This window comes from Acinonyx jubatus, chromosome C2 (genome assembly GCF_027475565.1).
Source record: "Acinonyx jubatus isolate Ajub_Pintada_27869175 chromosome C2, VMU_Ajub_asm_v1.0, whole genome shotgun sequence".
NCBI lineage: Eukaryota > Metazoa > Chordata > Mammalia > Carnivora > Felidae > Acinonyx > Acinonyx jubatus.
Genome location: NC_069384.1, coordinates 144,539,266 through 144,611,354, shown reverse-complemented (window position 1 = coordinate 144,611,354; position 72,089 = coordinate 144,539,266). Strand labels below are relative to the sequence as shown.

The 72,089-nt window shown below is 45.0% G+C and overlaps 2 long non-coding RNA genes across 2 annotated transcripts; one reads left to right on the top strand and one right to left on the bottom strand.

Annotated features, from left to right (window-relative positions):
• Nucleotides 1-28,552: 28,552 nt before the first annotated feature.
• LOC128315069 (uncharacterized) lies at nucleotides 28,553-36,296 on the bottom strand. The gene is made up of 4 exons (XR_008297437.1): nucleotides 36,203-36,296; nucleotides 30,700-30,826; nucleotides 29,868-29,942; nucleotides 28,553-29,044 (listed from the first exon to the last, which is right to left on the bottom strand). It is a non-coding gene; the product is annotated as an uncharacterized LOC128315069 (long non-coding RNA).
• A 149-nt stretch (nucleotides 36,297-36,445) lies between these two features.
• Nucleotides 36,446-71,811, top strand: LOC128315321 (uncharacterized). The gene is made up of 3 exons (XR_008298041.1): nucleotides 36,446-36,746; nucleotides 61,026-61,217; nucleotides 71,660-71,811. It is a non-coding gene; the product is annotated as an uncharacterized LOC128315321 (long non-coding RNA).
• Nucleotides 71,812-72,089: the final 278 nt, after the last annotated feature.

Genomic DNA, 72,089 nt, shown 5'->3' with positions numbered 1-72,089 from the left:
ACTTGCTACCCTACCTGTCCAGACTTTTCTGGTGCCATCCCTCACCTTGGATTCTGCTCCCTGGCTGGGTGATTTCTTTGCTATCTTGAAACACAGGACGGACACACCTGTATGTTTTACCCAGGAAAGAAATATCATTTGCTTAAGCAAAAAAGGATTCAAGCATGGATAGAAGCACAAATAATGCTTCCTGGTGGGTTTCAGAGTCTCTTGATTCTTCTTTTCTTGGCACTGGTCTTTAATTTCAGGTAAGATCTCCCGTTTTATGGAAAGATAGGGTTGGAAATCCAGGCTTTCTTACATTTTTTTTTTCAGCCTACCAATCCTAATTGAAAGAGAATCTCATTCTACATGGTAACAAGAAAAGCCCTCGGAGTTCCCAGATGGGATGAAGTTTGGGTCCCTTCGCTTTCCTTGAATTGACGACCACAGTCACGGAGCTAGAATATTCTGACGGAACGGGCCTGGGTAATGTGCCAGTCTTGGGGCTGGTGATGATGTCAGCAGACTCAAATCACATGGAAAGAACAGGGAAGGGCATTCACCTCAAAGAAAACTCACGTTACTGTTATCAGCAGGATGGTTCTTATAACGGGCAGACAAAAACAACATATAATCTGCTCCTTTTTTAAAGACTGGGTTCTAACTCTTTCCGTAAAAATATGTTCTTCCCCCTCATGTTTCCCTAGGCAAATCCCTTCCTTCATTCAAGAAGGGTAGGTAGGTGGGATAATTAATATCACTGAGCAGCTACTGTGTGCCAAGGGCTTTATATCCGTGGATATAAAGGATTTTATACAGGATACAGGATACGTATATATACGTGGATATATACAGGATTTAAAATGCATAGTCACAGCTTGCAAGAACAGCAGCGGAATTCAATTTATTGCTCCATAATCAAACTCAACTTGTTCTTTGTGGTGGGGGGAAATATTTGTCACATCAAGATCATTCAGATTCTTCTGGCTTAAAATTTAATTTCTTGTGGAGTCAGTCCTCAATCAATTCGGGCTTTAAACTAGGTTAATGCGAAGTCAAAATTCCCTTTCAAGGTTGATCTCCCTTCTTAGGGGTTCGGTCTCCCCCCTCTGTCTCCAGGATGCTGCCCGAGTGCAAGGGAAAGCTTGGACAGTAGCATCACAGCCTCAGGGCAAGGGTGTAATCCATTGGCTGCCCCCACGGGCCTCCGCTGAGCCCACATATTCTCGATCATGGGGAGTGGCCCTTAATTCCTGCTGCGTGCTGGCTGTGTTGACTGCTGTCGTGGACCCAGTCGTGGACTGCAGTCATGATGTCTGTGGACTTGACCTCCTCCTCCTGACCCCAGACCCCTCTCAGCACACGGATCCTTCAGCCTTGTGCCGGGTCCCTCCGCGGGAGCACGAAGAATTATGGATCTCTATGGGAACCGCAAATACTGTCTCAGGTGTTCTTGCTGACTCTCCTGTGGGGTCCCAAGGGGTTTTCCCCCCAGAACTATTGAAGTGAGTTGAGGTAGAAGCCTCTTCATGTTTAACATGCCCGGAATTCACCACATCTGGCTTTCCTAGTATCTCACACACATCTCTGGACCACTCTCCCTTTGGGACGGGAGGACCACACCTTACCTGTAATCTTGCCCTCTTCCCCATACCCCGAGGCTTTTATCTCCTCCCTGTGGGGTGGCTGAGCTTCTCTTAGGACACATCCTCTACCTTCATCTTCAAAAGTTTATAAGCTTTTGACCTTCAGAGGCAGCAATCTCTTTTTTCCTTTTGCTCTCCAAAAGTCACGAATTTTACAAAATGAAAGTCAGAGCTTTCACATATCTCCCAATATGCTTGGGGAGTCTATTCGGAACGTCCAAAGCCGGCCACCTGGCATTCTGTCCTTATCTGGGTTCTGTTGTCCTCCTGAAGCAGTGGACGCGTCACCCTCCAGGCGGGAGAGCAACAGGTCTACAAAAACCACCCGTATGAGTCTCTTGCTGCTGCTCTAATAAGCGGCCACAAGTGTCGCGACTTAATCATGCCTATTCGTTGTCTTGCAGGTCTGAAGACAAGGAGCCTGAAGTGGGTTTTATTAGACTAGAGCCTCGGCTGTCTGCAGGGCTGTATTCCTTCTAGAGGCTGTAGGGGAGCATCTTTTTCCCTAACGTCATCAGCTTCTACGGGCTGTCTGGACTCCCTAGTTTGTGACCCTGCATTCCTCCAACCTCTGTTTCTGTCTTCACATCTCCTTCTCAGACTCTCCCCCTTATGGGGACCTCTGCGATTACATTGGGCTCACATGGAACACTCAGGATAATTTCCCGGCTCAAGACCCTTAACTCGATTACCTCTTTAAAGCTCCTTTTACCATTTAAGGTAACATAGTCACAGATTTCAGGGAGTAGGATGTGGGCATCTTTGGGGGGGGTTATCATTATTCAGCCTTCCACACTACCCAAAATGAAAAAAATATATTAAAAATATCACAAGATATTACCTTGCTCTATGTTCTAATTCCTTATATTCCTAAGAACCCTAGGAGTCGAGTGCTATTATTCTCATTTGACAGAAGAGGAAGCTAAGTTAGGTTTGGGCCAGTAATTGTCTGACTCCAAAGCTAGTATTTTCTCCACTACCTCACAAAGAGTCTTTCTTCCCTAATAAGGCTACCCCAGCCCACACCAAATTTTCCTTTAACCCAAACTACCATAGCACGTTTCATTCCACTTGATTGTATACTATTTAGAGTATTCAGAGTATAGCGTAGTGTGTGTGTGTGTGTGTGTGTGTGTGTGTGTGTGCACGTGTCTTGCCAGACAAAATTATAAATACCTAAGCTGGGATGAGATCTGTTGCCTCTTTCGAGCCGCCATGGGGGAGCCACACAGTAAATAGGTCATAAAACCCTGGTGATTTGATGGTTGCTGCTAGAATCTGTATCAGCTATCCAGTCGGTGAGCTAAAGTTTATTGAGTTCCCATGGTATGGGATGCCCTGGGCCTACTTGAGAGACGGAAGTAAAAACATATTCCCTGGACTGAAGATATTCTCAGCCTGATTCTAAAAACAGTACCGGGCTCCTGGGTGGCTCAGCTGGATGAGCATCTGGCTCTTGATTTCAGCTCAGGTCATGATCCCAGGGTTGTGGGATCGAGCCCCGCATTGGACTTTGCACTGAGCATAGAGCCTGCTTGAGATTCTCTCTCTCTGCCCCTCTCCCCTCCTTGAGTGCGCGTGCATCCTCTCTCTCTCTCTAAAATAAAAAATAATTTTTTAAAGTTTAAAAATAGCTAACTATTAACCATTTATAAGTTTAAATTTAAAAATACATTCCAGACCATGGGCCACATCCTGACAGACGCTATATATCAGTTATTAAATCCTTACCAAATCCTGAAATTTAGAGGCGAGCTTTTTTACGTTTTGGCCCTTTTGCTTCTCTTTCGGTGATTTTCTCCTCGTTTCTCAGGCCATTCTCACGGACAGTGGCACCCTAGGTTTGGATTAGCAAAATGGGAGGGCCATTTGGTGGCTCCATTCACAAAAAGATAGATACACGAAGCCTGGCACGATACCAGGAGAGGAAACTGTCGAACCTGGTCATTAAGGACCTTGGGGTTTTAGGTAATTCAGTAGTTAGGTTTTCCTAGGTCCCTAAAAATTCTTGTCAGGGACTATTGGTCACGACCCCTGGCTTCTGTAATTGATATGGTTAATGGTACTGGCAGAACTAGAAATGACTTTGGGGCCAAGAGCATGGCTACCTACCAAGTCCGAGTGTATGGCTGACCGATGGATCCTGCCAGGGAGTCTCAGAAGCCTCCAAACTGCTTTCACCCTTGGTCACATTACTGTTTTCTCCACTTCCTGGCCACCGTCTTGTCTTTGATGCAATGAGGTGGATGTGTGCGGGAAAAGAGACATTGAAGAGAAAATAGAAATGCTATTAACTCTTGTTGGAGCCCTCCGAGGGTGAGGCATTTGGTGGGGGGCTTTATGTATCGTATCTCATTCATTCTTTCTAAATAACACTAAAACTCTAAGTACAATTGTCCCCATTTTACAGATGGAAAAATGGATCTCATAGAGGTTAAGTAAGTGGACTGAGGTAAAACAGTGAGGATATGGTGAACGGCATTTTCATATCCTGGTCTCTTGGTTTCCCCAAAGCCTGCATTACTCTGGTTCAAAAATATACCACGGGGGCTGGAGGCACTGAAGGATGATCCTACCAGTGTTTCCTTCAGTATCCTAAACTATATTCCTTGGACCAATGGTCTGTGACGTATCTGTAACATCCACACCCTTCCTCTCTCCCCAAATAACAGGTTCTGTGGTCAAATAACTTTTGGAAAAGCCACTTTTAGTAGCCCGGTCTTGGAGAGTTATCATGCATTAGCATATGGAAGACCTAAAAACCTCCAACAATGAAGACTACTTAGGTCAAGCCCACCTTTTCCACATGTATTTCACACTCATAACGTTGTCTTTATGAGAAACGTTGCTTCAGCTTCCGGGGGAACACCACCTTGGCACCCGGGCAGTGCCCAGCTTTGAAGGGGATGCCAGAGAGGTAGAAAGAGGAAGAGACAAAGCCAAAGAGAAAAAAACCATTTACTGTTTCCTCCTTTGGAAACAGGCAGAGGCCCAAAGGCCATGAAAACGTCCCACTATTTCCTGCATACTCCTTAGGGCCGAAGCACGCCGGTCCCTCACTGCTGACGGAATCCTTAGGGCGATTGCGACCACTAAGGAGTGACCTCTCCGTCGGTCAGCTGATGCCACTAAGACACCGCAGTAACATCACGAGCCTGATTTTCTGGGTCGAGCAGAGCCAAGGAGTCGGGGAGCAGCCTCTCCCCTGACTCTCTGGATCCCTGTGCGTTCGCCTTCAGCGAATACACCTCGAGATACAATTTCAAATTACAAAACAAGAAAGGGTGTTGGATTAATGCATCATGGCTGCTTTTCTACCTGCAGCAAAACCGACTTTCCAAGCTACCCATCCGATCTTGCACAGGAAATGGCACAAAACCCCGGGCCGGAGTTCTCACGACTCGGCGAGGTAGCTCACTGGCAGTCTGAACTCAAGGGCTGAGGAGTCTGCGTAGGAGCAAGCAAAGGCTGGGCTTCTAAGAGGCACCTGCCCCTCATCTCCTGGGCTAACAGACTGCCCTGTCCCTGCAGGACTGTTCTATCTGCTGATTTCATTGCGCCTTGCTGGAGGATTTTGAGTTGAAGATGCTAGGCGGTTAATTACACAGCTAATGAGCTCTGGGGAGTTGGCTTTCAGACTCCCTCACTCTAGGTGACAAGTGGAAAAAGGGCCACCTAACATCTTCTGCCCTTGGGGAGCGAGTTAAACAGAGCCAGAGTCAGATTTTGAAATGCAGCACGTTCATGAGAGGAGCGTCTGGAGTTCTTGGATTTCTTGAGTCAGGTGTATCGGCAGTGCCTTTCTCTCTTGCTGGGAAGGTCTGTGTGGAGAGTGGGTTTCCCTGCCTTGCTTATATTCTTTTACAGGCTGCTGTGCGGCAGTATAGCTATACCTGAAGGGGAGAAAAGAGGTGACATTTTGCTAGCGTCCCTTCCTCCCGGGCTTCTGATGGGTCCTGCAAGCCCTGCAGAAAGTCCAAGGCCACCCGTTGGGTCCCTATCCCACCAAGCAGACGTTCAGTGTAATTTACTTTTCAGCATCCTTTCTTAGGAAGCTACCAGAAGCAATTTCCGCGAGGAATGAGAAACCAAGGCAGGGGAAGGTTTGGCAGTAAGGAAACTGAGAATCCCACAGAGGACTGTGGTGCCGGAGAGCCCCTGCGTCAGCATGAAGGGAAGCCCTGGGGATGACAGCTGTACGGCGACCTAGGGCCCTGGACTCTAACATGAGAGCTTAAAAAATAGTTTAAAAAAATAAAAATAGAACTGCTAGATCACTGGATATGTTTCCCTGGGGAAACATGAATTGAGATGCCATAGGACGGTGTAGAACACCTAGCAATAGCTATAGAGAAAAGGAACTAAGTGAAAAAAAATAAGGCAACAATTAAATCCAGATAAAATGGAAAGTTTTACAAGAAGGGAAACATTACTGGTATACGACTCAGTTTGGCAGTGACTAAGTATTACATAGTTATCATGTTATAATAGAAGTATAATGAGATGTAGGACCTGTAAGCAGAGGGATAAGTTTATAAGAAAGCTAAATAATTACCTATTATTATAAGTCATCACTAGATAATTTCTAAAACTGGCAAGTGAAGAAATAGAAATAAAATATACGCTTTGCATAGCTGCGGAAAACAGAAACATGAAGTAACAATGAGTTAAACTGGGCGAACATTTTTATTTCTCTCTCACTCAGTGTAACTAAACAGTCCAGGATTGTGGTGATAGCTTGTTCCATAATAGCCTCAGTGTAACCCAGTGTCCTACACTGTGGTTCTGATGAGGCCGGCTTCCATTCCCAAGTTAACCTCATGGTTCAGTGTGGCTGTCTAGGTTCCAGCCATGATGTCTGCATTCCAGCCATCCACAAGAAAGAAAGAATGAAGGAGAAAGCAGTCAAAGGATATGTGTCAGCTGTATTTTAAGGAAGATTCCTGAAAGTTGCAAATAATCCTTTTACATCCCTTCGACCTGGATTTAATTGCATTACTATATATCATTGAAAGGGGGGACTTGAAAAAATACTTTTTATTCTGGAAATCATGAACTCAGCTAAGAATTGGGGTTTGTGTTTCTATGGGAGAATGGGAGAACAGATATGGAAAAACGGGCCGTTTCTTCCACACATATTGTTTAGAAACGTGGGAGTAAATTCCAGGAGAAATATCTAAATTTATTGAAATTAGTTACTGGTTGGAGAATGAAGCTTTTGAATGCAGAGGGGTGATGCATAATCTTGCAATGTTTTGTTACAAAATTTTGGTACCTTTATCTTTTAACTCTTTAAGAAATTATATGAATGTATTATATTGATAAAAAAGTTAAACCATAGGGGGTCTGGCATGGGGTGTGATAGCAGGCTGTGCAGGTTGGGAGTATATTTCTCTCCATTTCCCCCTCATATTTATTTCCTACTCATTTCTAAACATAAAGCAAATCTGGCATTCTTTTTTTTAATGTTTATTTTTGAGAGAGAGAGAGACAGACAGACAGACAGAGGGAGACAGAGCATGGGTAGGGGAGGGTCAGAGAGAGAGGGAGACACAGAATCTGAAGCAGGCTCCAGGCTCTGAGCTGTCAGCACAGAGCCTGATGTGGGGCTCGAACTCAGGGACTGAGAGATCGTGACCTGAGCTGAAGTTGGACACTTACCCGACTGAGCCACCCAGGCACCCTGTGAATCTGGCATTCTTAAGCCTCATTGCAAATTGAAAAATTATGATTCCAAATTACAGAGAGAGAATAATTGGGCTTATGCAGTCTTCCCTGTATCTACTCTACTTTTCTTGCTTTCCTATGAATACAAAGAAAATCTTCCCAGTAGACATCAAAAGCAATCATAATGGCAATAAACCAGTGACACATCTCAGAAGCTTAAATAAGATCTGTTTGCTTCCAGGGTGTTAGACACCTCCTTTTGGGAAGCTAGGCATCTTTCTACTGTGACTTTCCTCTTAATTCATAGTCTCTTAAACTGTAAAAAACAGTGATGTTTAATCTGGAGATTCTGATTTCACCAGTCCAGGTAATAGCTCCTGCCAGATTTATCCTCTCAACTTCTTTGCTGGTAAATATTGCCCCCTTTCCAAATTCATATCCACCCCTGCCTTAGAGAATGTCCCTTCGATTCCAGCTTTCTTGTCTCAGTGAATGGAAGTGATGTGAATGCTCAATTCATCTACTGTGTGAACATGATCCACAGCCACAGAGAAGAAAGCAGAATGTTAGATGGGAGAAAGAAACACAGTGCAAGTCCCAAGCTAGTGCCTGGGGCGTAATGATCGAGATGATATCAATAAAATTATTATTAGCTCGTGTAATCATCATTTAATTGACGCTCAATTTACTGTAGCTGGATTTACTAAATACCAGGTTGGATATTTTTGGTAGGTCATCTCTGATATTCGCCAACTCTGCACGGCGGGTATTACCATCACCCTGACGTTACAGGTAAAGAAATAGCTCAGAGATGCATCATATCTACGCCAAGGTTTAGCAATGGGTCAGTGGGGCTTGGGGGTTAACTCAGGACTGTCTGACTTCAGAGTCCTTGCTCTCTACAGAGCACCAGACTGTGAATTTCTGGTTGGCTGCCCCATCCTAGGTCTGGGAGCCCAGTATTTTGCGAACGTGTCTTAAGGGCTGTGCTAGCTTCAACCAAGAATACACAACTGGACCGCATCGAATTCATAGTAGTCACTTTCCCTCTCAGAAGTGCCCTGGTTTGGACGGTAAACTATTTGGTTATTGTAGTGGATGCTGGCAGAGCCCCATTCACATCCTCTCAGTTATCATCTCAGGGTGCACCATCGGAGGCACTTGCGTTTCTTTCCTTTGGAGCTTTCTCTTGTCATTGACCTTGCCCACAGCTGGGGAGTTCATGTCACCTGGCAGCTCTCTCTCGCAACGAAGACCGACAGCTGGTGTATCAATACCCCAACTCCCTCGCCCCTTGGGTGGGATCATTGATAAGCGTGTGTCCCATCCTGGCTCCACCGCTCTCCACGGGATCAGGCTACAGTTGTCCACAGGGATAACTGGTGGGGAGGGGAAGACAGGGCAGGCGAAGGTGGGCAGATATGCAGGGGGGGTGGGCGACGAAATGAGGGGTGGACTTTGGTCCCCAGCGACGATAAGATCAGGCCAACGCAGGAAAAGGATCACAGTGGGGAACGGAGCGCCATCCCGGGTGTTTGAGCAGGGCAGGGAACCGTCGGATGCACTATTTTCGGAGGCTGTGTCTGGCCGGGAGCAGGCAGATAGGACGGGGAAGGAGGGTGCTGAGTCAGAGAAGCCAGTGGGAAGACGTCCATGTGATCAAAATAGGAAGAGAGGACGGCTGAACCTAACGTGGGGGGAAAAACGCAGTGAGGATGATGGACCGTGAGTCATTTCAAAGGAGAATCGGTTGTATTTAGTGGCTGACGGGCAACAAAGGACGGGCGAGATGAGTCAGTGGTGACTTGCTCTCTTCAGCCCACAAGCCCTCCGCTTCGAGCTGTGAGCAGCACTAATGACAGGCTGCTGAGGCTGACAGAAACCAATTCCCTCCAATGCTAAAGCGCACTCGGTTTCTGGCTCTGTCCGCTTCTCCTTCCGAAGGCCACGCCAAGCTCCTTTTGAATGGCAGCTACTCTCTCCAGTGCACTTTTCTTTAATTAACTGAACTGGTGGTGAAGAGCTGAGGCTGGGGTCAGACGGAGCAGGGCTCAATCTTACTACTGAGGCCCTGAGCAAGCTTTGTGTTGTCCCGAGCCTCGGTTTCCTTAGCTTCTCAACGTGGACAATAGGAGTTTTTCCTTTATGAGGGTGCTTGGAGGACTCAACCAGAGGATGCGTGGACGGGGTCATCACGGCACACGGCACCCCGGTCAGTGCTCAGAAAATGATGTTGATTGTTCCTATCAAAGTAGGATGAATGGTCTCACCCTGCAGTGGCCATAAGAAAAGAGGACTATTAAAGTAAAGAAGCAAAGTCGATATCGATATCAATGTCTGTATCTCTGTTGTGAAAAGTAATTTTCCCCCCACTCTTTTAGGTTCTTGGCTGAGAACCCCATGTAATACAAGGTGGATTGGCAGGAGAAAACAAAACGGAACTTTAAGAGCATGTGTACTGCCTGTCTACCTGGGAAAGGCCCAGGAAAACTGAGTGGCTCCCTGAAGTGGCCCAAGCCACTGCCTTAAATACCACCTCCAGCTAAAGGCAAAAGAAGATGGGGGCCTGGGGAGGCCAGTTATGGGAGGCGACCAGGAAGAGCACAGTAAACAAGGGTCAGTTTGTTATGCAGATTGAAGTCCTTGCTTCTCTACCGATAAGAGTTTCTAGAGATTCAGTGTCGTCCTTCCCTTCCTGGTACAGAGACGGAGACACTCTTGCACAAAGAGATTTCCCTTGTAGGTATGAATGGCCATCACAAAAGAATAACTTCTATTTGGTTTTCAGATCTTCATCTAGGTCTGCTGTTTCTTAAAAATAATCAGCCTAAAATAATTTTCACAGCAAGGAGGCACATTTGGGAATGGTACGTTCTGTTCCCCTTCACTATCTATCTGTCTGACGCCTAGAAACAGGTAATACTGTTCAGGATTCTGCAGGAAGCTTGGCATTAGGATTGTGGATGAAGAAATAATCTTCTCAGCTCCGGACAAATTTTTTTTCATCTCTCGATAGCTACAATATTGGGGGAGTTTCTATTCTATTCTTTGTGCCAGAGATCATATCCCATTTCATGGATGGCTTTAGGTCAATAAGTAGGTCTATTTTTCGCTCTTCAAAAGGCTCCCAAACACAATTGATTTCAAACAAAAGTCACCACCCACTTCGCCTCCCTTTCATGCTCCTGACCGTGAAAATGGTCCTGCACACACACAACTCCTGCCCCGCTCAGCCGCTCAGTGGGGAGGATGGCGATGTGAATCCTTAAACACAGACCTGAGCTAAATAGGCACCATTGTCTTGTCTGGCAAGGATGACAAAAGGGAACACACCCTCTTTCATTCTGTTCTGAAGTCCGTGCTGGCTGATTCCTCAGCTGGCCAGTTCACAATGCAGTGTTTCAGAGAGTGGTTATTTAGATTGAAAAAGCCTGTGAATTGACTAGGATGTCTTCATGTGGCATTTTTCTTGGGCTCTCTGGGTATGCCTGAGGCTTTCTTGTTAATCCGGGACCGATTCAGAGGTAAGCCGTTTACGGGGCCTTCACACCTGTCCTCACACCTGCCTCCACACTGTGCACACCCCCCAGGGCTGCTAGTGAGGCTGGACGGGTGTGCACAGCTCCTCGGTTTTCCTCTCCTCATCAGAGGCAGCCATAGGGCTGCGGCTCTCAAACTTGACCTCCTGGGACTAAACGTCTCCCATAGGCTCAAACCGCGTGATTCAGATACTTAACAGAAATCCCCAAACGCTGGAAAGGCCTCTCCTAAATCTCCTCCGTATCAAAATGGCAAAGCCCTGGGACTGCTCATCTCTGTCTTCAGGGACTTAGGCCCTCAGGTGAACTGGGGAAGAGCAGATCTCATTAATCCACCCCGTGTGCTTTCTTCAGAGCAGGACTCCAACCACTGAGGGCAAAACCATACCGCACACGTAGCCGCCCGGGTGAGGTTTCCAATGGGCGGAGATGAGGACTTTGGAGAGGACGAGCTACACATCTTTTAATAAAGGCTGAAATGTTACACTGCAAAAGAGGAAACAAAAATCATTTTGTTTCAGTTGGGTGCTAGCACTGGGTAATTATAGAACAGAACGATTTGAGGATTTGGTTTCCTTCTCTAGAAAATTAGTGGAAAACTCCACTGAATGTGGAGGCACGCTGTAGGCCAGTGTAGCTTAGGGAGGCGCCTTACAGTGGTACTTCCTCTGGGACACCACGGTTTTGAGGTGACCTCGTGTGGTAGGCATTCCTGGTCTCCCCAGCCCCTTCCTTTAGGAGACCAGCCTACCTCACCCCGCAGCTGCTGCGGGTGTGGGTGGCACAGCTGTCCTCTTCTCCACAGAAGGTCTCTCCTTGGTTGTTGCCGCCATTATGATAGGGAAAAGATAGGATCACAAGGGCAGAGAGGGAAAGATCAGGACCTCAGGTCGCTGGGTGGGGGAAAACACAGATTTGGGAACAATGCTGGGAGCGTCTGACCACAGCAAACTCCCTGGGGTTTAAGGTTCCTCTTAAGAATATAACAGACACCTCGTACTCCCCCTCAGGGTCCCCTCAGGCATTGGACAATCAAAATACCTAACTAAAATAAGTAAACCATAAAACTTATGTTACACGAGGGACAGTATGATCGTAGTCTGACCCCTCACACAATGGAGTGGAGCCAGTCGGGAACGGACAACCCCAGCATTCAAGCCAATGAAGGTAGAACCTGGAAGGAACAAGGAGGGAGGGAAGGGGGGGGCAAAACCTTATAAAACAGAGGCCCTTGCCTACTGTCAGGGGTATTCACCTTCGAATGCCCCTTCTCCATAAAGAGAGCTTTCATACTATTCTCCCTTTCGAATCTTATACTCTAATAAACTTTTGCCCACTCCTCATTTTATTTTGTGTCTACTCCTTCTTTCTTCAAAGTGGTGAGACTATCAATCCCGGCTGTTGAGGTGAAAAAGTAACCTGCAGCAGCATGCCCAGTGATGATGGTTGATCAGACCCACCACCCCACCCCCTCCCCACCAGGGAGCCCCTGGCAACAAATGACTGTCACTGAGGGTAAAAATCCCAGCTTCTTGGTAGGACAGCCATGGTGCAGTTTCCTTCCCAGAGCTCGCTGTGGGATTGGCTGGGACTACACTTCGTCTAAAACCACACTTTTGCTTAGACTTTTCGTCTGCCTTATCCCATGTCCCTCATTTCCCTACGAGTTTCACCTGAGAGTGCTCCCTCACTAAATCCAGGCCTAAGAATCCCTGCCTCAGGCTCTGCATTTGCAGAACCCCACATAAGACACCTGGCTTATCCAGGAGGCAACCTGAGAGCTGACTGGCTTCATGTGAAGTACCACCCTCCATTCCCTCTCCCACAAGGCCCTCTGCGTAGATTTCAGCTAAATTGTGGCTCCTCATAGGATGGCTCTCTTGGTTGCCTGAGTATGATCTTCTTCAGTAAAAAATTAAAAGCAACAAACCTTCACTGCCTATGCACTAGATCTCAGTTGGACTTTTTATAAGAATGCTTAGTCAGTATGGCACCGGATTCTTGGAATTTTTCTACTAATTAGAAAGTGACTCTCCTCCCCCAATATACTTCCACAATTATCTAACTACTCTAGAAAATTACAATTTTGATGTTCGCCCCATGCGTTTCAGTTCTTTCTGCCAAAATCACGTCTTTGAAACTCTTGAGTTTCCTCTTAGAGCTCATTATCCTAGTTTCTGTAAGCGTATTAGAGCACCCTTTCCTTTCCAAAAAATCTATCCACACGAACGTTTCAAAAAATGAACACGTTTTATTTCGTTTCCTGTAAGGCTTTTATTCCAAGTGGTTTAATTTAACACGAGTGAGAGGGAGCTTGAGTGCACGAGTGGAAAATCCTGGTGGAAATGTAAACATTCCGAGGGGCAGTGGCTTTCTCCAGTTTTATGCCTTCCGTACTATTCCGTCGCTTGCTCAAAAGGAAGTGTTTAGATTGGGCTCCTTCTGAAGGAGCACGCCCTGAGAGAAGAACTTATGTGCAAATGACTTATTAAGGAAGTCCTGTGATGAGAAGCAGTAAGGCAGTGGGAACAGAAGTGCAGGGAAGAGAAGTCAAACAGGTGACAGAAGTCAAGTTCCACAGGGCAGCTTCATCTCAATGCTCAGGGGACCTCAGAGTTTTATATTTAGGAGTGAACAGGGCTGAGCTCCGGTCTCCTCATCCACCAGTCACTGATCGAGGGCTTCATAGCCAAGGGCAGAGTGGAAACTGACATTTCTGCTTTTTTTTTGGTACGTGGGCAAAACAGCTCCAGCAGCCTGAGTAGGTGTCCGAAACCAGTCATAGGTTCGGTGTGTTCAAAGTCAACTGAATCAGAACCCGGGAGAGAGACACAGAGAAACAATAAAAGGACTCGAGGAGATCCGGGTGCAGGCATGAGAGAGTCCATCTCAGGGAGGAAAATACACAGAAAGGTAGGGTGTTTGGCCCAAGAAGATCTTAACTTGAGGCGTTTAGGCCAAAGAACGTGCTCTGTGCTGCACGCCAGCTTCTGGATGTCCCAGCCCGCCCTGCTTGCTTTATGGTGACGATGGCCAAACTCCTTTGGGGCCCGTTGTCAGACAGCTCTCAGTTAATTGGGTTTCTCTACAGTCAGTTGCGGGTGGACAAATCACACCTACTGTAGGCATGGATGCTTGTGACCGTGGTTGAGTGTCCCTGCGAGAGGCTGAAGATTCACGAAGCTGTGAACCAAAGGAACCAGGTCATGCCGTCCTTAAATGTGCCCCTTTGGCATATTGATTCTTTTAAGCTGAAGGCACTTGAGAAACAGCAGATACAGGAAGGGCTCTCTGCCCTCACCTTTTCTACTGAAAAGCAGACATAGAATTTCCTGTGAGGAAGGTGCCCTTCCTGTACCAGGAAGATAAGAACACTCTTATCACCAGATACTGGGGCCAATACCAAAATGGGCCTGTACAAGCAAATTTACCAAAATAACCCTTCCCTTCCCTTAATTGCCCCCATATACTTCCTGGTCACCACCCCACAATTTACTGCCCCAGCCTGAGCCCCTCTGTCTGGTGACATCCCCTCAACTTACTGTTCTTAACGTAAAAAGAGCTATAAGCTTTTGAGTCTAATGGCGTCTTAAAGTCTTCATTTTCCTTCTGAATGCTCCCCTGGACACATAAAATATTAAGTCAATTTGTAGGCTATCCAGGGTGCCTGGGTGGCTCAGTCGGTTGGGTGTCCAGCTCCTGATTTCTTCAGCTCAGGTCATGATCTCAAGGTTCGCGGAATCCAACCCACATCACGCTCTCTCTCCCTCTCTCAAAATACATAAATAAACATTAAAGAATATATACGATATCTGAAAATGTTTTTTAATGTTTATTTATTTTGAGAGGGTGGGGCTGGAGGAGGGACAGAGAGAAAGGGAGAGAGAGAATCCCAAAAAGGCCTTGTGCTGAAGGCCCGATGCGGTGCTGGCCCAGATTTAAATTCCAAATAATAAATTACTTGTCGTATAAATAGGTCCTAAATATTGCGGCATACAAATAATTATTTATTAATTAAGTATGTCCCGTGCAATACTTAGGACACAATCTTACAAAAACAATTTGTCTTTTATCTGAAAGGTAACTTTAACTGGGAGTCCTGTATTTTCTCTGGCAACCTCAGGTCTAACACTTCCCGTTGGGGCAGCTTACATGGGTGGTATGCCTTTGCCCTAAGTGGAATGAGTCCTGCTCTGAAGAAGGCAGATGGGGTGGAGACCTGTTAGCAGCATAGCCCCACTGCCTCTCCCTTCTACATACTCAGAAGGCTGGGGGAGGAGAGAGTCTTTGGGGGCAGTCTTGTGGAGAGAGCATTCTGGGGAGCGAGGCTGTCTCCTTCCTTCCCCACAGAGGAGGGAGGGAGGGTTGTGCTTTTCTGTCTAAAGCAAGAAGGATGCAAATCCTCCAGTGCACTTGCAAAGATTGGAGGTACCCGCCCCGCAAGGACAGGAGATGTTGGTTTTCAGGTTGGGTAGAATCTCGCTGATGAGCCCCGTGCCCACTGAGCAGGGGAAAGGGAGTAGGGAGCAGAGGGCGGGGCTTCCACCATTTGGCAAAGACGAGCCCACGCAGCCAGGGGATGCTGCACAAGGTAGCTGGGCTTGAGCTGGTATTCTGATACACCCCCCTCGAGGGACGCGTGCTAGGCAAGGGGACATGGTAACAGCAGGGGCCATGCGGAATGGCACTGGGCAGAGGCCGGGGAGTTGTGATAGGGTGGAGAGGGAGCTGGACTCCCCCACTTCAGGGGACTGTGGGGGAGGGAGGAGTCACAAGGTTCTGTGATAACCCACCCGTGTGCCAACCAGCACTTGGAGCCCTAACACACTCAACTCCTGAGGGCTAGAAGGTGAAGGCCGGAGAGGCAGCCACAGCCAGCGGGAAGAGCGGACCTCAATGGCCAAGAAGGTAATGGAGTTTCTGTTCTCCCTGCCTCCTCTTGCTCCCTGTGTTCCTCCTTGGAAGAGTTGGAGCCTAGGACAGAGGGGGAGTGGCGTGTGTAAACCACACCCACACCCACACACGGTGTCTTCATTCAAAAGTCCAACTGGGCGTGGGGGGTGGAGAGCTTTGAATGGCACGTAAGATTGAAATTTAAAACTCATCCAAACCAATTTTAATAATGAAACTTGACTAAATACTTTGGAATCTCCCCAAGGTGTTAAGAGAAAATGTGGATTTGATAAAGTGGGGATAAAAGCAGAGATAAGAAAAAAAACTCTTTTAGGCCTAACTCCAATGAGTATAAAAATGCTCCTAAACCAATGCCATCTAGCAAAGCAGAATCCCCAGAAAGGCAGATTCACCTGGTGATGTGACAGCTGGGCCTCTGGGAGGGTAGAGCGTCGATGAGCATGCTGGGCGAGCAGGGCAGGGAGAAGGGCACGCTTGCCAGGCTGGAGGCACGCGGAGAGTTCTCCTTCTGGAAGGCACACTGCCAGGCCCAGCCTCATGCACTAACCAGGGAGGGGAAGATCTCCCTGAGACCACCCCTCAGACTGAGCCCGGGTCTGGCTTTGGAAGTGTGTGAATAACGGAACGAACATGGTTGACTTTTAAATGAGGGTTCTAGACAATAAAAGTGTAAATTGGTAAACTGGACCAGTTATCCTTTAAACCATCTCTCTTTGGTACCGGAATAATTTCTGCTTATATTCAATACCACGGAGTATATGCACATAAACATACATTCACGTAAAAATGCCTTCAGTGTGATGGATTCCATGACTCTCTTCCAGTTCCGATTGCATTCCTACGAATAAAAGTTCCTCGGTGAAAACTCAGCCGACAGTTGTGCTGATGATGCACGAGGGAGGGTGGGACCTGTTCACAGTTCCACGCTTGCATCTGCCCCGCAGGGTTTAGCGAGGTAAGAACTTGCATATGTCGGTGAAATGGGAGGCCTGACGCATGGGTTGCCGCTTGTCGCCGATCTGATAAAGAAGGGAGGGCTCATTTTTTCCATAGTCGATTCCAGCTGACAACCTTTGCTCTAAGCTCTACTTTCTTTGGTCCCTTCCGCCATGTCAGACACAATGCGTTGCCTCTTTTGTTCCCCCCCAAGAAGCTGCCAGAAGTATTCTCCAGCTTGCTAATCCACGATGTTTAAAATGATGGATAATATACTCCCATCGATCTTGCAAATAGTAGTTCGCAATAACTAGCCCTTTCCCATACACTGTAATCACTCAGGTCAAAATGGACGATCACAAGTGTGCAAAGTCTGAAGGAAAAGAGGCGCGATTTAAAAATCATAGTTGTACTGAGTGTCGAGGTTGAGCAGTTAGCAAAATTTTCTTTTTTTCCTGGCTGCCTTGTTAGGTCGGGTGATTTTTAGGAGAGGATTATCGTTAAATAACCTCTATTTCGTGTAGCGTGGTGCCCTCGAGAAAATTATTTAACCTTTTTGCAACTTAGTTGTATCCTGTTTAATGAGGATAATAATAGCATTTACCTCTTAGAGTCGTTAAGGTTAAATGGCCTTTTATAAATCTTTATCTAGGTACAAGTGTAAGTCTCGATGCAGATATAGTTACATAGATATAGATAGAATCTTAGACCTGTTCCCAGCACATAGGAAACTCTTCCTTTTTTAAATGTCTGTTTATTTTTGAGAGAGAGATAGAGTGGGTGTAAGTGGGGGGGGCAGAAAGAGAGGGGGACAGAGGATCCAAAGCGGGCTCCGTGCTGACCGCAGAGAGCCGGATATGGGGCTCAAACTCCCAAACCATGAGATCATGACCTGAGCTGAAGTTGGAAGTTTAACCAACTGAGCCACCCAGGTGCCCTCCTAGGAAACTTTTAATAAATATTATTTTTGATAGGACTGCTACCATGACTATTATTGTTTTCAGTTTGCAACATAGTTAGAGGGCCTTATGGCATAGTAGTAAGAGCACACACAAGTTTTAGAGAAAGTGAATTCTTAAGCCAAGGCTCTATGCCACTTACTGCGAGACCTTGGGTGAGGTAAAGGAGCCCAGGAGTTGTACCACCAGATGGGTGAAACAATACTCCCTGTCCAGGATCTTTGAGAAGGAAAGTGAGGACTGAATAAAATAATGTATACAATGTATGCAATGCAGGTCTCAGTACATATCAGCTTCTTCCTCCATTTTTAGAGGGCCAGTAAGAGACACTGGGTTTTGCATCTTTACAGCTGTTTCTTTGTCCTTGACGCATTTCACTCTCCTCCTCCCCTGTTTTGATAAAATGAGATCAAATCCATGATTCCCTTGGACCCCATCCTACCTAATTCTTCTGGGGAAGGATTAACATATCACTAACCCTCAAATCATGGAGTTGAAGTGACCATCTTTGCTCTCCGGACCACTGAGTCTGGCTAATTAATTTCAGTGAACATTATGTGCCCAGGTTAACATGTGGGGGTGACTCTCAGAACCTTGTCCTGGAATAGGATAGTCCCAGCCACCGCCTCATCCGACCCCACATGGTTTGAACTCAGGGGCCTCCCTGACCTTAGGAAGCACATGTGACACCTGCTAAGTAAGCTCAGCCATAGAGCCACCTTCTCTGCTGGAGGAGCCCTGAGCATATGAAGGGGGATCAGATGACCTCGGTGGGTCTTTCACCATGGCTCCACACTGGAATCATCCTGGGAGATTTGAAAAATTCCTGTGCCCAGGCTGCGTGCCAGAACAATTAAATCAGAGTTAAAAAAAAAAATCCATGTGCTTTTGATGTGCGGTTAAGACTGAGAACAACGATCTTAGGCAACTCCACTCAGGCCTTCACGTGACAGGGGAATGCTTTTGTAGATAAAATGACCATTACTTCTCAAATATAATGGAACTTCATAATTCTAGTTAACACGTGCTATCATGTTCTGGCTTTTTGTGCCACTCAAGTGTTTTTAAATTCTAACAAATTTTATGGTGGCATTAGTTTTCATAGAATAAGAATGCATGTCTTTTAAATGCATAATTCGATGACTTTCAACAAATACAACTACACACTGACGAGTGGCAGAATATGCCACCCCAAAATATGTCACTTTGGTCCAAGTGTTATTTTGAGTTAGAGGCACTTGAAAAATGGCAAATATAAGAAAAACACCCTAATCTTCTTCCTGTTTCTTAAAAGCAAGAGATGAGATTCCCACGTGAGAGGTGTTCTCCCAGCTCCAGAAGCAAAGTAAATTTTTCTTACCAAGATGAGATGTGGAGGCCTAGAGAATTCTATACAAACAGACGTTGTTAAAATTACTCTTATCTTCCTCTGGCCTCCCCACATAGTTTAGTTACTTTTCCATAATTGCTTCTCTTTGTTCAACCTACTGTAAAAGCCTGCAGATTTTGCCACTTCTTTGGGTCTTCGTTCCTTATGAGGGTTCCCGTGTCAGGTAAAGCTTCTATAAATTTGTACGCTTTTCTCCTGTTGATTTGTCTTATGTCAATTTAATTCTCATGTCTAACTGGAAAACCCTAAGGTGGTAGGTAGAGGTAATGAGTTGCCTCCCTTACAATGCGGATGTAACTACCACCACAATCAAGACATAGGACGTTTCCAGAAAGTTCTCTTGTGCCCTCCTTTGGAGTCAACCCTCCTGCTCTTCCAACCCTCTGTCTCAGGAAACCAATGATTTGCTTCCTGTCGTCATAGATTAGTTTTGGGATTATACTCTATGCACCCTTTCGTGTCTGGCTTTTTTTGCACGAATAACGTGTTTGAGATTCATCCATGTTGTTGTATGTATCAATAGTTCATTCTTTTTATTGCTAAGCAGTAATCCGGTCTTTGAATATACTACCACTTGTTTATCCGTTCACCTAATTCTGGTACCATTTTTTCTGGTACTTCTTTCTGCATTTTTTTCTCCTATAGCTAGTTTTTAGTGAAAATAGGGAAGATGATATTTTCACCAGAACCCCAATTTTTCTATGAATTCCTGGGTTGGGTTCACGTAACATACTTAGTAGTGATTGGGCACCTAGTCAAATTGTTCTTCCTGACATAAAATGGAAAGACCCAGCCATACCATCTGTTTTCCTAAGCAACCAGAGCTGTTGGTTTATGTGAACTCATAGACACTGCTCACCCCAGGTGGTTTCATTGATTCTGGGTTGCTATCTATTGCATTATAGTCAAGCTCAGTTATTCACTCAAAGCTTAAGTGACTCATTTAATAATCTTTCTTTGGCTACCTACACTTAACTTTTGTGTTTCATGATATCATAACGAAATGGATAAGTTCAGCTAAGTAGCTGATTCATAAAGCCCTTAAAATATCACCAAGCTGCCAGTTATTCCCCAGAGTTATTTTGTAAAGCAAGCTCGTCTCTCTCTCACACACACACACACACACACACACACACACACTAGCTGTGTACGTAGGAAATATATCTTATATGTATACATGTATATATGTATCCTTTTCACTTTGTATTAGAAAATAAAGACTATGCTATGCCAATAAAGCCTCTTGTAACTACTTTTTACTGGCTGCATACTAATTGTTTGTGTGGATGTACCATAATTAATTATTTCCCTATAATTAAAATTTTAGGTTGTTTCCAATTTCTTCTCTACTATAAAAATACTTCAAAGACCATGTGTGGACACGTACAATTTTCTGTATTGCCTTCTTTGTCTTCTTAACTACTGGTTTTTGAGTTTTTAAAAAAGCACTTCATGCCATGACCTTGAATTTTCTTCCTTTCCCTCCACAGTGAATAGATGTCTGTGCTAGGTCACTGATACAAATATTCATTTCTAGGAAGGTTTCTGGTGTCTAGGAACTCTGAAGAAAGTCCATTGGCCTTTCAGTGCTCTTGGATTTAATGTTACAAAGACCATTACTTTTCAAATTTCTTAGCAAGCCCTCTGCCGTTAACCTGAAGCTCATCAATGCTAAGGGTAATATACCATATCACAAATATCAATGTTTTCTAAGGGAGTTCTAGTTCAGGTCATAGTACAATAAGATGTGGAACTGGGTACTGGAAAAAAAATCAACATTCTAGAAAAATCCACAAGGATATTCAATAAAAAGTGATTTTTCATTCTATAAAATTCCAAAGATCTGACCATTTTGTTTGTAGTAGGTGAATTTATTTTACCCATATTTAGAAGCACAGTATTTGTTTTATAGTATTAAGCAAACAGGAAACTGAAAACAATGCATAGGATACTTGTGCTCCTTGTTTTAGCTGATCATGAGCAGACCTCTCCAATGATAATATAAATTTGTTCACAAGTCTCGTTCAGTTGCCTCTAGCAGAGTGTTTCTGAGGGCCTTGGGCAGGTGGAGACAATAACTGTGTCACAAATGAATTTGCCTACTATGTTTATGGTCTAGGAAACATTCTCTGGCAGTGGTCAAGGTAAAATAGCATTTTTTTTCTAATCCGGAATTATCATTTATTCTTATATCTTTCCCTTTTTTGTCACACTCTGCTGGGATGAATCATTTCTGTGGAGATGAGGAGAAATGTGGGGCTAGGAGCTAGGAAACCACTAGAAATAGTTATTCTCTTGGCTTGTAATTATTTATATATTATGAAATGTAGGGAGATTAAACATGTTTCCCAGGCCCAAAGGATGTCCCTTGGAGACCTGGAGGGTGGGAAATTCCTTCCAGGAAACTGCTAGAGAAGGCAATTCCCTAATTGTGCGTATAAACCGACATAAATCCTAGGTTCCTCCTCAAGGAGTAAGTACATGGGTAGAATAGACCCAAAGAAACAAAGCAAAGCCTCTCAGGCCTGGACACAGTATAAATCCCTGAGTCCCAGATCAATCACAAGTGAGTCAGACCCCAAAAACACAATGAAGTCTTTGAAAAGTCAGCCGACACTGAAACCGCCATACACAGAAGGTGAGGAAGAACCTGCAGTCTAAACCTGAGTTGGATTGCTTTGCTATAACATCTGTCCCCTTCCGCTGTCCCCTGAAAATATGAATAGGGCCCACAGTCTTAAACATAACATTCAAAATGTCCAGATATGATCCAATCCAAAATGACTCCACAAAAATGGGCCAGAAAGATTTGCCAAACTTTAAAGAAGACGATCAGATGTCAAACATAAAATTACCCAGAAATTAGAATCATCAGACTTTCAAACAGTTATAACCATACTCAGTGAGGTAAAGCCAAACACACTCGAAATGAGTGGAAAGGAAAAAGATCTCAGCATAAAATAAGAAGCTATACAAAGAAGCTAACATAAAGTTGCGACGTGAAAGGCATAGTATTTGAAGTTAAAAACATTCACCTGGGGCGCCTGGGTGGCTCAGTCAGTTGAGCATCCGACTTCAGCTCAGGTCATGATCTCGCGGTCTGTGAGTTCGAGGCCCGCGTCGGGCTCTGTGCTGACAGCTCAGAGCCTGGAGCTTGCTTTGGATTCTGTGTCTCCCTCGCTCTCTGCTCCTCCCCCACTCATGCTCTGTCTCTCTCTCTCTGTCAAAAATAAACATTAAAAAAATTTTTGTAATTAAAAATTTAAAAAAAGAATGTCCTTCAAAAATGGAGGCAAAATAAAGACATTTTCAAATGAAGAAGAGGAGAATCTGTTGCCAGAGACTTGGCCATAGGAATGCCGGAAGTTCTTTAGATGAAAAAGGAAATGATACAGAGGGAAGCTTGGAATTTCAGGAATGAAAGAAGAGCAACAAAAGTAGTAAATATCTGGGGAAATATAAGACTATTTTTGTCTCCTTAATTATCGACAGCAAATGTTACAACATCTGGTTTATGTACAAGGTATATGGATGCAATACATACATATGGGCTACTATAGCATAGAAGAGAGAGGACAAAGTGAACTTTATGTTGTAAAGATTATTTTATGGAGGTTGTTAAATATTAATACTAAGTTCACTGTGAGAAAATATGGATGTATACTTTAATCTTTAGGCCACTGTAACAAAAAATAATTCAAAGAGGTGTAGGTGAAGAGCAATTAGATGAATAAAAATGTACATTAAAATATGGCAATAATCTCTTAAAAAGGCAGGAAAGGGGAAACAGAGATACAAAAAAACATAAGGGGCAAACAGAAAATAATAATAAAAATGTAGCTCCAAATCAAACCCTATCAATAATCACATTAACCACAAATGGTCTAAGCACATTTAATAGATAATAATTGTCAGGTTGGACAAGCAAAAAACCAACAGAAGATGAAGACCCAGCTTTTAGCTATGCACGAGTGTCCTACTGCAAATAGGATGATATGAAATCGGTTAAAAGTAAATCATAGAAAAAATATACTATGAAAATATTAATAAAAAGAAAGCTAGAGTGACTGTATTAATATCAAACATCATAGACTTCACAACCAGAAAAATTACTAGGGATAAAGAGGGACATTACGTGATGATAAAATGACAAATTTACTAAAAAGAAGCAACCCTAAATACATACATCCTTAAAATCAGAGCTTCAAAATACATGAGACAAAAACAAATGGAACTGAAATGAAAAGCAGACAAATCCATACAAACCACTGAGAGGTTACCCTGAAGGACTTCAACTCGACCTCAATTACAGGTGAGCTATAGCACACATGAAAAGATCTTAACATCGCTGGTAATTTTAATTTAAGAAAATTAAAATCATGGGATACCACTATACACTTATACAAATTTCTAAAATTAAAAAAAAAAAATAGGACTGACAATATTATCAAGTATAAGGTGCCGGTAAGGATACGGAGCACCTGAAATCCTAAGACATTGCTGGTAGGAATGAAAAGTCGTGCAGCCACTTTGGAAAGTAGTTTGGTTGGCAGTTTCTTATAAGGCAAACTTACCTTTACATTTGACCTAAAAATCCGTGCCCCACCCCCTGCAAATCTGCGAATGAATGATCATAGCTGTTTTGTTCAAAATTTACAAAACTTGGGAACAACCCGGATGCACTTCAGCCGGTGAATGGTAAACAAATGTGGGATAATCATATTCAGCAGCAAGAAGGAGCAAAATACTGAAACAATCACCAGCGTCGATGAATCTTGAATGTATTATGCAAAGTGGAAGAAGCCTTTCTTCCATACAAAAGGCTACATACAATCTCATTTATGTGATATTCCAGGGTAAACCTATAGGACCAGAGAACAAATTATTAGTTGCTAGGGATTAAAGGAGGGGAGGGTTTGCGTATAGAGGAGAAGCATGGAGGAATATTTGGAGGTAATGAAGCTCTTCTGAACCTGAGTGTCTTGATGTTTATACAACTCTAAGTATTTGTCAAAACTCATAGAACTGTATGTTCCACAAAAAGTGAATTTAACTGTGTGCAAATTTAAAAAAATTTCTGCTGCCCTCAACCATACCCCCAGCCTTCCTCTCCACCCATGTTTTCTTGCGAATCCTATGTAAGCAGGAAACTGGGACAGGGACAGGAAGAGTCGTTGAAGTCATGCATGAGTCACTGGCCTCATCACACAACTGCTGTGTGTTCGCATACCCGCAGGACACTTTATTAGGGTGATGTGCAGTTGAAAGGCTGTATGCAGCCCATTTGCTGATTTTGCTATCCTGTGTTATTTTGAGGAAGCAGAAAAGAGAGTTAGAGGTTGCAGGGTGAAGAGAGAGGGCAGCCACAGAATGTCCTGCACCTCTACTTTTGATGTGACAAGGAGAAATGAGTTGGCCATGAGCATGGCTGAATTGTTTTTCTGCTACTCATGCGCACGAAGGAATACTGGCCAGATAAGAATATTCTAGTAGAAAGAGGCTATGTGTACTGGCTATATGAAAGGGACTTTGAATAAGAAGAAGAAGTAAGTAACAATCCAATGGTTTCTAGCTCCTATCAACTGGCAATACAATGGCAGGGTGACAAAAATCAATCAATCAGAGGTGCACGGATGAAGGAAAGTCAAGGGGTTTATTCTGCTATTTGTCTAGGTACCCATAAAACACCCAAGTCAAGAAGCTCTATAGGCAATTACCATCCGGATTTTGGATTTTAAGAAGGATCGGGCAAGAGCAGAGATGAAGGATGACTTAACTTTCAGCACCATGCCACTATGGCAGCCTTCAGACAGGAGTGAGCCTCCCTCAGCTACACTGATCCTAATCCTTTCCGGGTTCCCCTCCTCCACCTTGGTCCCTCTTAGTGCCGGATGAGAAAACTCAGAAGGCTGGTCAAGGGGCTGGGACACAAGATACTTGTATCACAACTCTCCTTTCCTCATAGTTCTATCTATGCCCACATTTTTTTTTCTTTTTATTTAAAAAAAAAATTTTTTTTTAACGTTTTTGTTTATTTTTGAGACAGAGAGAGACAGAGCATGAACGGGGGAGGGGCAGAGAGAGAGGGAGACACAGAATCGGAAGCAGGCTCCAGGCTCCGAGCCATCAGCCCAGAGCCCGACGCGGGGCTCGAACTCACGGACCGTGAGATCGTGACCTGAGCTGAAGTCGGACGCTTAACCGACTGAGCCACCCAGGTGCCCCAACATTTTTTTTTTCAACTGCCCCTGGCATAGGGAGGACTTGTAGTCCAGGATCTAGTCCCAGATTTAGCAAATGTTTCTTAGGGCAAAGATTGTTACAGGATTGATTTGACCTTGGGAGTAGTTGGGAGGCCATGTCAGGTATCCAAACCAGATGTGTTTTGACTTTTAGGATCCAGGATAACACACTGATGACATTAGTTTATCCAGCAAATCCCAGTTTTGAAAGCAAGAATTAAAGTGCATGGAGTGCCCACAACGTGCCAGGACTATGTTAGCTCTGGATACACTCTGGCTTGTAGAAGTCCCACAAGGACAAAAAGAAAGGATTATGATAAGGTGAAAACTTAAAAAGGTAAAGCAACTATTAAATGTTATATATCTAGTAATATTAATTCTATTTATTTATTTATTTATTCTAAATATAATTTATTGTCAAGTTAGCTAACATACAGTGTATGCAGTGTGCTCTTGGTTGCAGGAGTAGATTCCCATGATTCATCACTTACATACAACACCCAGTGCTCATCCCAACAAGTGCCCTCTTCGATGCCCATCACCCATTTTGCCCTCCTCCCTGGCCACCCCGCCCCCCCCCCAACAAGCCTCAGTTTGTTCTCTGCATTTAAGAGTCTCTTATGGTTTGCCTCCCTCTCTGTTTGAAACTAATTTTCTCCCCTTTCCTTCCCCCATGGTCTTCTGTTAAGTTAATTCTGGGATTCTTTCTTACTTTACAAAATATGCTCTTTCTGTTTCTCTACCGAGTAACACGACTGAAGCCTCAGGTCTCCTTTATTAATCTGTTTAAAACAACATTTACTTTCCTCTACTGACCGCCTCTGATCTGGCTCTCTCCGGCCTTTCACCTGATTTCTTGGCCGAGGGAAGTTGAGGGTGCCGAGGCTTTCCTAAGGGTCTGGGTATGAAGGGTCTCACCAAATGCCAAGACAGTTTGTGTTTGTTCGGTTGGGCAGTAGATAGAGTAAATGTTTTGCATTTATGGAATAATATGCACCTTAAGCATATGTGAATGGGTTTCCCCCAGGAAGAGAAGCTGAGTAAATAACTAATTCTCACCTTCCATCTCTCACTAACTTTGGGGTAGCCACCGTGCCCTCCCAATTCACAATTCCATCGCTCACAGTTTCTGTGCCCAAGGATCACTTTTTCTGCAGACATCTGGGACTCTTTGCCCAAGAGCTCTCTTTGGTGGTGGGAGCAAACTCAGCCTGCACTGCAAGAGGCTGGAAGCACTGAAGATTTCATGCCCTCCTAGTAAGCCCTGTACCGATTATGGACCAAGGTTGGAGGATAAATATCCCAAGTGCTTCTTCGCTTGGATGAGACACTCTGAAACGTCTGTGACAAGTCTCCCAGAGGAACCCCAGGGGAATGAGCCCCATTAGCTCACAGCAACATTAGCCGATTAATGCATCTTCTGTTAGTTTCTTTTGCTTGCCTTTCTTGCTTCCCCACTCCACAACCGATGCTTCCTGGGATCACCACCTAAATAAATTACATGCATCCAATCCTTGTCTCACGGTATGCTTAGCGAGAATCCCCCTAAAGACACATTTAAAAGAATGGTGGCATTTCTCACACTCCTATGTTCTCTGCTTACAGTTGAAATCATGTATGTTAAATATGCATACAATGGGGACTACTGTCTAAGCAGAATCTCGTCTTAGTTGCAAGTCATGTTTCTCTCCTGAAAACGTCATCTTCCTTACTTTCTAGATGCATAAAGCCATGTACATGGCCCTGCCCATATAGTACAAATTCCTCTCTGCTTTTGTTCTTTAATGCTTTTGGGGTTAATAACCTCCGTTGGTTCACCTGATTCCAGGGAACTCTTTCCAATTGTTTGAAATGATTCAACGGGGGAACTGTGTGCTCTCTCCTTCCTCCCATCATGCTATTGCTAAATGGACCTAACAGAGCCACAGACTTGGGCTGATTGTCGCTGAGCATTCAGAACTGAAGCAGACGGGCCGTGGTGGGTATGAGTGAGAAGTGATGTGGTATCCCTCTCTAGGGAAGGAAATGACTGGCTATAGTTGAGTCTACCTTTCTGTGGGTGCAGGGCTCCACCTCGTGAACCATGAGATCATGACCTGAGCCAAAATCGAGAGTTGGACCCTTTTAGCCTTGTAAGACTCATTTGGAACTTCTGAAACTCAAGAACGGGAAGAGCATAAATTTGTGTCCTCTAAAGCCACTAAATGTGTGGTCATCTGTTATAGTGGCAATAGGAAATAGTGAATGCAAGGTCCCAAAACTGCCGAAGCGGCTTGACAAGTTGTACCCGACGGTTGATGAACTGTCACGTGACTTGTGTGGAGATGTTGTTTTGCTCTTGCCCCTAGTTCCAATTTGTACATTCCTGTCACTGGCGAAGGCTTATGGTGGGTATTCACAGATACGGCCAACCGCACGACAGAGGCTGGGCTGACTGGTTGGCTAAGGGAGAAGAGATGATAAGGATCATGCCTCAAAGCGAAAGAGGTCCCACTTCTGGTCCATGCAAAACAGCGATGGACCATGTGGCAGCTCACCGGGTCATGGCCACGGAACCCCAGGTGCTGAGGTGGGAAAGCAGACAACCCAGCTCTGAGGCGTTAGTTTTAGGAACCCAGCAGAAGGTGGCTGGCGTGATTCAAAGTTCCTCTGCAGTCATCCTTTGCCAGCAATTTTTAGATTTCTAAATATGAATGAGTTCCATATGAAAGCTAGATTTCATTGGGTGGGCACGGAGGGTAGGAGGGTGGATGCAATTTGGCTGACTCTCTCCAACCTATTTTAGACTCCGTTATTTCTCCGAACTCCTCTTCGAAGCACGAGTGGTAGCCACCGCATTGCCAGAGAGTTTGCTGTGTGCCAGGAACCTTATATATTATCTAAATCAATGCAATAATTCTGTGAGGGGAATGTCATGGAGCCCTGTTTCTAGATAACTCAGGCTCAAACAGCTTAAGCACACGTCTGGATTACACAGCTCGAACGTAGTCGAGCTGAGATTCAAACCTGGGTCTTTGGGACATGAAAGTCTGACCTTGACTGACACGCCACACTGCCTCTCCCAGCTCAGGTATCCTGAAATGGCAGGCGTGCTCTGCCTTTTCCTCTGGTTCTTTTTCTTCTGCCCCAAATCCCACCCTTCTATGAGCACTGGAGACCCCTAAGGCGGAGGGATCAGAGGGCATAGGCACACTTTGTGCTCACCCAAATCGTCTCATTTCTTCCTCCTTCATGCACAGACCATTTACACGCCGTTAAGAGAGTTCCACGCAAGTAGAACGATGAGCTATTTTATTTCAAACCGTCCTCAGTCACAGCAGTGAATAATAACAGCCTAACACGTCTACAGCCACCGCCAAAACCAGCCAATAATGCGCATGAATCACAGTGTGTAAATTTTTGCACAGCTCATTCGTACGTGGGCTTTTTGTTGTCACAGCAGCTCTTAAGGCAGGTAATGCCATCGCCTTTTATAGAGAAGAACACCAGGGCTCAAAGAGGTCATACAAACAGAAAGTCCCCCGATCACTTCATTCCAAATCCACCTCCCAGTCAATCAGTGAGAATCTGTTGAGCATCACAAAGCATCCTCAGTGTGTTTGAAGCCTTGGTCACCACTGCCTGGGTCGGCCTTTGATGGTGTTAGGGTGGTTTTGTACCCATTCGGTTGGCTGCTTTTAGCCAGAAATCGTCACTTTCGTGTGGTGACAGTTCACAGTCGCCTCTGCCTTCGCGGGAAATCGATGTCCTTTCAGAATTCTTCTTCCACCTGAAGAACAGAACAGCCTCTCTTTTAGCTCCGCTGCCCCCATTTGCATTAGGGCACCAGGCTGCATCTAATGCGGGCGGCCTGTTTTATCCATTCATTCAATAAATGTTTATCAAGGATTTACGATGCCCTGGGCACTTTATTAGGTGATGAGAATGTAAAGATGAGCAAGACAAACATGGAACTAACAACGTAGTAGGAGAGAAAGGCAACTAAATTATCAAAGGACATAAAGGGTTGGGTTTGCTCTCCAGCTGCCCAGCTGAGCACAACTATTGGAAACTATACCTGGGATTTCATTTATAGGTATGACTGAGTGACAACATGGAGAGGTCAATGCCATTAAAAGAAGAGTTTATTACTTACAGTTTCCAGGAGGAGGGGATATGGTATGTCACGAAGGGCCACACGAGGAAGGAGCAGGGTCAGTCGGCAGGCAGAGGGAGCGAGAGTAGGTGAGAATCTTTAATACTATAGCCGTGAAAAGTCATGAGGTGGGGACATCCTCTAAGTGGGTAGGAGCAAAATGCAATATTGGGGTTTGGCGTGAGAGGGTTCATAATATGTTATCTATGTAATCTGCAATAACACAGGGGTCATACGGATGTAAACAGCTTCAGCCATTAGCTTGGTCCATGCTTGGAAGATGTCAAAACATCAATTACGGAAAATCAGGACTTATTATTACAGCAGGGTTGATCAGCAGGCCCCCTGAAGGTATTTGAGAAATGGGTACCATGGTCGTACCGCCACTGAGAGTTTGGGGTTATTACACAACCACAGCTGACCAACAGAGTAACCTCGATAGTTGCAAAGAATTGACCTTCACAAGAAACGGTCCAGGAAAATTAATGCCTTGACTTCACTCTCTTCTCTCCCTTCAAGAGCCTTCCAGAGGCTAGAAGGCAAAAAAAAAAAAAAGACCATTAATGTAGTCCATATAGATTAGTCCCCTGGGGCAGAAAATAGGGTGGTGCAGCGGGAAACTACTGAGCTCAGAGACCAAAAAGATAAGCAAAAGTGAGCTGTGAAGGGAGTACGTTCTAGGCTAATAGTGCAGCACGTGCAAAGGCCCTTGGGTGGAGGGCAGCATGCTGTCTTGGGAGAATGGGCTGGTGTGACAGGAAGACAGAGAACAACGGCGAGACGGGTCAATAACAAGAGTGGAGAGGTAGGTAAGGACCTTTCCTGGCACCTCCTTATAGGCCGTGTGAATTATTTTGCCCACTATCTTAAAAGGGTTCTCAGCAAGGATAGTGGATGACATCATTTTCTCTATGTTTTTAAAATAGCCACTCCGGTTGCTGGACTGATAATGGATGGGAGGGAGGGGAGAAAACATGAGGAGGCCAGCTAGGAGGCCCTTGAAGCGTATGTGCTGGGCTGTAGCTGCTCAGCCAGGCAGCTGCGGGCATCAGCTCCCTGTGGCATAAAGGAATCCCGAGAGCCAGGGAGGGGCCATTGGACAAAGTCAGGACAGGGCTGCCAAGAACCGTCTCACGCAGCAGGGCAGAAGTTGGTTGGCCCCCGTGGCCTGGACAAGGAAGCAGTCTTCTCCAGCTGGAAAGACTTGAGTCAAGGTGTTTCTGTGTCAAACAGTTTCACAGAAAGTCACCACATAACCAGGAGGAATGCTGTGTCTCTGGGAAGCGCACCTGCTCCCAGGGACCCCACAGGGAGGACTTGGCTTTCCTTCCCGGGCTTGTTTGAAGGATGCTTTTCATTCGGTCTTTCTCCTGGGCTCCTGGGAGGAACGCAGAGCAGAGGGAAGTTTCCGGGAGCCTGGAGATGAAACACAGAGGACACATTCCTTCACCTCCCCCCATCCCCATCCCCAGTCGCTGCTGCTGTCTCATTGCTCCCTGATGGGATGTCATGGGCCCTCTGGTAATTGTCTGACCACTGACCCCAGGGAGGGAGGGCAGAAGCAGAGAAACGTGCTTGCACCCGACCCCTCACTTCCCCCTTTCTCTCTCCTGGCACCTTTTGGGCACCTCACTCTCCTCGCCTTTCCTCTTTTCTCTTTCTTCCCTGCTCTGTTTGCCTCCAAAGTGATAACCCATTTCTCTCCAATTTCCTGACCGCGATACTCATTTCTGTCAGGCCCGAGAGAGGACCAAATTAATGCAATCCTTTGTCAATGAAGAAAGGACATTTGTTAAATGGAAATTGTGCTTAAAGACAACAGAGAGCATCCCTCAAGGCCAAGCGTTCGGAAGAACAAAGGAATTATTCTGAGGAATGCTTGGTGTGGGGGGATTTGTATCAGGCATCAATATGTTCTGTCTGTAGAGACTCCCTGCTTCATGGGACAGACGGAAGAAGCAGTAGAATTTGCAGGTGAAGCGCCCGAAGTCTGGAGCCAGATGGATCTTGCCTGTGCCATGGACTAACTGTGTGGCCTTGGGAAGGTTACTTAACCTCTCTGCCTCCACTTCCTCATCCACAAAATGGGAAGATTTATAAAATCTGCTTATATCACTTTATCATAATAAGTGAATATCATGTTCAAAATAATGGGAGGAATATAGCAAGCATTTGTAAATATTTGTTGCTATTATTAGCCTAAAATGACGTCAGTAACATAAATTTGTGCACAGCAAAGAGCTAATCTCGCTTTATGAATTACAAGACTCGGGAGGTTCCTTTCAGAAATAAAATGGTCCCACTACCTAGGAAAATACAACTTGAGACTTCTGTTGTCTTTTTAAACATTTTTTAACGTTTATTTTATTTTTTGGGACAGAGACAGAATGCGAGCAGGGGACAGGCAGAGAGAGAGGGAGACACAGAATCTGAAGCAGCCTCCGGGCTCTCAGCTGTCAGCACAGAGCCCGACGCGGGGCTCGAACTCAAAAACCGTGAGATCATGACCTGAGCCGAAGTCAGAAGCCCAACCAACTGAGCCACCCAGGCGCCCCTGTTATTTTTTTCAGGTCACACATTCAAAAGAAAGATTTATAGTTGGGGTAAAATAGAAGCCACCAATAAGAATGGAAATCCTACCATTGTTCCATATAATAGTCGAAAGGTTTGAAATGAAATAGAAATAATGATGGCAATAATGATAATTTACTTAAACAGAACAAGGAGCTCCCCTCCCCCCCTCCCCCCGGCCACTGTCACTGAACATTTCATCCTTCTGGTCACCTCCTGAAATCATCTCCAGAATCATAAAATGTGTATCTTCTTGGCTACTATAGCTTCAGTAGCCTAGAAGCTAGAAATATTGCCTTTCAGGAGTGATTTAGTTATTTAGAGAGTAGCTTGAAATACAGCACAGGTGATAGGAATCTTTAAGGGCACAGTCTGGGTCTTGTTCATCTAGATGTTTTCTGAGCCCATCACAGAAGCTTGTTACACAATACTGTTAGACGGATATTCAATATTCTGCGGCTGGTGAGTGAATGACAACTAAAATATTAAAGGAATACGAATACTTGGGGGCAGTATACTTAGCAAAACACACACACATACACACACACACACAGAGTGATAGCTAGTGATTATTAGATGCAATTGCTATTGTTAAGGACTGTACCTTCACTACAACCAGGTAGGTAATATCTCATCCCCATTGTATAGATGAGGAAACTGAGTTTATAGAAGTTAAATAAGTTCTCATTAAAGTCAGAAGAATTGAACCATGGGGTGCCTGGGTGTCTCAGTCGGTTAAGTGTCTGACTTCAGCTCAGATCATGATCTCACCATTCATGAGTTCGAGCCCCATGTCAGGCTCTGTGCTGACGGCTCAGAGCCTGGAGCCTGCTTCGGATTCTGTGTCTCCCTCTCTCTGCCCCTCCCCTGCTCATGCTTTGTCTTTCTCTGTCTCTCAAAAATAAATAAACATTGAAAAAAAAATTTTTTTTTTAAAGTCATAAGAATTGAGCCCAAATTTCACACCCAAATCACCTCCAACGTTTTACAATTACATTATAAAATGAGGGGTGCCTGGCTGGCTCAGTTGGCAGATTATGAGGCTGTTGATCTCTGGGTCATGAGTTAGAGCCCCACATTGGGTGTGGAGCTACTTAAAAAATAATAAAATTTACAGAAATAAATAAGAGTGCCTGGGTGGCTCAGTCGGTTAAGTGTTCCACTTTGGCTCAGGTCATGACCTCACAGTTCATGAGTTCTAGCCCCGTGTCAGGCTCTGTGCTGACAGCTGGGAGGCCCAGAGCCTGCTTTGGATCCTGTGCTTCCCTCTCTCTCTGCCTCTCCCCCAAGTCATTCTCTCTCTTTCTTTCCCTCAAAAGTAAACATTTAAATCAATCAATCAATCAATCAACATGGAAGGAGGGTGATTTTTATTTATTTATTTTCATTTATTTATTTTGAGAGGGACACAGAAAGCCAGCAGGGGACAGACAGAGAGAGAGGGAGGGAGAGGGAGAATTCCAAGCAGGCTCTGCCCTGACAGCCCGGATGCTGGGCTGGAACTCACGAACTGTGAGAACACGATCTGAGCGGAAATCAGGAGTCAGACGCTTAGCGGACTGAGCCACTCAAGTGCCCCGGGGGGGGGGGGGTGATTTTTAAGTGAAGTGTTGCTCAAGTTACCTGAAAACACATCTAAGTGTATCTTTGGTAAAAGACGTTTTGTAACAGTATATGGGTTAGCTATTGCTGCATAACAAAGCCCTTCAAAACTCAGTGACTTTAAGAAGAGGTAATTGTTTTTTTTATTATTCCTGCATTTGTGGGTCAGCCAGGGTTTTAGGTGGGGCTGGGATGGACAGTTCTACTTTGCCCTGTGGGTGTGCAGCTGCCTGGATGGTTGAGCCTCAGGCTGCCGTGGCTGGGGTCGCTATGCTGCACGTGGGTCTCATCTTCCTGGGGCGGGGGGGTGGTGGGGCAAGCAGCCAGAGCATGCTCCCTTCTCCTGGCGACAGCACACCTGCTGAGGGGAAAGCCTTACTGGGCAAGTCCCTGTCTGTGTCACATTAGGCAAGTTACCTGGCCAGACTCAAAGTCAAGAGGTGAGCAGGTTTACTGTTCCAGTGGAGGTGGGGGGTAACTGCCAAGTCTATGGCATATCGCTCACACTTTAACTGGGCGTGCAGAAGTACTATGAGTGATATAGAATAAAGGATTTATTAGAGGGATTACACCTTATGCAGTCGTGGGAGCTATTTAAAAAGTCACCGTAAGGCTGTTGCGTCTGTATCTGAGGCTGGGACTGGGGTAATCAGGGCCAGTGGTTGGGACACAATGTGGCGAGAGCAAGAGCCACCTGGAACCCACGTCGGTCTCTGTTTTCAAATATGCAGACATGGGTGGCCCGCAGGAGAAGCTGGTGCTCCGCTGATGTGTCTGGCCAGGTGCACACATACCGGGCTCAAGAGCTACGGAAGGTGGAGGAAAATCTCCAGCAGGAGCTGGAGGCTCTGTGGGGCAGGTGCCACTCCATGTCAACACAGAGAGCCAACAGGTCAACAAGAACACACAGGAGTTTCAACAGTGCCAACCCACACCCCAACCTTCAATACATTAAAAAAAAATAGTGGCCGCTTTCCTTTCCTTTTCCGAAACTCACAGAAATGTTCTTCTGGCAAACTTAATGCAGGACTAGACAGAGAAGAGTATGTTGGGAAATGTAGTTTCAGCTTAGCTACGATGACAAAACAAAGGTACGACATGTGGAAAAGGTCATGGGTTCAGGAAGGGATAAAATATCAGGGTCCATGATGCGAATGACCACACGTAATAACATAGAGAAACTGACTCAGTGCATGTGAGGAGTAATTAATTGTCTGCCACAACCAGTTCCTGCTTATTGAAATGGAAGCGTGCAATGCCCTTCATCAGCTTTATGAATTGTACTTCTTTCCTCTCTGGAGAAAAGCAATCCACGTGGATTGTAGCGGGGCTGCTAGACAGAAGAGGACAAGTTGGCGGTAAAAATGTAAGACATATGCCCACAGGTAGAAGGTGATACTGCTGTTGACAATCCAGGTGATGCCAGCGGACTAGGTCATGTCCTCACTGTGAGTAAAGGGGCCACCTTGTTTACGTCTCTCCTTGGTGAGAGTTACACAAAAGCAGCTGGAAAAAGTGAGGCAGCCAAACAGTAAATGACCAAGGGGCAATCAGGCATTGAAGAAAGAGCCCTGGATTAGGGGTCTGGAGAGCTGGGTCCCATTTCTGATGGGCCACAACTGGTTGGACCACTCTAAGGATGTAGTATTGCAACTCAGTTTCCTCATCTGTGGGTGGAAATGTTGGACCAAATAAATGTCTGGCTGCCTTCTAGGTACTATGATCCAAGTAAGTCCTTACATGACCCCGGTGACTTCTGCTAACCTACAGGCCACCATGTTTCTCTGTCTCCTGTTTGCAACTGTGCATTTAGACTTTGGGCGAGGGACAGAGGTACCCAAATTAGATACTCAACTACTGGATTCGCTTGTTCAAAAAGCTGCTATATAACTTTGGTTAATACAATTTACCTTGTTTGCGTCTCAGTTTCTCCTTTCTCTTTTCCTATCTCAAAGAGGTATAGATATGTGAACTCCACTCTGCTGCTTGGAATAAATCAACTTTTCAAAACAAGGAATTGTGCTAGTTTTTTTTCTTCTTGGCATCAGAAGGAACAAAAGGAGGGTGAGAGATGAAGGATGGTTATATGGTGTTGGGGGTGGAAAGGGGTTGAGTTGAATGTTGGAAGGGAAATGCAGGAAAATAAATCCCTGCAAAACCCAACAGTCCTGTGATTCACAAGCAAAACTTGTTTCTGAATTGGAGCAGAGAGTGGTGCCCATGTGACGGTGTGTTTCCCCAACTGGGATTATTTTTTTAATTGGAAGTTTTTAAGATCAAAGGATGCCTATATATCCCAGCTCTAAATTAGGAATTGAGAGCTATAAAATCCAGGATCTCCTAATTAACTCCTGCTCCAAAGGACCATCATGGCATATGAATAAAATGTACGATATTAATTGTACAATATTCAATGAGCAGAAACATCTCCAAGCAGCCCTGGGAGTTATCCTACTTCCCCTGGGAGCAGAACCTCCTTTTTCCTAGTGGAAGAAGCTACATTTTTGATCATCTCACAGACCAAATTTCCCACAGAATCAGAGGCGCTGGCTGTCTCAGAAAATTCTTATAAACAGCTGCGTCCCAAATCCAGACTGCTTGGCGATAAGCACTCTTTACCTCCTTCCCTGCTACTCTGGCGACGTGAAAATGGAGAGCTGACAAGAGGGCAGGGCTGCTTCCTCTGGAGCAAAGCCCACACTGTGTCTAGAAGATGTCACAGCTGTATTTGTTGGGTCATCCAGAAAGTATACACTGAGACACAGTTATAAGGGCAAAATACTTATTGGGGATAAGGTCTGAGAGATAAGTGGAGGGGAGTCAGTGGGGAAAGCTCAGACCACACTCTGGACCAGACTCCTGTGTCAAGAGGGGTGGAAGGTGGTCAGGTTTGGGGGGGGGGGAAGAACCTCAGGCAGGCGCATTGTACTCAGCAGTGGAATGAAGGGCTTAACATCGTATGCAAAAAGGAAGCCCCTCTTAGGTTTTCACCAGGATTAAATGGAATTAGCTTTGTAGTTTTTATAATCTTCTTCACAAAAGAATGCAATTTCAGTTTCATTGGCGATTGTAGCTGCTTTTAGAGTCCTATCTGCTTTCAAACAGGAATCTGTCATCTTCTCCCAAACTCAACATGAGTTCACTCGTCTGGTTTGTAAGCTTGGTGAGTAATCTTTACTTTATCGTATTTGTAATTTCTGAATGGTAGTGCGAGGCTGGTCCTTGAAGGCTCATCTTGCTTCAGAAGTACTATAAATCCCTATACAGTTGGGTCCAAATGAACTCTGTGAAATACCACGGATTTAAATTGTAATGCCCAATGAACAAATGAGGTGACCTATAAGGGGAGCTTTGGAAGCCATGTAAAGAAATTCCTTTTGATTCAGCAATGTCATTCATGCATAGGTCCCCAGAGATCTTGCATATGTGCATAAGAAGAATTGTTCTGAGCATCCCCTGATGAGGCTCTGAGATACTTTTGGCCAGCCCAGTGGAAGGGGCCAGGACAAGCTTGCCTATAGAGGGATTCCATGCTGGGCAAAAGTGGCCAGGCCCTACTACCTATGTAATGCCCAGTCATTGGCTGGAGGCTGCTTGAGGACAGCGTGGCCTTACTGTAGATTCTGGAGGCCCTCAAAGAGGAAGCTGTCAGCCAGCTGCACTCCTCATGGCAAATCACTCTTGAGTGAGGTCTGAGAGGTGGCCCTCCCTGGCTGCCTCACCGGCCCTGGCGTGCCTTTCGATGGGATAACGAAAGATGGAGTACACCATGAATTTCCGTATTGCTGACCCTGCCTTTGTGAGCTTTGCCTTTCTTCAATAAGATCTATTCCTTAATCTTCACGACGTGACCTTGTAGAATTAGTCCCGATATTTGGGAGGCCCATCCACGTATAATGATGTGATTAGCCCAAGTAGGAAGGCCACGGGTCCTCAATTCCTTGCTCTCCAGAGGACACCGCAGTGTCTGGGTAGGAGAAGCCCCGCAAGTGCATGGTTGTGACGACAGCACCAGTGGTCCGCTGGGCCTCTTGGGCTTTCGAACCACTCCCACCGCTCACAGAAAGTGATACTCAACGTGCCCTAATTGAATTAAATAACAGGTTTAGTTTTCAGCAGTCGCCAAGACGGTCATCTTCAATGAAATGACATCTCTTTAAGGTACAGTTTGCACAAAAGTCTATAAGAGCGATAGAGTGGGTGCGTTTCCATCACGTTGAGAAAGGAGGTGCCACCCGTGCTCTTTGGAGTAGACAAGACTTTTAAAAACAGTTTCAGAACCAAAGGGCTGTACAGACGCTGGAACCCTGCACTAGATGTTGTTGGACAACCTTATTGCCTGCCCCGTCCTTCTAACTCTCCTCTGTACTTCAGGGTCTAGAAGTCTAGGAGCTGGATTTCTCAGAACCTCTTGCTTCCAGCCCCATGGATGTCATTTACATTCTGTCAATGAAAGGCACTCACACAAAGGTGGGGTAGAGGTAGACGCCATTTCTCCTTCCTTTAGTATGGACAGCAGACAGACACGGGCTTTGTATATGTGCAATTTAATCTTCTCAGTGGCTTCTGAGTTTTCCTGGTCTTCACCTGACTCCAGGCTACAGGGGAGCCATGTGGGAAAGGGGTCACATGGGAAGTTAGCAGTGAGGTCCACGTCACTGACCCCTGCGTGACAGCAACGTTTCTCCGTCTTACAAGGCTGTAACTGTAGTCGTGAAGCTGAAGGCTAACACCTGCTTCTCTAGCCCTTCCCACAGTTTTGTGATCACCAAATTGTCTGTATTAAAGCCCCATTTTCTTTGAAATACCGGAGCTTGGTTTCAGTTTTTCTGAACGATAGCAGCCTGTGCATGATACTTTCCCCCAGTTCTCCATGTTTATGGCGACCATCTTCGGAAATTTCACGGAACGCTAAATCTTAAGCAACCATTTAATTCCGGGGCGGCCGTGACCATGAGGACGCTTCTTCCTTATATCAAGCCCAGTTCTTCCTACTTTTCATTCTCCTTTGATGCGGTTCTATCATTTGTGACCATTCAGAATTAATGTGACCCCTTTCCCACATGGCAATCATTCATATTTTGAAACAACTTTTTATTTCCTTCTACCTGCCAACCACCTGCCCAACATTCTCTTCTCTAGCCGGTGTAATCTTAGTTTCTCTGTGATTTTCTCATATCTATCGCCTTCTTTTTTTTTTTTTCATATCTATCGCCTTCTAAGAGTGAATTGTCCAGTAAATCATTTGACTGTTATTTTTTTTCTTTTTTAATGTTTATTTTTGAGAGAGAGAGAGAGAGAGAGAGAGAGAGAGAGCATAAGCGGGGGAGGGACAGAGAGAGAGGGAGACACAGAACCCGAAGCAGGCTCCAGGCTCTGAGCTGTCAGCACAGAGCCCAATGTGGGACTCGAACCCATGAACTGTGAGATCATGACTTGAGATCATGATGCTTAGCTGACTGAGCCACCCAGGTGCCCCTCATTTGACTCTTATTTCTCTAGTTAAAATATTCCCCCACATATTTCAGCCAATGCTTGATACTTTCAAGTGGAAACAAAGTCAGTAATAAGTGGCCCATAAAAAAATTAATTAAAAGGGTAGGTTTGGGGGGAAAACATACTGTAAGGAAGACAGCAAAGGGTAGTATCTATGATATATAAAGAGTTCTCACAAATCGACAACAAAAAACAATTTGAAAAAATTCCAAATATATGCATCAATAATTAACGGAAGATGTAACCCAAATGGCTGATAAACATACAGTATATTCTCAAATTCAACTAATAGGGAAAGAAAATACAAGTAACACAGAAATCTTTTTTCATGCTCATCAGACTGAGAAAATGATTGAAAAAGTGATGAAAGTAATTTCTAGCGGGAACATGGCTAAAATTTCCCATGCTTTTATGATGCCAAAATAGAGTGTTAATACATTTTCTGAACATGCATTCTGGCAATGCCCACGAAAATGAAAATTACATAGGCCTCTGGCCCTGAAGTTTCAATCCTGGGAACACATCCCCAGAAATACAATGCATATTGGTTTTACAGAACTTACACCTTTCACAAAAATTAACTCAAAATATGCCTTTGATCTAAATGTAAAACCATATCATCTTTAGAAGATAATATGGGGGAAATATCGGAGATGTTGGGTTTGGTGGTGAGTTCTTAGGTGCAACAACAGAAGTATAATCCATTCAAGAAAAAATCGATAAGCTAGACTTCACTAAAATTAAAAAGTTCTGCTCTCTGAAACACACTGTGAAGAGAATGAAGAGGCAAGCCATAGATTGGGAGAAAATACGGAGAAAATATAATACCCAATAAAGGACCTGTATCCAAATACATCCCTAATGAAGGAAATATAAAGATTCCTTAAAATTGTAAGAAATAGGGATGCCTGGGTGGCTCAGTTGGTTGAGCATCCAACTCTCAATTTAGGTGCGGGTCATGATCTCAGGGTTGGAGGATTGAGTCCTGCATTGGGCTGGGCATGGAACCTGCTTCAGATTCCCCACATCCCCCCCTCCCTCTGCCTTTCTCCAGCTCACACGCATATGCTCGCTCGCTCTCTCTCTCAAAACCAAAAAAAAAAAAAAACAAACAAACCAAAACAAAACAAAACCCAAAACAGTAGGAAACAAACTACCCAATCAAAAAATAAGCGGAAAGTACTGAAAACACAAAATGTCTAATCTACACTATGGACCTTTGTTAATAATATATCAGTATTGGTGGGGTGCCTGGGTGGCTCAGTGAGTTAAGCGTCGGACTTCAGCTCAGGTCATGATCTCATGGTTTGTGAGTTCGAGCCCCGCATTGAGGCTCTGTGCTGACAGCTCACAGCCTGGAGGCTGCTTCAGACTCTGTGTCTCCTTCTCTCTCTCTCTGCCCCTCCCCCACTCATGTTCTCCCTCTCTCTCTGTCTCTCTCCTCTCTCTCAAAAATAAATAAACATTAAAAACATTTTTTAAATATATCAGTATTGGTTCATGAATTGTAACAAAGGTACTACAATAATGCAAGATGTTAATAATGGGGAAACTGTATATGAGCAGGAGGTGTGTGGGAACTCTGTGTTATCTCTTCAATTTTTCTATAGACCTTTGTTTTAATGCATGTGAATAATTTTATTCGTTTTCCACATTCAATTATGTATAAATGTGATTATGTGTATTATATGGTACACATGATATAGCATGTGTAACATTCATATATCACATATATAATGAGAAAAGAAAAATAATAATCAGCTATGTAGTTCCATTAACTCCGATCTCTAATGGGTGCGTTGAATTTTTCTCAGGTGAAGGTGAAGTCTGTGTCCATCCCAGTCTGACACTGCAGCTCATTCTCCCTCGGGTGAGCTGGCGGTATATTAACCTCTGCAGTGCTTTACTGGTCATATTTCTGTCATACTTTTGGCACTTGACAACATCTGCCCCGCTTTATTCTTCGATGCTTCGTGAGGTCAGTCTCCTCTTACTGAGCGGACTGGTGATGGTGAATTCCTACTGTGTGTGGCACCCTTCTGGGCATGTTACCCATGCTGGCTCATTTTGTCCTCACAGCCGTCCTGCAGGGTAGATAATACCTCAGCTCCACTCTCCAGAGGAGGGTGCGGAAACCGGAGAGATCGCTCAAGGCCACGGATTGAACCAGTAAACTGCCACACTGGGACCAGCACCAAAGTTTGGTTTCCCAGGGTACTCAAGTGGTTCTCAATCTTCACAATGACCTGGGGGTACTTGGTAAGAATACAGTAACTGTTCCTCCTTTAGAGAAGATTCGTCAGGGTCGGGGGGGGGGGGGGTGGGGGGTGTTGTGGTAGGTCTAGAAATCTGAGAGTTTCACGGATTCCCCAGGTGACAGCAATGTATGACTCAGGGAGCATTCTTTGAGAAACTCTGAACCTTAGTAAAAGAAGAAATGGGCACTAACGAAAAAGCAAAAACACACAGGTGAGAATTGTGGCTGCATGCTCAGCCTGAGAAGCATTAATATCAGAAAACAGAAACCGGATTTACAGAAGTCAGTGGAACGTGGCATTTAAATCGCACAGCGACGAAATGCTCCCCGTGGCTGAATGCTATGAACCTGCTAATGAGGCTGCTTAAACCCAGGAGGCAACATTCGTGTTGAAGGGCCGGGAGAGGACGGGCCGGGGGACGGCCCAGCTCAGCCATCCGTCAGGTGGCCGGTTTTCCTGTCGTAGTAACAGTTGCTGAGGGTTCGGACACTGTAGCTGCTCAGGAGTGGCCCTCCCCCGGGGCCTCCAGTACACCCAGGCGGCAGCGACCATCTCGGACAGCCCCCCCTCAACTTGGAGGTAACGAGGTTTCTATTTTGGGACCGGGCACTAGAGAGCAGGGGAGCGTGTGTGAGGTCCCTGCAGGGCGCCCCTCTGGGCAGTAGGCAGGCAGCCAGCTGGACGCTGACGTGCAGCGGGCCAAAGGGGGTCCCAGGGTGCCCCTTCGAGGGAGCAAAGTGGTGGCTGAGCCAACAGGGGGGCAGCGTCCGCAGGCCAGAGGCCTGGGAGTTCACCTGATTCCGTCTGTTCTCGTTTGCTCTCCACAGCAAGCTCTTGTTGGCCCAAGTTCCTCAACCTCTTACTGGGAACTGGGGCCTTCTAGAAATCCGAAGAGCAGTGGCGCTTATGAAACTCCAGATACCCGGGGGGCGGGGGGGGGTAGCTTATTCCGAGTAAATCCGTATCTCCCATGACCCAGGCAGCAGAACGATTTAAAACTCTCCAGGTGTTCCCAATGCGCATCCAAATTTGGGAGCAAGTCAGCTGTGTAGGAGTCTTGCCCGAGACAGTTCTACCTACTAATTTTTAAAACAGGACACGGTTAGCTAATATTCAACAGAAGAAATAGTGTTGGTAGTTAAATCATATCTGACTTTAAAGGAGAAACAGTTCTATTTCAACAGTGGGCTGCGGGGTGCCTGGGTGGCTCAGTCGGTTGAGCATCCAAGCTGGGCTCGGGTGGGGATTTGACAGCTCGCGAGTTCGAGCCCCGGGTCAGGCTCTGGGCTGACCGCTCAGAGCCTGGAGCCTGCTTGGGATTCTGTGTCTCTCTCTCCCTCTACCCCTCCCCGACTCGTGCTCAGTCTTTCTCTGTCTCTCAAAAATACATAAAACATCAAAAAAATTAAAAAAAAAATAGGTTTCAAGCCACCTGGCTGTTCACTGTAATTAACTTGCTGAATTAAAAAGAAAATGGCAGGATACACCCCAAAACAATGAAACAGGAATCTCAAGGTCCGAGGCTTGGATGTGCCTAGTTTTTTGAAGTACCCCAGGTGGTTTCCCAGGTGATATCAACAAGGCTGGAAACCATATTGATCAGGACGTACTCCTCCTGGGAGTTCTTTTTATTATTTTTTTAAAATTTTACAAGTTTATTTCTTGAGAGAGAGTGAGAGCCACAAGGGGGCGGGGGGGGGGTGGGGGAGCAGAGAAAGAGGGAGAGAGAGAAATCCCAAGCAGGCTCCACACTGCCAGCGCAGAGCCCAATGCGGGGCTTGAACTCACGAACTGCTAGATCATGGTCTGAGCTGAAACTGAGTCAGATGCTTAACCGACTGAGCCACCCAGGCACCCCGACTCCTCCTGGGAGTTCTACTGAGTTTCGTGCTGCTGAAGGAGCGGGTGGTCCTGTGGGTGATCCAGTGGGCTTTGCAAATGTGAAAGGAAGGCTCCCCAGGACCTTGCATCCCCCAGCAGGAGTACACAGTAAAAGTACCACCTGCTATTGGCTAAGTACCTCCAGATGTCCTGGAGCAAAACTGGATACAAAATTGTAAGATGGTTTCTTTTTCACTTTGCTCCTTTCACGTGGCCTATGTTTTGTCCTCCTGGCTTGAGTTTTTCTGATTAAGAAGTCTCCAGTAAGTCTCCCCTTTCCCCTTTGATGTCATTTCCCTTTTGTTCTCAACTGCTTGTAAGATCTTTCTCTGTTTTTGGTTTCCAGCGGTTTGACTCCGAAGTGCTTAGGTGGAGTTTTCTTTGTCTTTCTTTTCTGAGGGTTCTCTGAGCTTCCTGCACTGGTTCGTAAGTGGTTTGGTGTCGTCTATCAGTTTTGGAAAGTTCTCAGCCTTTATCTCTTCAAATATTTCTTTGGCCCCGTTCGCTCTCTCCTCACCTTCTGAGACTCCAGCTGCATGCAGGTTAGAACATTTGGTATTGGTTTATAGATGTTAGGTTACTCTTTCTACTTTTTCAATGTCTTTTCTCCATGGGGTTCAGTCTGGTCATTTCTCTTGACCTGTTTGAGTGGTAGCATCAATTATTTCTTGGGACTTTTCACATTCTGAGTGGGAGTTGGGATATCTTCCCTGAGTGACATTACAAGCCCCATTTTATTTTGTAAGGTTTATTTATTTTTGAGAGAGAGAGAGGAGAGAACAAGCACGGGTAGAATAGAGAGAGAGAGAGGAAGAAAGAAAACCCAAGCAAGCTCCCCACTGTCAGCCCAGGGCTTGATCTCATGAACTGCAAGATCATGACCTGAGCCGAAATCAAGAGTTGGATGCTTAACTGCCTGAGCCACCCAGGTGCTCCACTAGCCGCATCTTATGAACACACACACACACACACACACAGACACAGAGTCACAAGAAGGCTGAGTAACCTTCCTGAAGTCACATAGCATGTGGCTGTCATGTATGTGGAATACAATCATCATAAACATTTTTAAAAATCTATTGTAAGTAATAAATTGTATACATGTTCTTAGGAATCTCACTAAATTACAGATATTCCATGGTAGTTGTTAGTTGGGGAGGATTATGAGATGCCCTGCCTCCAAACCAGAAGTGCATCTCCTATTCCATTTATGATTCCAGTACTAAAACCCCTCCATTATGGGGATCTTCCTTGGATTCAAGCATGAAGGATGAGATGTGCCAGCAAAAGGGGTTAATTAGAAGCAAGTGACAACTTTCTCACATGTGAATGGAACAGGGTACCACTTTTGATGTCCCACGCCCTGCATGTCCACCAGGTACCCACGGCAGGTGCCCAGGGTGAGCCTGGCCAGTAGCCCTAGTCTCAGCAAGAATCTATAAGCAGCCATCTAAGAAGCAAAGGCTGGCCAGGGTCTGGCTGAAGACAAAGGCTTTCTTTCTTTTTTCTTTTTAAATTATTATTTATTTGAGAGACAGAGAGAGTGAGGGAAGGGCGGAGAGAGGGAGACAGAGGATCTGAAGCAGGCTCTGTGCTGACAGCAGTTAGCCTGAACCGGGGCTCGAACTCACAACTGTCAGATCATGACCTGAGCCAAAGTCAGACACTTAACCACCTGAGCCACCCAGGTGCCCCGATACAAAGCCTTTCTTAGGGAAGCATCCCTCTATGTTTTCTCCCCTAAACCCTGAAGCCCAACTCTCACAAATTCACACTGAGCAGAAGGAATGGAATAGGACTGCCATTCTGTCAAACCAACTTGTCTTTTGACATTTTCTCTTTCCCGTATCCCCTCATATCCCTTTGCAGTGTGAACTCTCAGTCATTAGAGACTCATTTATTCATTTATTCAGCAAAGTTTTGAGTTTCTGCTCTGTACCTTGGTGTTCTGAGGCTCCTGGAGCACCCAGGGTTGTGCCCTGCTCCCTGGAGGCCCTCGAGGAGGTGGCAAGACTCCAGCAGGGAAGGTTGAAGATGCCTCCCAGGGGACTGGGCTGCAGGCACAGGAGCCCCCTGCTTCTCCAAGAATTCCTAAACCCCGAATGTATCAGGGAAGTGATGGAACAATTGGATTCCAAGGTGATGTGTCCGGGACAATGGCCATAATCAATACAGATGCACAAACAGTAGCAAAAACAAACTCTTAGAGCTTGTTATATGCCAGGCACTGTTTTTTGCATTTTGCACATTTCGAGTCATGCCATCTTCTCAACATCCCTACAAGGCAGAGACTATTATTCCCACTATACAGATGAGGAAATTGAGGCAGAGAGAGGGTGAGTAGCTCCCATGAGTGCTCACAGCTTATAAGTAGCAGAGGCAGGATTTGATCTCAGGGAGTCTTACTCCAGGCTTTCAACGTAATGCCTTGGCATCATGTAGGACCTCCGCAAAACCTCTGGGGAGTGGGGAGCTTTCTAGCATGACTGAGGTTGCTATTTCTGCCACCTCAGCAAGGCGAGGGCTTAGCGGCAGTGTGAGGAGTAGTCACTTCTACTGGAGGAATACTAAGGATCATCGTAACCACCAGGGGGGATGAGAAGGTCTCCGATCTCCTGGAGGGGACTAGGCGATGTTGATAGCTGCTTCTCTGGTCTAGGCAACTCGAACCTAGACTCTGCCAAGGCAAGGTCTCAGGGTCAGAATGGAAGCCCTTGTTGCAGCCAGTAAAGGTGACAGTGAGAGGACCATAAGAAATGTCAGCCTGTGTGGGTGCAACTTGCTGGCTGTGATTCCAAAGACAGATGTGGTTCCGGCAAGACTGACTGACAGGGTTGGGGAGAGGAGGAGTGGATGGAGCTTGGAGAGAATTCCTGGAGACCTTGGAACAGAGGGCAAGGAGACTTTTACTGCAGGCTTACAAGGCCAGAGGAAGGAAGAGGGCTGTTAAGAGTGCAGAGATAGTTTGGACAGACAAGAGACAGCTTCCCTTCCTAGAAGTCTGGAGGAGGAAGTGGGGTTTTGAGAACAGGAGCCAGAGAACAGGCACAGAACAGAAGCCCAGGTAGAAGAAGGTAGCTGGAAGGAGGTGGGGGAGAGGAGTCGCTGGGGTGTCTTAGGCCGGTATCCCCCCACCCCGGCCAGGAACTGAGAGGATGCTGACCTTGCCAGCAATGAAAAAGGCTTGTGGGCTAATGAATCAGTTCCATCTGACCCACTGGGCCCCCGATCTGAAGTGAAGTCCATGGAGAATCAGCCAAATTAAAAAATTTCCTCGGCTTGGTCACAAATCTTAAATCTGGGGATATACCCAGCGGTCCCACTGTGATACTAAAGCTAAATTATACATTGAGTCCTAAGCCTGGAATACTATGATTTTTCTGTCTCAGACAGGTGTTCATTAAAGGTCACTCGGCAACCCCTGAAACACAGTCTTTGACACCGTAATAGCTGAGAGCTCGAACCCCTTTTTTCTGTCATTGCTCTGGATTTTGGCTTCCGGCTCAAAGTTGAGGAGGTAGAAAAAATGACTTTGTTTTCGCCCATGGTGCTTGGTAGTTAGTTTTTTTTTTTTTTTAAGTTTTTTTTTCATTATAAAAGTGATAGATGGTTATTAAAAATGAAGAAAATATAGAAAAATGGAAGCATAAAAGCATTCCCAGTCCAGTTTACCCACCAAGTGTAGATATTAATGTTTCAATATTTTCCTGCCTGTCTGGTCTTCTATGTGGAGGGATTTTTCTAACTTAATTAAGATCACACTGGATACATGATTATCTAGCTTGAATTTTTTTATTTGACATGATGCCATAGCATTTTCCAGATGAGCACCCTTTAACTTCTAACTGAAAAAATTTTAAACCACAGTCAACTTTCAAGACAATTGAAATTCAAGAAATACTACAATGAACACCCATTTATCGTCCATCCAGCTTTATCAGTTGTTAATATTTTGCCACATTTGTATTATCTCCCCTCTCTTACATATTCAATATTGATAATATTACTATTTTCTTCTGAATCATTTGAGATCAAGTCAAAGATTTTATGATCCTTTACTCCTCAGTATTTCAAGAGTATCTCCTAAGAACAAGGACACGCTTTTATAATCACAACAAAATGATCAAATTTAGGGCATTTAATATTGATCCGATAGAATTATCTAATTTGAATTTTCTTATTCAAATTATGCCAATTTTGCTTCAAACAATGTCTTATAGAGCAATATTTTTTCCAAACTAGATTCTATCCAGGGTAATATATTAAACGTAGCAGACATATCTCCTGAGTTTCCTTTCATCTTAAAGGGCTCCTCAGAAGCATACTGGGTGTAGTCTGGAACCAGGCAGTACTCAGAGAGCAGAGATATGAGGGGAGATAATGCAGGCCATTCCCGGTTGGTAGGTGGCAGAATGAATGAACAAGGGACCTTATACACAAGGCGTGCCTTGGGCATCTGAAAGACAAGCGGAGCCCCACACCAGCCCCCCAAACCTTAAAAGTGCGTAAAGAATCCTTAACTGGTTTCAGTCATGTATACCGTGCAGGTGTTCTCAACAGCACATCACCATCTCAAGGCGATGTCCTTGGAACAGTCTCTGGGAGCAGGAAAGGCGAGTGGAACCCACGTTCCAAGGACAGGGGCAGAAGCCAGGAGCTCCTGGTGCCCACACACGGCTCACAGGTCAACCGGCAGTCATGTCTCCTCGACGCCCTTCCACAACAGCTCCTCAGTTGACTTTTGATTCGTATGAATGAACGTTTTGCAGAGTAGGGGCTTGTGGTTTAATAGCATGACCCTCGGTTGATACTTGTATCTATGCCTGAGAGCCCACTAGGTGCGCTGAGTATAGTTTACCTAAAGATTTCAGCATAAACTTTCCAGTGGCTTCCAGTGGTTTTCCACTATAAATAAAGTCATGGTGAACTTTTACGTAAAGCACTGAAGGGAAAGTTTCTTTAAGGGAGGGTCTCTGGGGTGAAATTCCAGGATCAAGGAGTGTGGACATCTGGAAAGTCCTGACGCCTTGTGAAACTGCTTTCCACACGAGTTGTGCTGGCCCATCATGGTGCTTGGAGACGGCTGCCTGGGATTCTTGTTTGAGACGAGCTCTGTCTGTGTATTTTCTCTGTAACTTACATGGGATGATCGTGCACAGAGCTGGGAAGAACTTGCATGAGCTCACTGAGACCAGAGGTTGGGAACCCAGACACCCCTGGGGTCCTCAGGAACCACCAATGAGTGAAAAGGGCTCGCAGGGATTGGTGAGTGACACAGCTTCCACAGGATGCAGTTGCCCCTCACCTCCAGCTAATTATTGCCAGCCTTTGCGGAAAAACTGGTGCTGACTCACAGCTTCCAAATTTTCAACAGAGGCAGGACATCTCGATTTTTGTGTACAACGTGCCATTTAGAAACGTTGCCGGTTAATTAAAACGTTTCTTTAGACCTTGTGTAAGTGAAACAAAACACATCTGTGAGATGGCTGTGCCTTGGAAACTACCAGTTCATGGCTGTGCTCTAGATTTTTCTTAAAACCTCCACGCTGTTCAATATTTCTTTTCTTCTTGGCATCCTCTTGACTGGATTTCCAGGCACCAGATTTTCAGGGTTCCTCCCTTAATCTCAGCCCACGGCACCGTGCTTTATCTTTTGTGTGTATCCTTAATGCTCGAAAGTTGCCCCTGAACTCTAGTACCAGTCTTGTTGTTGAGCTTCTGATATGGTGACACATCGGACGGAGGCATTAGGATGTGTCTGTCTTCTCGGTTTACCCAGAGTCATGTGTGGTCAGGAGGATCTAAGACTTGGATTTGGTTCTCTTGAACCCATGTGTGGCAGAGATATTTGCTGCTAGGTTAGTTAATAGGCTTCTGCTCCTTCACAGTCCTCACTTCCCTTGCAGGGTGTCTGGGTCATGTGACTAGTTCTGACCAATGGCCTATGAGTACAAGTGATGCGTGTCACTTCCCCGGGGAAGCACGTACAGCCAGTGTGCATCCCCTCCTGCGCCCAGCCCCAGCTCTCCTCCCCTTCGTCTGTGACTGCAGATGGCATTGTTGAATCTCCGCATGGAGGGTGGCTGCCGGGGGCCTGGTTAAGGATTGTAACACAAAGGATTTACACATTCGCCATGATCCCGTTATTTGACACGTGGAGGAAATGGGTGAAGTGTGTGTTCTCTCTAAGTCAGGGTCTACCCTGCAGAATAGGCATAGAGAGAGAAGAAAATTTTCCCAGTGTTATCATTCCTTTTTGGAATTTAGTTGTTAATATTCAAAATAACTTCTGGGGGGGCATCCGAGGGGCTCAGTCCGTTAAGCATCCGACTCTTGGTTTCCCATCAGGTTATGATCTCACGGTTTGTGAGTTCGAGCCCCACACCCGGCCCCGTGATGACCGTGTGGAGTGTGCTTCGGATTCTCTGTCTCCTCTCTTTGCCCCTCCCCCGCTCCTGCACTCGCTCTCTCTCTCTCTCTCAAAAATAAACATTAAAAAAATAATAACTCCTCGAATTGAACGAGGAATAAACATCTAAATTCTACAGAAAAGGAAACTGAGGCTAAGGGTTTGTCTGATTCCAAAGCATGTTCTTTTTTCTGTTGTACCCTCCTGAGCAGAAATTGGATGGGTGCAGAACATAGGTACTAGTAGAACTAATTAGTAGAGAATTAGAGACATCCTTCTTCATTCGAAGAAAATCCCAGGGCGAAGGCTACTGTTACTTTCATTTGTTTTTAATTATGAAGGTAAAAAGGAAGTACATGAGGAAAAGAAATGAGAGCAATACAAAGCTGCAAAAGCCATGCTTTTCACTTGCTCTAGAAATTCCAGTTCTTTCCTCAGATGATGTTCCAGGGAGTCAGGAGAGTGAAGCCTTCCGTAGCTTCCAACCAACTAGAAAACCCAACATTTTACTTCCGATGATGTATTTTCTAACCATAGGTGACGAACATGTCCATGCTTTGCAAAATTGTCATTTGATTTTTGTTTTCCTCTCTCAAGGATCAGACTCTCTACCTTTGTCAACGTTTGTTAAGTTACATTTTTCTAACTTATTCTGAGAACGATACAGTTGACAGCTGCAGCTTTCCTCGGTTGTTTTGTTCAGTCTTAGGTTGAGGGGGGGATAGTCGAAAACACTTTTCCCTTCTTTCCCTTCGAGCTCAGCACACCTCGAAAGTTCTTTCCCGGGGAACGAGTTTGCGATGCTCAAGCGGGCTGCACGCGTCAGCCAGGGTAGCTGGAGGACGCCCAGCAGGACGGGCTCAGAGGCGTATTAGAGCAGCACCATTTCCATATGAGGGTTTCCTGTCGCTGTGAGTGGACTCCACGCCAGCTGGGAGCTTAGATCCCATTCAGGGACATTGTGTCATTGGGATGCAGATGCACTAGAGGCTCAGCAGACCTCCGTACGTACTGGAAGTTGAGGTATAGGCTGCCATCTTGCATTTCTCCGACAGCACAGATCGCTAGTTCATGTGGAACCGAAACAAGAGCCTGTGTGTTTGCAAGGCAAGGAGGTTTGCAGATCTCATTTTAAGGGTACCTGTGTCTCTTCCCTGGCCTGGATTTGCAACAATTGCGACAGATTTGATGATTGGGGGGCAACCATCCTCAACCTCTCCTGTTACTTCCGTGGGAAGAACACACTTCACTGTCCCAGGGGTGTTGGGTTGGGCCACATGACCTGATACAGCTCAAGAGGGTGGCAGTTGCAACATGCAAGTTCCAAGCCTCATCCTGAAGAGGCATCCTAGTTCCCCTTGTCCATCTACTATTGTTGCGGAAAAAGACAAGTCCCAGGTAGCCTGCTGGTCCCGTCATGACATTGGACAAGCTGCTTCACCTCTGCAGAAGTCGGTTTTCTCACCGGCTGAATGGGAATAACGGTTGTGTCCTTTACGTGGTTGTTGTTAGGATCAGATGAGAGAATGCTTGCCAAAGGCCCAGAGCTGTAAATACTTACAGAATGTTGGTTACCGTCTTCTCACCCCATTGAGATTTGTCAAGGTAATAATTAATTGCATCCCTCTTCTCACCCATTTCTGATCCAACTGAGGAGAGCACTGGAGATCAAGAAGGCACAGTGATCCAGAAGGCAGACTCTAGGAGCAAGGGGCCCGGCTGTGACCTGGGACTAGTTACCTAACGTTTCCCTGTCTCCATTTCATCAGTGGGTTAGTGGGATTAATAATAGCACCCACCTTGTGTTAGTTTCCTACTGTTGCTGTAACAAATTACCACAGACTCGGTGGTTAAAAACAACACACGCTGATTACCCTATAGTTCCGTGAGTCAGAAGTCTGAAATGGGCCTCCCTGAGCTGAACTCAAGGTGTTGGTGGGAGCTCTGTTCCTTTCGGGAGGCTCTAGGGGAGAATCGACTGTCTTGCCTTTTCCAGCTTCTGGAGGTCACCTGTACCCCTTGGCTCATGCATGGTCCCTTCCTCCGTTTTCAAAGCGAAGCCTTTCTCATGTTGTTTCAACTAACTCTTATGCTTCCTTCTTCCTTTTTAAAGGACCCTTATGAGTATACCCGGCCCACCTGGATAATCTGGGATAATCTGATTCACAACTTTAATTCCTTAATTTTCCCGTTGTTGTGTAACCACCGCCATATTGCCTAGTTTCAGGGCTTAGGGTGTGGACATCTTTGCGAGGCCTACCATCTACCTCACAGGGTTTTATGATGATTAAATGAATTAATGTATGTAAACCATTTGGAACAGAGTCTTGCACATCTTGAGCATTATATAAGAGTCGGCTACTGATATTTTTCAAGCAAAAGTCAAGAATATCAGAATTGTTGTAGGGCTAGATTTGAGTGTGAGATACAGACAAGGGGCCAAATGGGTTTCCCATACTTTCTCCTGTGAATTGAACTTACACATCTGGTCGTAGGTCAAACCCCTGCACATCTTCAGACCTTTCCTGGCAGGAGTGGGTCCTCCCTACGGGGCAAACCACATGGAGAGAAGGGCAGGTGAGGAGACAGTGAGAGACCCGGAAGATTTCATGCAGCTGCAATGATACTCTCCTCGTCTCAATAACCGGACACGGCACCTCTCCTCTTGTGAGGAGGAGCCCAGAGAGAAATACTTCTGGGGGAAGAGAAGAGCTTATGCTATGGGCCACCAGGAATTCAGGGAGAGGAAGACAATGTTTTTCCCACGGAGCCTATGGTCCACGAGGCCAGGTGGGAAAGACTCGCTCTCTGCTCCATATCTCTTTACCCGGTTGGTCAGGACTGAACCTGCTCTTGCTCCTTTTAGATGAGATAAAAGCTTTCATCGGAGTCATTTCCCTTAAGTTGGCTTCTCCTGAGGTAGCCGTGCTAGCCTGCGAAAGCGCCCAAACGTAGCTATGGCCGCACATCAGCTGCCGCGTAGCCTAGGTTTAAATGGAGATGCTTGAGACCATGCGCACCCACACGCACAAACATAGGTATTATATATACAATATATAAACTAAAAGTCTGGACTGCTTTCGACACGGCACCCTACCCCCATCCCCTTACCTGCACAAAGAAGAGGTCGTGTAAGGACACAAGGAGCAGCTGGCTTCCAGGAAGAGAGTCCTCATCAGAAGCCAACCACAGTGTCACCTTGATCTTGGACTTCTCGCCTCCAGAGCTGTAAGGAAATAAAATTCTGTTGTTGAGGCCACCTAGTCTGGTATTTTGTTACGGCAGCCTGAGTAGACAAAGACAATAGCTAAGGCTTTTTTCCCTTGGTGTTTGTCCGGTAACCTCTACGGCAGCTTTGCCCTTCGGCCCCGGTTGTGACATGTGTTCTCTTCTGGGCGGAAGCTCTGAAGGCTAGTGCACAGTTCAATGTTTCCTCTTCACCCTGCCAGGCCAACTGTGGAAGCCCGTGTGGAGAAGCGGCTTACGTCTGCCTTGGGTCCTGAGTGACCGGACGAGCAGAGCGCCTTCCGGGTCACATGTGTGGCGTGAGACAGGGAGAGGTTTGTGGTGTTATGCCCCTGAGTGTTGGGATACTTGTTTCTACAGCGCTACATGGCCTGTTCTGACTGATCTCCTGTCTCCAGGACGTCCCTGCAGAGCACAGATAACAAAGGAGTTAATCGTGGCTTTCTATTCCGAAGCCTAAAGCCCAGGAATGCAGACAATGCATTTGAGATACCAGCTGGAGATACAAGACCTCCTCTGGACCTAGAGAAAAGCCATATGGAAAACCGGGGAGGAAGCAAAGAGCTCAGACCCCAGTGTATCCCTGGGTCCACGTTCCCCGCCCGTGCCTCTCTGAGGTAGGCGGTTTCTCTCGCAAACCCATAGATGCTTTTGGAGATGTAAGAGCTGGTGGGATTCGGGTCCCCGTCTAGAAAAACTCCGCACATACTCAATGAGGAGCAGATAAGGTCTTTGAAATGTGTCTACAGCTGCATCGCTTCATGGAGTTGTCTCCCATTCACTGACAGGAGGTCAAGAGAAGGGACCCATGTGCCTGCCTAACACAGGTGCGTGGAGGAGAGGCCTCACTGGCCCCTTCTGCCTGGGAATGGGGGAGAGTGTGGCGGTGCTCACTCATGGTCTAAGACCCGCTGAGCACGCAAGGCATCTCCTGCTCTGTTCCTGACTACCTCCCCTGCCACATTCCCCATCATTTGCCTTCATTTCAGCCCCAGTAAGTTACTGTGCTTCCCTAAATCTCCTCAGCTACTCTATGCCTTTGTGTCGTAGTCTTTGCTCTCCCTTCTACCTGACATTCTCTTCCTGTCCCTTATTGGACTGATGCATCCCTTGAGGTTCACTTGACTTGCCGCCTCCTGTGGGAAGCATTTCCTATTTCATCAATGCCATTAGTCATTTTTCCTTTATCTACTGATGTGCCCAACACTTCTTGCTACTTAACAAAATTCAACAAATCTTTCCGAAATACTAACTGTGAGCCAGGTGTTGTGATCCCCAGAGTGAATACTGGCGAAGAGAGCAAATAGGGTTCTGCCTCAAGGGGCCCCATTCCAGGTACTATTTCGGCATGACAAATCTCCCCCAAACTTAGCAGTGTAGAGCAACCAACCATCTTATCTCATGTGGCTTCTGTGGTCAGGAATTCAGGAAAGGCTCCAGCTGGGTACTTTTAGCTTGGGGTCCTCGTGGAGTTGCGGTTAAATGGTGACTGCAGCTGGAACAACAGTGGAGGGCAGAGTGTGGGGACACACGTCAGTTTGCCAAGCATCTGTCTCCTTTAATGTGGGCTCAGAGCCTCTCCGTATGGTCTCTCTGCATGGGCCAGTTTCCTCTCAGCATGCCATCCTCAGGGCAGTCCGACTGCTTGCATGGCATCTGAAGACCCCCAGAGTGAGTATTCCAGAAGGCAAGGCAGAGGTTACATTGCCTTTTGGGACTTAGCTTCAGAAATTGCACAGTCACGTTTCTTGCATTGTCTCAGTTAGAAGGGAATCACCAGCCTGATCAGATTTAACAACGGGGGAATTAGGCTCTACCTCTTGATGGGAGAATAAAAGGTTCTAGAAGAGCATGTGACACAGGAGAAGTCATTACAATCAGTTTTGGAAAATAAAGACTGCCATGGTTTCCTCTAGTACTTGCCAAACTTTAATGCAAGCCCACCTCCCTCTCTAGACCATAAGCTTGTTGAAGGCATGAATTAGGTCTTCTTATTTATTCTTAGAACTCAGCACAACATCTGGAAGAGAGAAGTCACTCAGTATATATATGGAATTAATCAATGAGTTCTCCATTTTTTTCTCCTCCAGGTTCAGAGAATCCTGAATTCTATAAACAGAAATTATTATCTATTATTTTAATTAAGATAATGAATACTTATGCAAGGGTTATTTAGTTTCTCAAAATAACAAATTTTCTAAGTATCCAGTAGGCTTTTTTTTTTTTTTTTTTTTTTTTTTAGCTATCAAAGTCAAATTTCTAAAAGTTGCATAGAAACTTGACATGGACACAAAATTGATTTTTTTTCACATAGTCCTTCTAAGTACTTTGGTTCCTCATGCTGAAACATCTCCACCTTGAGGACTCTGCCTGCCAGATGAAAACTGGCAGCATCCTTTGTTTTTGTTTTGTTTTGTTTTTAAGTTTATTTATTTATTTTGAGAATCAGAGAGTGTGAGTGGGGGGAGGGGTAGAGAGAGGGAGAAAGAATTCCAAACAAGCTCTGTGCTGTGAGCACAGAGCCCGACGTGGGGCTCGATCCCACAAACCGTGAGATCATGACCCACGCCGAAATCAAGAGTTGGATGCTTAACCAACTGAGCCACCCAGGCGCCTCATATCAGCATCCTTTGAAGGGTTAAAATTTTAATAGAACCTAGGCTTCCCCAGGGCGATGTGGGTCTAGATGCTCTGCTGTATTGAAACCCCAGACTTGACTTTCCCCAGGATCACATAGCTCCTTACCTTGGAAGCCACAAGACTCTTCCACTTCTCTCTGAATGGCACCCTAGCAACCAGCACACCCTGAAGATTTGCTGGAGCTGCTTCACTAGAGAACAAATCTGAGATGTCCCTAAACACAGTTTGCAGTCGTAATTAGACTGAAGGGCACTGGCCAGTGCATTGTGGCATATGTCCGTTTCGCTCAGCTCCTTCCACACATGCAGGACGCTGGGTGAAGACTCCTCCCACCTCATTTCGAAAAAATTTTAGGCAGGATGAAGCAGGACCAATACCAGATGCTTGTGTGGTGACACAGAAAATAGGAGCCATTTGCCAAGCTTCCTTAGGTAGCTTTTTTGTTTCCTTGTCCCATTCATGTCTTGTTTACGGTACTCAGTTGACTTGTATTTATGATCGTATATTATATGTATATTATTATGACCATGAACAGTTACCTTAGTTATAAACATTGATGATAGCTTCTATTATTTCTATTATTAAGGTCTTATCCTAAACACTTTACCCACCTCAGCTGATGCTGAAACTCTGCTATGTTAATACTCTCTTCCCCATGTGGGGGGTTCGGAGAGATTAAAATTTTACCCAAGGTAACAGAAGCAGCAGAGCGGGGTTCGAACACTCTCGTGCCTGATTCCAGTGTTTTTAAGAGCCTGGAGCTTTTCTCTGACTCGAGAGGTAATCGTAAGGAGCGGACGAAGTTCCGACAGTACTTGTATGTGCAACCTCTGTCCCCACAGGCTCTACTCTGGCCACCAGCTCCCCCTCAGGGCTTCTCTGCCTCTATGACAGTCTTGTTGCCTAGAAGAGGGTGTTGAGGTGGCTCCCCCTTGTGAGCCCAGCTGTTACTGCTGTGGAGGTTGGCAGCTGCAGGTGGCCCAGCTGGTATGTGGTCCCTTGGCCATTTCTTGGGGGTCCTGAGGAGGGGAGGTGCAGCATTGTCGGCCGTAAGGAGCGCGAGGTTTTGAGAGAGAGGACTGTGCCGTGAGTCTTCGTTCGTCTGTCTGCTGATTGCACGATCCTGGGCAAACCTGACCCTCGGTTTGCTCAATTGAAACAGAACTTAATGATACCTGTCTTGCCTTCCTCTCTGGTCACTGTGGGAATCAAATGACTTAACCTTGGGGGAGATTGCTCCATGAAGTGTAAAATTTGACAAAATGTTGGTCATTTTTATCAGGGATGATCAGCAGGGTTGGTGTCCCTCAGGGACAAGACTGCCACATAGGAAGGGGATTGCACGATGGAGGAGGGGTAGATCGGTTCCTGAAGACTGCAGCTGCTGGGAAAGATTTTTGAGATGTGCTATTTGGTTGCAGTCGTTACTGTTGGGACAGGGCAGGATAGTGAGGCTGGACTGATACACCAGGGATGAAAAAGCAAAGCTATTAAGACAGTAAAATCTTGCCAATTGTATATGAGAATGAAAAAAAAAAAACATCTTTGCCAAAGTACATGTCAGGCCTTCATTTATTCCTTCAACAAAATGTTTTTGGATGCCTGCTCTGTGCATAGCCCACGAGTTACTAGAACGGAATATTTAGATACCTGTTGACATAAAATTAATTTGATTAACTATAGAAATAAAGTGTTTAGATGGATACTTAGAAAATTAAGATAAATACAGGATTTTACTTTAAGTTTGCTGACTTCACAAGTTCCCAAGACATTCTGTTTCTTGCATTTGTGCACCACGCGGAGGACGGTTCAGAGGAGGAAGCATGATGTGGCAGGGTAAAGTTGTTTGTGGTGTCTGTCGTTTGTTTGTCGGTTATGCCCTGGCTCTTGACCTTGGCACTTCTCCTCCTCAAACTTCAATTTTCCTATCTGAACAGTGCGGGTGATGATACTTTGTGGCCATCAGGGGACCGGATGGGACTTCCGTACCATGTTTGGTAAGCGATGAGCAGTCAACAAATGTTAACGTCCTTTCTTGTGAAGGCTGGTGGCTTCTCATGGTATCATAATCAATGCCTTGACCATAATCAATGCCATTTGATTCTTCTCTCTTCTTGGAGTTCCCGACACCCTTGTCCTCATTGGCCCCCCTGGGGTGGTAACCATGAGGCTGACTTCCCTTTTGAGCAGGAGCCATTGACGACAGTGTGCCCTTCCCTTGTGACTGCTCAGAACTTAGGTACAAATTCAGTACTGGTTTCTACCGCATGGGGAGTTTCATTCTGCAATCTTAGATGGGTCTGTGACACCTAAAGGCCAGTGTGCCCGAAAGACTCATCAGATCTGTTCTCCTCTTGGAGAGAAAGCTCCTGTTTCAGACAAAGCCCAAAGCCCAGGAACCCTCCACATTTCTGAGTCAGGGCTTCTGTGGTGTATAAGCCAGAGGCGCTTTCTTCTGTCCGCCTGCCTGTCATGTCTTTGTAGCTTCGAGAGCTTTTCACCTGGCATCTCACTGATTTTTATGAACAAGGTAGTGATCTAGCTGCATCATCTGTCACCTACTGATCCCAGGATTTAAGCCATGAGTATGGCTGGCTGTAAAAATATCTGCTTTCCCTGTATTAGGGTAGGCTAACTGCCATAGCACACAATCCCCGGATTTGGGTGGCTTGGCACAATTGTTTGTCTTGCTAATGGAAAGTCCAGTTGGGTGTTCCTGGACAGCAAGCAGCCTTCCAAGTGGTCATATTGGGATCCAGTCCTGTGGTTTTGTCTGTAGGGTATATGGCTGTGTCCTTAGGGCCCTACCCATGTCCTTTTGGCCCCTTCTATTTCCTTGTCTGCCAATTCAACTTCGAGTTGCCACAACCACCACCTGAACCTATTTCCAGAGGCTCTCTCTGGCCCCCCCGAGCTTGCTCTGCCCATATGTGTCAAAGTACCAGAAGTGTCCCCAAACTAATTCGTATTCCTCAAACAATGACTTATGAGGATTAGTATATAAATACCCCAGCTCCCTTGATCCTTAGGTGGGATAACTCTGGGGAGAGAAGGGGAAGAGCCCTATGCTGTTTACCATAGGATTAAGCTGCCTCGTCCACAGGGGTAACTTGTAAGATAGCATACTTTTTTTATTGGCTTTCTTCTTTCCCTACTTCCTCTCTCCACTCCTCTCTTGATGTTTCCTGAGATCACCTTCCAAATTAACTACTTTCTGGAATGATCAAGTGAACTTTATTGGCTCAGGTAACTAAAAGGCACATGGTTAGAACTGGTTTCAGACATGACTGGATTCAGGGTTCAAACAACGTCTATTGTATATGGTTTCTCTCATCTTTGCTCTCTGCCTTCTGATATACTGGCTTTCTTCTCAATATCCAAGTTGTAGGAAAATGGCTTCAGTGGCTTCAAGCTGAATGTTTTCTCCCTTTTAAGTTGAAAGAGGAAGAGGATAAAACATTTTTCCAAGTTGAAAAGAAGGAGAAGGAGAAGGAGAAGGAGAAGGAGAAGAAGAAGAAGAAGAAGAAGAAGAAGAAGAAGAAGAAGAAGAAGAAGAAGAAGAATCTGATTCTTTCCCATTGGTTCTGATTGCTTGATGTGCCCACCCGCGAACCAATCACAGTGGAAGTGATTGTAATGTGTGATTGGCTTAACCCGGTCACATGCCGGCAGGCTAGTAGACTGCCCTACATAACCTCATGGGCTGATGTGAGGGAGATGCGATCATCCCAAAAAAGTAGGCTGTTGCTGGCAGGTGGGATGGATGCTAGAGGGGCAGAGAGCACATGTCTCTGAAAATCCCTTTTTCCTCTGACAGTCTCTGGTTTCTAACTATGGTCTGTGCTTTTGCTAAAATGTTTCAGCGAGGTTTAAACGGGGGATAATGTGGACGGTGTATTGGCTTTGGAATCAGGAGTCCTGGGTTCTTGTCCTCCCGCACCAGCTGTAACTGAGTGAGTTCCTTCTCTTCTCAGATCCTCAGAAGGGGAGGATCTATAAAATGAGACATTTGGATACAATCTCTTCTAAGACCTTTCCCAGTTCGAACATGCCATGATTCTCTGATGCCCCTATTGTTCAGTCAAATGCCCATCTAGAAGGGAGAGGCAGCCAAACAGTTTCCCAACTGGAACCAAAACTTTAGAAATGTAAGATGTTCATGTAAATTCCTTTCTGTATACTGTATGCTTTCTTGTATTTAACAGAACACCAAAGGGTTATACTTTAACGTTTTCACTGCCCTCCTGGTTAATCTCGCAATGAAATTATCCTGTGGCATTTGGGACCATGTCCCGTATTTCCATAACAACAGACTGGATAAGCCTTAGATACAGAAAAGTAATTATTGTTAATATAAAAGCTACTGGAAACCCATTCTTCTGAACACTTTGCCCTTCCTTTAAAAAAGTATTTTCTTGAGAACAGTTTAATCCATCTGATCATGATTTAGTTTCTATTGACTCATCATTTTTCCTCAGCAGAAGTGATTTAACTTCCAAAAAGTATTTAAGAAGTAACTTCGACATTCTTTTTTGCCAGCAAATAGAAAATCACTTTTATTTATTTATTTTTTTTAACCCTAGAACAAATGGATTTTAAACTTAAGTTTCTAGCCCAAAGCTATGAATGCTTGGGCTTTGGTCTTGGGTTTGAACAGAGCAAAAGGTCTTCTTAACTTGGCTCAGAAAGTAGGCAAAGGTAATTAATTTCCACCTGGCATGCCCCAGTACTGTTAACAGTTATTTATGTGGTATCTGTTCTGATGGGTGGGTTCTCCCACCATATTTAGAACATCATCGCTCGGGAACTTGGCCGTCTTCGTACTTGGAAAACCTCGTGGTGTTTCCTTCTTTATCATGTCTGGATGCAGCGTGGCCCTTGTTGGCAGAGACCTCTCCTGCCACTCTCGCCGGTTATGTAGGAGCAAGAACTCCATACGCCCTTGCCTACTTAGCTCTGCTCAGGAAATGAACATGTGAAGGTCACTGGGAAACATGGTGGCGAAGAGACTGGGGAAAGAGAACTAAGCTGAGGCACAGAGGTCTAGGATCTGGCCTTGCTCTGATAGTATCTGACTGTCGGATCCTGTGCAAGCCACTGACCCCATTGATGCCTTAGCGTCAATGCGCTCACAGAACAGCTGTAAATGAGAGCATTGGGCCACATCAGTGGTCCTCAGCCTCTGTATGGAGAATTAGCCCCAAGTGGTTATTAGTATGGTAGACGCACATTTCAGTACTTCCGCGTGGATCTGCAAGACATTGTTTTGTTCCTCCAAGTGAATTTTTTGGACAGAATTTATTTGCTAAACATGACTACAACGATGTTTCTGGTTCCATATACAGTACCAGGACTTACTCTTCCTCCATCAAGAGGTGGAGTCTCTGTCTCCTCCTGGCGGCACGAGGCAGACTTTTGTGACTGTCTCAGCTTTCTGAGTGACTTCTGAGCCCCAGTCCTCAAAGCGGAACACCTTCTGCCTGGCTCTCTCACTCCGGTTTCTGTGCTGCAGAGACCACGTGGAGACAGAGAGGTCCCAGGAGCCCCAGCCCTGCCAGCTGCCAGCTGTTGGAGTCCTGCAGCCTGGGCACCAGTCGCACGAGTGAGCCAGCCTTCTGATGACTCCAGCTCTAGCCATTATCTGCCTGCAACTACATGACAGATACAAATGCCAACCACCTTGCTGAGGCCAGCAAACTCCCAGGTGGGTATGGGGTAAAAGCGAGATCATTGGTGTTGCTTCAAGCCACTAGTTTGGGGTGGCTTTTTAGGCAGAATGTACGACTGAACAATGGCTACCAAGTTCCCGTCCCACTGGGTGATAGGAATAGGGCTCAGCCATTTCACCCATGCTATTCTTTCCATGGAATTGTCTGAGTTGGGAGGCATTATGTTGTCATGCTCTCAGGGGGTTATCTGGTCATGCTGCCCTTGAGGTCGCCATCTACATAGTCTGTGTCCACTGGGGTTCCTTGTTCCTGCCTAGTCTGCACTGGTCACTTTGTTCTTTCCTTCTTCGTGAACATAAGAGCTCTCTAGTCTATTAACTTTTGAAACCGTATCTGTGCTACACTCAGGCTCAGGGGACACATTTAACCACTTCACTTAGGACTTCTGGAAACTCCATAGCACCGTGCCTCTTGAGTGCAGAAGGTCATTTTCTCTGTTCCTGCCATGCAGTGTGGCACAAGAGTGTCTGCGTGACTCTTCCAGATGGGCTCCGAAGCCAGTATTTTTCAGATTTTCAGGTTGCATCCCCTGGATGAGTCCTTAAATCAATCCAGTAGCTTGTAACCAGCATTAAAACGAATTTTAAAAGGGCAGAATAGAATTGAAAGGAATCTATCAGAGTAGTTAAGGGAGCTATGATGGTTAGTTTTGTATGTCACCTTAGCTAGACCACGGTGCCAAGACACCTGGTCAGTAATGGATGTTGCTGTGAAGGTAGTTTTAGATGAGATTATCACTCAAATAATTAGACTTTGAGCAAAGCAGATTACCCCCCACCCCCTAACTGGTGGGCCTTATCCAATCAGTTGAAGACCTTCAGAAGAAGACTGACTTCCTCTGAAGAAGAGGGAATCCTGCCAGCAGACAGTTTTTGGATTCAAACTGCAATGTCAACTGGGCCTACCCTGCAGATCTGATATACACACACACACACACACACACACACACACACACACTCTATTAGTTCCATTTCTCTGGAGCACCTTGACCAATACAGTAGCTGTTCTTTCATGAATTTGTGCTTTTAATTATATATATATATATATGTTCAGTATATATATATGTTCAATGTATATATATATATATGTTCAGTATATATATTTGTATATATATATAGGGTATATTTTCAGTGTGTATATATATATGTATATATACTGTGTGTGTGTATAATTATGTGTATGTATGTATGTGTATAAATACATGTATATACACATACATACATACACATACTGAATTGTTGCCTAATACATGTTTCTTACTATGAATCACGGTAAAAATGTTTGGCAGATACCATCTCTGAGGCATATTCTCAGACATTTCTTTTCTCTTCTTTTCATGGTGGGATCTGGTCATCTTGTTAGACTCTTCCCAGGGCTGTTCGCTCTTCAAACATCTCCAGGTTTGGTTTTATTTCGTTTTCTTTTCTTTTCTTTTCTTTTCTTTTCTTTTCTTTTCTTTTCTTTTCTTTTCTTTTCTTTTTCTTTTTCTTTTTCTTTTTCTTTTCTTTTCTTTCTCCTTTCCTTTTCCTTTTCCTTTCTACCATCCCCTCACTCCCTTTCCAGATTTCAGCTGGCAGGGACATGATAGGGATCCAGGTGGTGGAAGGGGGATTAAGACACAGGATTCCTTGTCTGGTTCATCCCTTCTTCTGACATTACCTCCCCCCAACCCCTCTCTCTCTCCTCATTCCTTATGTCTTGAGGAACCTTTTCAAACTGAGTATGATTGGTTTCCCACAAGTTGTTGGCAGAGTGCCTGGGACAAAGGACTTTTCCCCTTGAGCTTCAGGTTTTATCATCTGTATCATGGGGAAACGAGTGTATACCTCATGCTATTATGGTACAACTGAACGGAAAAGAACATGGTCTGACACATCTCATATATTCATTGTAACTCAGTTACCCTTTCTTCCTCACCCACGACATAAGTTGATGTGTTGGTGTCCTCTCAAGACAGATTCTTCTGGGTGGGAACCCCATCTGATTCTTTCACTTCTATAGCACATAACAGGTACTCAGTATTATTGAACTAAAAGTCCCGGTCCAAATATCCAGGACTTCCTTGGCCTTTTGACTCTTGTTTGTTGATTGAGGAACTCTGATCCTGCCAGATCAGGGATTGTGCTAACCTCCCGTGGATAAAATACACACAGACCGACTGTGTCTGATGTTAAACACGTATCACACAGATAATACCAAGTGAAAACACCACCCAATTGGAAGTGACTCTTAGTTCACCTGGAATGCCTCTCTGTTAGGGCCCTCTCTTCCAAGACTGCTAGAAGGACAGAGGAGAATGAAACAGGAAGCAGATGTTACAGGAATCTCCTTGACATCGAGCAGGAGCCTTGATTGTCCCCAGTGGATACTTGCACATCGTGAGGGGGGCAATATTTCTAGTAACTGCATACAAATTCAGCAAGGGTTCTCTCTAGGTATTAAAATAAAAGCCTTATTCTTTTCCAGTTTAGTTGGGAGTCATAATTCAGACCGATAGATGAAGGCTGGTTGCCTGAAGACAGCTGACCTCTCAAGTCCTCTTAGCAGACCCACACCAAAGTGGGCTCTGTGTACATAATGACATGGGGAGAAAATAATACCTTTCTGCCTGTTGCTGGTTGGCACCGGCCCTTCTCTCCTGGGAAGGCTTGTTTCTGCCTATTTAAACTATAAAGTGGTCAGTCATGAATGCTATCTAAATTTGCGTTCAATGCTGACCACATTGCCAGTGTTCAATAAATGAAACATAACATTCCATTTTGGAGCATTGGTCTGTGACCTAGAACTCAAGTAGTCACTGCCTTTGCTGCTTTCACCGTCCGACTGCCATTCACAATAAAAAAGTGAAATAATTAACATAATAATCCCGTTCAAAATTATACCCATTGGCTTAAATAGCTTTGCCATATTTAGAAATGCTTTGGGTAAATGCAGTTATTTAATAGTTTAAAGCTAGTTTCATTTGGATAATAGAGCATTGTTCAACGATGAAATGACTAAGTACCCTTTTCACGTGCCCTGCGAGAAATACAATAAATAGAATGTTGTGCTTATATGGTGTCAGTTTTCCTGAGCTGTCAGTTCAAAGCAAGCTACGTGCATTTCATTAATCTCAGCATCCCTGGGTTGACACGATAATCCTGCTTTCTGGAGTAGTGCCCTCTGTTTTTCTCCATTGACCTTTTCTCCTCATTCCTGACTGTCCTCTAGCCCCCCACTTGCCACAACTAACTTTCCTGCTTTTTCTCTACTCACTTTCCTCCTATCTTCCTTTGTCGTTTTCTTTTTGGAACAGCCACCTCCTTTGTTATGTTTTTAAATGTTTATTTACTTTTGAGAGAGACAGACAGAGTGTGTGTGGGGGAGGGGCAGAGAGAGGGAGACACAGAATCTGAAGCAGGCTCCAGGCTCTGAGCTGTCAGCACAGAGCCCGACGCGGGGCTCGAACTCAAGAACTGTGAGAACATGACCTGAGCCGAAGTCCGACTTTTTTTTTTTTTTTAATTTATTTTTTTCATTTTTTTCATTTTTTTTTTTTAGTTTTTAAAATTTACATCCAAATTAGTTAGCATAGAGTGCAACAATGATTTCAGAAGTAGATTCCTTAGTGCCCCTTACCCATTTATCCCACCCCCCCCCACAACCCCTCCAGTAACCCTCTGTTTGTTCTCCATGTTTAAGAGTCTCTTCTGTTTTGTCTCCCTCCCTGTTTTTATATTATGTTTGTTTCCCTTCCCTTATGTTCATCTGTTTTGTCTCTTAAAGTCCTTATATGAGTGAAGTCATATGATTTTTGTCTTTCTCTGACTAATTTCACTTAGCATAATACCCTCCAGTTCCATCCATGTAGTTGCAAATGGCAAGATTTCATTCTTTTTGATTGCCGAGTAGTACTCCATTGTATATATATATACCACACCTTCTTTGTCCATTCATCCATCGATGGGCATTTGGGCTCTTTCCATACTTTGGCTATTGTTGATAGTGCTGCTATAAACATGGGGGTGCATGTGTCCCTTTGAAACAGCACACCTGTATCCCTTGGATAAATGCCTAGTAGTACAATTGCTGGGTTGTTGGGTAGTTCTATTTTTAATTTTTTGAGGAACCTCCATATTGTTTTCCAGAGTAGCTACACCAGCTTGCATTCCCACCAACAATGCAAAACAGATCCTCTTTCTCCAAATCCTCACCAACATCTGTTGTTGCCTGAGTTGTTAATGTTAGCCATTCTGCCGAAGTCAGACTCCTGACTGAGCCACCCAGGCACCCCAGCCGCCTCCTTTAATAGGGTTTGACTTACTGGGCATGTCCCATGCCAGCACCTCAGCTGAGGACTACCAGGGAACTAGGCATTGGTTTCTGGTTATCAGCTTTCATAGCTATGCTACCCATTGGAATGTATAAATCATATATAGGTCAGGTAAGGAAGAAGGTCCCATCGGTGTTGCTTGTTATAGAAAAAGGAAGTTTAGCATAAGAACCTAAACATATACTAGTACATATGTTTATAGCAAAAAAAAAATGATCATTGCAATACACAAAGAGATTTGGTCCCATCGGTGTTGCTTGTTATAGAAAAAGGAAGTTTAGCATAAGAACCTAAACATATACTAGTACATATGTTTATAGCAAAAAAAAAAAAATGATCATTACAATACACAAAGAGATTTAAAGAAACACAGCCCTGGATACAGGCTGACATGGTCTTTCCAAAAACCCACTGGGATTTATCCCTTCCCAACCTACCTTTGATTGTGTTTTCGAAGTTTGCCATAATCTTTCTCCAGTGCTCTTTGCAAGGTTCACGCTCCATCCCTGTGCCATCATGGCTTCTGAAGGATTGTCCACAGTCAAAAGACCTGTTCGGTTATGAGGATTTGCCATTTGGGCTCTATTCCTCATGTTTCTGCTGTTTTCTTGTGACTTCTGGGCACCAGATCCCCTTCCCTCCATTATTTTGCTTTATCAGAGGGATGCTTTTTCAATCCCTCCTTGAGCTGTAGTCGCTACTCACTGCCTACAAAGGTGTTTGGCCTTCACAGGAGCCTCTTGCCAAAGTTTCATATTTCTGAGACCAAATTCTGCCACTCTGCTCTGCTTGTCCCTTGTACATGTGTACATGGGTCCGCATGTCCACATGTATGTATATTCCCATATCACATTTTTAGCATGCACATACACAACTTTGTATTTTTCCCCAGGAGGGAGACTGTTCCCCCCCCATCAGCATCAACATACTGAGGCACTGGCTTTGTTTTTAAAATGGTCTAGTATAGAAGGGCTAATGTCCATCCATTTCAAAGAACAGCAAACACATCTGCTTCCTTCCTCAAATTTCTTAAAGGGGCACTGCTCCCAAGCATTAAAACAAAACAAAAACCAGTTACGTTGGGGTTTCCTATCACACATTTTTAAAAAGAACAAAAGAGGGGCCCCTGGGTGGCTCAGTCGGTTAAATGTCCGACTTGGGCTCAGGTCATGATCTCACGGTCTGTGAGTTCGAGCCCCGCGTCGGGCTCTGTGCTGACAGTTCGGAGCCTGGAGCCCGTTTCAGAGTCTGTGGTCTCCTCTCTCTCTGACCTTCCCCCAGTCATGCTCTGTCTCTCTCTGTCTCAAAAATAAATAAACGTTAAAAAAATTTTTTTTTAAAAAAAAGAACAAAAAAATATATATTGAGCTACGTCATGGGAATACAAAATATTGGCTTACAAATTTGTGAATCTTTCTTCTCCCTTCCTCTACCATCCATGAAGATACTGTGGTGGGGTTTCCTCAGTCGTACGGAATCCCATGTATTTGTTAGGATGTCTTTGTTTACAAGGAGGAGATATCTGATTCACACGGGCTTGAACACGATTTGTTATCTCCCATTTCTGGAGCTCTGTGGGTAAGCTGGGCTCCAGGGTAGGACACTCAGGGCTCCAGCACCATCCCTCTGGGATCTTCTCTGCCCTGTTGCAGACCGACTCTCACTGTTACAAGGTGGTTATCAATAGTGACAGTGGCAATTGCTTCTTTGGTGAAGGGTGAAGGTGAGGTGAAAGTTCTACTTATAGCACCACAGAGGTGAGGCAAAAAGAAATACCAGGTGGTGGAGAGGCTAAGAGGACTGGCCCAATAAAGTCCTGGGCCAGAGAGGGGATGGGAAGGGAGAGAAGGGAGGCAGCACAGACTGAGTTAGAAAGAGAATTTCCTGGACTTAGAATGGAAGAGGAAGGGCACTTTTGGGCGTCAGCCACGCATGTGTAAGATATTGACAGCAAGAGAAATGGGAAGGAAAATCTGAAAGAAGTTTAGCTCTGTCATAAATATACACTCCTTGGTGTTTTCATGAATGACTGTAAATTAAGATTTACATGGGTTTTCAGGTATTTTGGTTGCTGGAGGACGACAGATTCTAAGGGTTGGTGTGCTCAGCACTTCTTTGGTCATTCTCTATTAGAGAAAGGTGAATCATATGATTTGTCATCCAAACAGGGACATTGGAGGCTAAAAGGGGACCCTAGTAATGATTATGCTGCTACTGCCTGTGTAAACCAGGACTACCCCAGGGAAAATAAGATTCATGCCAATATTTGATACAAAATTTTAGTTAGAAATGCTGCGATAAAAATGGAAAGTGAGGTACGCAAGCACCTAGCCTCACTTGCAGCTATGGTGGTCAGGCTTCAGAGTTGTGATCTATGATTTGGTGGCAGGAATTCCTGAGGAGGACTTACCTTCCTTGCTAAATTGACACTAGGGAGAACAATGGCTCTGTCCCCCTCCTCCTGCTTGGACTACATGCATCTGAAGATGCATCAGCCATTGTGCGAGAATTAGGGTGGAAGCCGGTGGCCAGGTTGGTGAAGAAAAAGATGGAGGGAACTGGGATAGTGATGATTTCATGGGCCTGCTGCACAGGCCCGGTCTGCTCACCTCCAGACTTCTTATATCAGGAAAAAAAATAACCCTAACTTGTTTAGGTGAATCTAATAGGATTTCTGTACCTCAGACTCAAGTACAAATTCTGCTGATATGTGGATTTTTTTTTTTAATGTTAGCTTGTATTAAGATGGAGCCATAGGGGCGCCTGGCTGGCTCAGTCAGTAGAGCACGTGACTCTAGATCTCAGGGTCATGAGTTCGAGCCCCACATTGGGTGCAGAGATTACTAAAATTAAATCTTAAAAAGAGACATAGAGCCATAATGTAAGTATGCTTATATGGCAAACACATTAATTCCTTTTCTGTAGTAAATAAACTACATTGGTTGAGAAGACATTCTAAGTATTTTTTTGGTAGTGTTTTATTAAATCATAGACATTTTCAAACACACACATAAATACACAGAATAGTAGAATAAACCCTGATATGCCCATAACCAAACTTCAGTAATTATTGTTTTATTATTATTGTGGGTTTGTTTCTGTGTTAAGCAAATTAACATTCTATTGAAGGATACATATTACAAATGGGGTAATACCCTCTCTTATGTACAACTGGAGAGACAGAAAGAGAATTTGTACATAATTTGCTACGGTAACAAGGAACCATCATCAGAAGTGAGCATTTGATTCACAGATTATTGACTCTAGGTAATGCTGGGCCATGTGAAATCTTGGCTAAAAACCAAACATTTTCACAGGATTTGTCCCAGCAAGGAGAAAGTAAGGCATAGACTGAAAAGACCAGAGGTCATTACTAGTCATGTGAGCTTAGACACCTTACTTAATCCCTCCAGGTCTCAGATTATTTACCTGTAGAATGGAGATAATATTCACCTCACAGGGCACTTGTGAGAGTTAAATAAGGTAATAATCGTAAAGTTGTTTATGTAGTAGTTGGTACTTAGTAAATGTTCAGTGGCTGATCCGTATTGCTGATTAATTGGCATGAGTTTCTTTTTTCTTCTAGGCCAGGGCAGGGGGGTGAGTGGGGATGCTATAGAATGACAGGAAGCATAAAAATGTCTAATTTTATAAGCTTCATAAAATGACACATATAGGAGAGGTTGATAATCAAAGACTCCATTTTCCATACTTGGAGACTTAAGTTGCTTCTACCAAATAGAGAGAAGTTATCACTGTGGATAAAGATGGTTAACTGGTTGCAGGTATATTTGTTCCAGGGTCCAGAGGTGGTTCAGTCAGCTATAGCAGTGAGTGCCTGGGGAGATGCTGAGTTCTCAGATCAGAAAAAAAAAGTTTCATATAATTGGACCCTGAAAATTGAAATTTAGAAATATGTTAAAAGAATCATTTTGGTTTGGGTATTTTCACACAAACTATGAGTCAAAAATTTCCAAATTAAATCTGCCAGAGTTCTTTGGTTATTCAATCTCATGTTTTCAAGAATAAGATATATGTCTCCTATTCATGGTAATAAGGAGAGAAGAAAAAAGAATTTTCACAGGAAGTTCATGTGTGCTCAAACAGCAGACCTTATATTTGTGCCAAGTGCATTTCTTATGGATTGGAAGGGTATCTTAGGTGTGGGTTTCTAGAAACAGAGACTGAGATAGGAGCTTGGCTGTGTGTTGAGGTTGTGCCCTCAGTGGACAAAGAGTAAAAGAAGCAAGAGAAAGAATAAAAGATGATAAGCAAGGATGTGGTCTCATCTGGAGTCTGATCTCTTTGATCCCACAGAGAGCTCTGGAGTGTGAAGTGTCTCACAGAGTTGAGCCCATCTTGAGGCAAGAGGACTGGACTTTTGTACCTACAAGTCAGCCAGTTAATGTTTGTGGGGTGTCCCCAGTTGGGAGAGAAAGGCAAAATCTTTCATGTGGGCTCTCTTTTGTCTGAGGGCAATTCTCCAGAGGAGGGGGTAGCTATGAGCCATTAGCAGCTATCATTCACTGCAGCTGGGGCAGGTGCACTGGTATAATAAAAAAGGGACCAATGGTATCTCTTACAGATAATGCCTTCATTTGAAGTCAGCTATGTTCCTCTTCATGCTGCTTTGACTAAATTTGTTTGGAACAGAGAGTTTAAAGAGGAGGTTCTCTAAATAGGACGTTCATTGTTTCTCAAGTTCAACTAACATACGGACGCTCTCCTAAGAGGGGAAAGTTTTCTTAGTTTCCAACACCGGCTTAAATTGTTTTTAATAACTTTACTTAAATATACATAAACCTAAAAGTTTCAATAAACTTCTTATGCTCCCATTTATTAAAAAGGCATGAAATCATAACAAATTACAAATTAAAATTTAAAAAGCCTAAGACCATTAAGAATCAAAGCAACATAAATTCAGTGTGATGGGTGATGGTGTTTTGCCGAAACTAAGTTCCCATTTCAAGATAAATAGAGACTGTGCATTCCCAGATTGTCTGCCCTGCTCCACACAGCCTATGTTACAAGATGCTGTGTTGAACGACCAACTTCCCACCACTCCTCTGTAATAGAACTTCTGCAAACCCTAATTTGTAGAGGTCATGAGGTTATCTAACCTTCATTGGGCAGGAAGGAATTATTTAGCGTTTACATATAATTGGTCTCTGCTATTGTTCTTAGCTCACAATAATGAAAGGCATTCATCTTGGCACCGCTGTGATGATAAACCAAAATGCAAACACAGGCACTTAAATGCTGTAGCCATCCTCAGGAAGCAAATCATCTGTAACATACACAGTTTCATTGAAATGAAAGTGTAATATTGTTTAATTAAAGTTTTTTGAGAGTGAGAGTGCCCACGTGCATGTGCACGCGAGCACACACACACACACACACACACACAGAAAAGAGTGAGTGGGGGAGGGGCATAGAGAGAGAGGGAGAGAGACAGAATCCCAGGCAGTCTCCTCAATGTCAGCACAGAGCTGTACGCAGGGCTCGATTTCATGGCCCTGAGATCACGACCTGAGCCAAAATCGACAGTTGGATACTTAACTGACTGAACCACGCAGGCACCCCAAAATGAAAGTATAATAATTAGAGTTCATTTAAAATACTCTCGTAGAGCACTGAGAGGCCCCAGAGAATGTGTCTGCACATTCTTTGATAGGAGGCCGTAGCTCTGTCCCACGAAATGGGAACCTGTGCAGGGTGCATTTGCCCATGAGAGGACATTTGGAATACCCAAGAAAGCACCATTTTGACTCCTGCTGGTTGGCGCAAGAGGATGGGCATGAGGAAGGCCCACAGGTTGGAGGGTGAGCCATTGGCAATCTGAAAGGCCACTGAGTGGGTTTTGTGCCCCATATCTCATTACAACACTAATGATTTAATTTAGTAATGTTGACCGTGACTATCAGGTGGTTCTGCATATAGGGGCTACTCCTTATGCTAGGTGAACCTTCTGCCCTTGCCACTGACTGAACACAGCGAAAGCTGCAAGGAGCCCTGGGCTCTGCTTGGGAGGGTGCAGCAAGTGAGTTGGGACTCTGGAGTTAATGGCGCATCTGAGGGATTATGAGCATCGCCATGTTGCTGCAGACTGTCTCTACTGGGAAACTCAGGGACCAGAGTGCCTGCCACTGCCCAGGAAGGTTCCTGACTTCCTCACCTCCCCTTGCTGCCTTACACCAAGCCACATTCCCTTCGGCAACCTGAGCACCACCTGAGCAAAATGCGTAATGAAGACAATGAAAAGGTAGGAGATTATCTGCTGTCATCACTTGCATAGAACCTGTCCCCTAATCCAGGAACAAGCCCTGCACTGAATCAGAGAGCCCAGGGCGAGCCAGGGCGGATTAAGTAGAGTCTTGGGTGGAGGGAAAGCCTTAAAACCCCCTGTTTCGACATAGAGGTCAAAGCAAAAAGGAAAACCAGCTGGGCAGCTGCAGGAGCACAGTGGCTGGTTCGGTCTGCTCCAGATCATCCCCTAATTGAACAGTGGGAAAAAAACATTCAGAGGAGAGACTTG